The following is a 72,089-nucleotide window of genomic DNA, read 5'->3' as shown; positions in this document are numbered from 1 at the left end:
CGAAATATAGGGGCACTCATCCAAACATAAAATATCAAACTCAGAGAATCAAGCACACACTACATTTCATTCTAGAATTAAACCTAACAACAGTTTCTGGGCATGTCTCAGCTTGTTGTTAATGAAATTTAAAACCATGTGAACAATGTCAGGTTTATCTCTTCTTCTGCAACCTTGGAAGCAGGGTGAGTAGGTTTAGGCTACACTAAAGCATATTATTCTGACCCATAGAAATTTGACAATCTTAAAAATGTCAGTAATCTTAAAAAAAAGGGAATGCAAAATAAATTCACACTAGCATAATTTTGTCACTTAACAGATAAAGACTCATAATGAAATGGGGACTACTAGGTTAAGAAGGACTTTGTGTTTTATTGATACGCATTTGAATGGCTTTTAAAGTCAACGTGGAATACAATGCTCTATGTAAAACATTGCCAGGAACCACTATGTTATTTTAACTGAAGTTGGTAGGGAAAGTACGTGTTTATAAAAACAAACTGTTTCAGAAATGATAGTTTTCTTTTGGCCCAATTAGGTGACTAGAATGTGGTTATGTTGTGGTTTTCAGGGCCCTAATTGTACATTATCCCCCCTTCCCCGACACACACAAACATCATAACACATGTGGTATTTCCAAGTGTAGTTCCATTTAGCACAAAAGGAGAACTATTAAAATGTGGTGGGATTTCATGAAGCACAGGCAGACAGCTTAGACAGCATTGATTTAACACTTGCACCATGAAATTAAAATTTACATTCACTCGGTGCAATTCTTCAGACCAACAGCAGGCAGCTGTATTTTTTTTTTAAATGAGAGCAGGGAGATTTAATTACTGTAGTTTAAATAGAAAAGTGTTCCACTGCCTGATGACAAGGGCCATAATGTTGGCACAAGATGGGAGATGATTTCTGAGACTGTTCCCAATCCCTGCTGAAAACTGCATTGAATGTCCTGCTTTCCCAAGGACATGAGCAACAGTAAAGATTCCAGTATAGGTTAAGGGCGATCCATGTGAATTTCACCCACCCATTAGTTGTTTCTCTATAGATAAATGCAATAGTGCTTAAGAGAGACAAGATGGGTGAGGTAATATCTTTTATTGGACTAAGCTTTTGAGCATCACAGAGCTCTTCCTCAAGTCTGGAAAAGGTAACCAGAGTGTCACAGCTAAATACATTGCATACAAAAATAGGTGCTGTAAGGCATTTGACGTAAGCTGCCAAAATCTTTTTCATTGTATCTTTCTGTAAAGATGTATCTGAAATGAACTCCTGATGATTCATGTCCACAGCTTCTTACCTCATGCAAGAGTTTCTGCTCTTTCACATTAGTGATTGTTTTAAGAATGTAAAAAGAGAAGTGAGACTTAATCCACCAAGCATAAACTAAACAGATGTGTTTGATTCATGTTACCCCTGAGCCACAGTTTGGATCCAGAATCAGACTTTTTCTGAAGTTTGGGGAATCTAAAATTTGGCGGTTTGATTTGAGGCCACCTCTAATCCTAATTAAGATAAATGTAAATAATTATAATGGGCTAGATCATCACATCTCTTAGTCAGGGAAAGGGGCAAGGTCCCCTTTATTCTCCTGTTGGGCCCTGCTTAGATGGAGAATCCAACTGTGGTGGGAAGAGCAAGGGCTGCTCATCTGACACTTTCCCCTGTAAGCAAGTGGACGGGGAAGGGGAAAGGATGGTTGGGGAACAGCTAGAGCCTTGGAGAAAGCTCCTCTACAGAGATGGGTGTTATAACTTTACTCCTTTCTTTTTCAAGTGGATATTGGGGAGGAACTGTGATTCTTAGAGTTACGAGGTCTAGTCCTGGAGCAGACCAACCTTATGCTGTCCATCACTCAGGGCAGATTACAGAGTTCCAATCTAGTCCAGTATATTACACACATTCCCTTTTTTACATTTTAATTTACGTTTTTTTCTGAGTGTCATATACGAATTCAGAAAACCAAAGGTTTCTCTCTAGATTTTTCTTTAGGAAAAACAACTGGGGAAAAGAACTGTATTTCACTATCCCCCAGAGAGAGGCACTGCCACTGTCCAGAGAAAATACTTTTGCAGTTGTTGACTGCATGGTGAATTTTAAAGAGTGGATCCAGATTTCATTGTAACTGAAATTAATATAGAAACCTTTGTGCTTTGTAACCCTTTGTAATCATCTAATGAATGAGAAGCAACAGGCTGAAAAGTATTTTCCTGAGCTTAAGCACTAGACACACAACCGCAGGGACTAAAAAATTCCTCCTAGAATGCACCTTATTATGTTTACACTTTAAATGGAAAATACAGATGTGGCAAAAGTACACGTGGGATATTGTTTCCATACATTGAAGGAGACTAATTTTCACTGCTTTACTGCTAACTAGTTTTAAAAAACAACAACTTGATGGTTTAATATAAAATATATTTTATATAAAATATATTTAATATAAAATATATTGCATTTGCTTATGTTGCAGACTCTGCTGCAGGACTTGATTTCCCCACCCCCCAAAAAACTTTGTATGATTCTTGTCTGGGTTATGGGGTTTAGCCTCTTTTCTTCTTTCAGCACTGTGTCTATGTTCCATTTGCACAGTGTTTAGATTATAGCAGACGCGAACTTCCTCTGTCTCAGAGCCAGTCGTGAATCAGGCTGGGAGCTGGGACCACTGGGCTGTCAGAAGACCCTGACAAGTTCCAGCTTTAAAATAACAAGTGTTTGACAGCTCAGTTTACAAAACCACAGATTGTGGGCTGTATTGTACAATGCAGCTACGTATGGCATAATAACTAGGGACTTAAATTATAGTGAGAGAAAACTAACTTTCCAATAAATAAATCTTTCTGGGACAGGAGGGCTGTTGTGTTCTACAATGCTTGCCTTTTCCTCCCCACAGCTTGTCCTCTCTCCTCTGTATTTTAGAAGTTAAAAAACGGAATGCCTGGTAATCTTAGTTCTGGAACGTTTCCTGTTGAAAGAGACAGACTAATGTAAAGATAAATATGTAGATTTTTTTGGTAGTCAAGGTACTCATTCTTTTTTCTTGCTATCAATAAACTGTTTAATGGACAGTGCCTAATATTGTGTGGTTGAACTGTAACACAAGAAAGTTATTTTTAAGGCTTTAAAACTGTGCTTGTAAAAAAATGGCTTTCGTCACGGGTTTTTGTGAGTTTTATTTTCCAAAATTAGTGGTCAAGCTTCACATGAATGTGGATTCATGCATGGTTGGAAAGAAATGAAGGCAATAAAATCTGAATATTGGAAAGTTCATCTTTCTGCCAGTTTAAAATATGATCAAATGTGCAGAAGGCAGACTTGACACAGGAATGTCTATTTATAATAGCAGCAGCAATTCTTGCTGCATTCCCATTACAATACCAAAATGGTGACACAGAAAAGAAGAGCCACAAGGAACTTCTCCAACAGTTTTTTCCCCTGTACAATCATGTAGCTGAAGGTTTTCAGAGCAGACTAAATGACTTTAGGTGCACAATTGCCATTAATTTAGACATTTAATTCCCTTTGAGAGCTTCAAAATTCCACCTCCGATTTTGTATCCTCGCTTGATTTTTTTGCAAGGCCCTGATTTTGCAATGGCTCTTCTACACCATCTATGATCTCAAATCACTTATTTAATAACACAACATTAACATTTTTACACTCAATTTACAGGTGGGAAACTTGACTAAAGGAGAGGCCATGGCCAAAATGTTCAAACTGGAGTGTCCATAGTGCGTCACCTCAATCCATAAACATGCCTTGATTTTTTGAGGTGTTGACTGCCAGTAATTTGCGGTGAAGCCAGTAGAAGCCATAGGTCTTCAGCACCTGTGAAGAGTGCACCATTTCCTCTGCATGTTTAAATATGGCAGCCAACTTTGAAAATGTTGACCTGTGTAATCTGGCCATTGTCAATGCCTATAGAATTGAATACAAGTTATTGTTCCCTTGTGCAGGAGAGTAACCTTTAGCATAGAGAGGTTATGTATAATTTATATGCCTTGCTCACAGTCCAAAGGAGATTCAGTAATCAAGTCAGCAACAGAAATAAGGAATTCTGACTTTCAAACCAATGATGTAATCACTATATATCATTACTTTTGTATAAATCTAATCCAAAGCCTACTGAAATCAAAGGGAGTCTGTACATTAACACAAATGGTCATTGGATCAAGCCCAATATACGTACTTTCCCTCTATTGAATCCACCCTCATGTTGGATGAATTCAAAGAAGTAAACAGACTCACAGATTTTAAGGCCAGAGAGACCACTCTGATCATCTAGTGGAACCTCATCCAGTAATCTCTGCATCAAGCCCATAATTTCTATACTATATTACTATAGCTATAGTATATCTTTAGAAAGACATTCAATGACTTGACGACTTCAAGTCATTGACTATCGACTACATCCCTAGGTCTGTTGTTGCAACAGTTAGTTACCCTCATTGTTAAAAATGTGTGCCTTCATTATTTCTAGTCAGAATTTGTTTGGTTTCAGCTTCCAAGAACCATTGGATCTTGTTATGCTTTTTCTGCTAGATCAGGGGTCGGCAACCTCTGGCACGCGGCTTGCCAGGTTAAGCACCCTGGCAGGCTGGGCCAGTTTCTTTACCTGCCGCGTCCGCAGGTTCGGCTGATCGCGGCTCCCACTGGCTGTGGTTCACCGTCCCAGGCCAATGGGGGCTGCGGGAAGCAGGGTGGGCCGAGGGATGTTCTGGCGGCGGCTTCCCGCAGCCCCCATTGGCCTGGAGCGGCGAACCGCAGCCAGTGGGAGCCGCAATTGGCCGAACCTGCCGACGCGGCAGGTAAACAAACTGGCCCGGCCTGCCAGGGTGCTTACTCTGGCGAGCCGCGTGCCAGAGGTTGCTGACCCCTGTGTTAGATAAAAGAACCATCAACTAGCAAAACCTCTTTCCCAAATAGGTACTTATAGGCCCTGAGCAAGTCACCTCTTAACAAAATATATTGAGCCTGTTTTACTGCTCCCCCTATATTTCCCCTTGTTGTTTTTCTCCTCTCATCCCTCTGTAAATAAATATTTCCCTTTGTCATATCCATTGTACTTTCCCGGTGGGGGTGTGTGTTCATTCTGGGGGGGTTTGGAACAGGTGCCACTGGGTTGGAAGGGATTTCTCCTGCTGCATTCCTGTGCACGCCTTCTCTTGGCCAGAGCTGCCTGCAGAGCAGACTCCATCTTGGCAACGAGGGCGCTAAAGTTACACATCTTTTTGTGAATGTTAACAAATAGCAAAAACATCCAGTTAAAAACATATGAAAGAAAGAAACATCTATTATCCCTTCAGTGAATCCATCACATACAAGCTTACTGGAACTTTTTTGTTTCTTGAAGGTGCAATTCATGGCAGATAATATTGAATAATAATCGTTTCAATATGTAGAACTAGTTGAACTAGTGTAAGTATGTTACACACAAAAAATTACTGAAGTTTTTTTTTGTTTGGGGATTTTCCTTCACTCTCTTCTTTTCCCCTCCTCTTTTTTTAAATGACAACATTAAAAGAAAAAGAAAAAGGGGAGAGACACAGAGGGGGACGCACACAAAAAGAAAACAAATGATATTTTTGCTTGTTTTTCTTGCTGAAAAATCAGAACATGTTCAGAATCAGAAGCGTTAAACATGCCATTTTTCATTAAAGAATGTTCGAAATATTTTTAAAATATTCTATTCAATTGCTTTACAGCACACACATAATTTGCTGGAAGTTTGTTGGAAATATGCAAATTATCTCTATCCCTGACCTGCAGTAACTTTTGTATCCTTTATAATTAACTATACTCAATTTTTGTTTTACATACTAGAGGTTTTGGAATGTAGCTTAAAAAAATCTTGCTACCCATTTGGAGAAAACAAATCTATAAGTATGCATATGCACTTACTTTTTAATACATGACATTTTTATTAAAAAGAACAACACGCCCAGCCTTAACATTGTTTCTAAAAGGTTATTAACCCTGACTGTAAAATATCAATTGAGGAAAATGATGCATTGTGACTTGAATTTTTCAGAGGTGAGAGGTTATAAAAATACTTTTTTTTCCTTTGCAGCAAATTTAGAAAATAAATGTACCCCAAGATCAAGAACTCAGATAAGCTGATGTATTTAAAAACAAATGCAATATAAAGTAACACTGTTATCTGACAGATTTCAGAGTAGCAGCCGTGTTAGTCTGTATCCGCAAAAAGAACAGGAGTACTTGTGGCATATGTTCCACTCTATATGCATCCGAAGAAGTGGGCTGTAGCCCACGAAAGCTTATGCTCTAATAAATTTGTTAGTCTGTAAGGTGCCACAAGTACTCCTGTTCTTTTTACTGTTATCTGAACACTTAAAGTGCAATGAGATTTTGTATTCCATTTTAAACTGTTTCCTAAAAATTGATAGCTGCTGTTCACAATGTTATTGCAAATATGTATAAAAAGAAGATGCTTCTTGTAATTTGGAAATGGATAGCAATATGATTATAATAATTTATTTAGTTGACATAACTGACAAGCAGTGAAGAAAAATAATATTGCTTTGAAATTTAAGGTAAAAATTAAATTAAAACAGTAATTTTTATGGTCTTGTAGTTTTAAAAGAAGCACAATTATTGGTAAAATTAAAAATATTTTTGTCATTTGTTAATACAGAGAAATGTTCAAGTAGGTTGTATTATATTGGCTCAACTTTACATACTCTACTAAAAATGTACTTAATAACGGAATGCCTGGAAGTATGATACTAGACCCTAAAATATGATACATTCTATTGTGATAGATTGCTTTCTAATAACTATAATTTATTGTAGTAGATTAAGTAAAGCATTTGTGTTTACAGGTAGGGTCAGCTGCTGTGCAATGTATGTGGATCAGTGAGGCTTCGCAGAAAAAATATAGTAAACCTAATTCTTGAACTTTGCCTGATTACCCTGTAAATATTCACTTCTCATTTTCATCGTGTTGGTTTCTACTTCAAACAATTAACAGCTGACTTGAGCCAGACTTTTTTTTTCTGTGACCACGCTTATGGGTCCCAGCAGATGGACTTCAGTAGCTGGTTAGAAACAAACTGAAGTTGGATCATATTTAATAATGACAAAGATTTAGAATTATCGAAATGCTAGGAGATATGATTAAGTCCTTAATTATTGGAATCTTTCTGTGCCCATCTTTCAGCACATTCACCTGAGCCTTTATCAGAAAGTCTTTTCAAAAATGTCTGCCTGCACAAAGCAGTATTTAATCGTAGTTGTGGAAAGTGCCAATGAAACACACTTACGGTTGTATGCTTCCATAAGCTTCATCCGAGAGTGTGCAGTGATTGATCACAATGTAATATTCACCCAAACCACCATTCAGCCCATCTGAGATCCAGACTCAGTAATTAGTAGTATGCCTATCATAAGGTATTGATATATTGAAATAAAACTAGTAGCATGCATGCAAATATTGAAATAAACCTGGTAGCACGCAGTGGATCTGAAGAGTTGTAGTAAAAATAATACTACAGTAAAAAGAATACCTCTTGCTCAAAAGTGAGGTGAAATATTTACATGGAATTGTATCATGCAGGTGATATAAGAAAACAATAATCAGGTTAGGAATGACTTAAGCAGCAAATACTTGTGCATTGATTCTAGTCACAATGTTGCAAGCATAGTAAAGAACAGACTGAAATAAAAAAAAAAGGAGTACTTGTGGCACCTTAGAAACTAACAAATTTATTTGAGCATAAGCTTTCGTGGGCTACCGCCCACGTATCCGAAGAAGTGGGCTGTAGCCCACGAAAGCTTATGCTCAAATAAATTTGTTAGTCTCTAAGGTGCCACAAGTACGCCTGGTTTTTTTTTCTTGTGGATACAGACTAACACGGCTGCTACTCTGAAGACTGAAATCAGTAGTCCCTATGCACAATAGGAAGGTTTTGAATTATATTACAGCTTCATTGTGGGCTTGTACACAGCCAGTCTGGGTGATCCTGTAAAGGTGCTGGTTTTCCACAACGTAGCCTCTGCATTTAGTCTGCATCTTTTCATAGCCACAACCATCAGCGGCTGTGGCAGGATGCTTTGAGTGTGCTTCCAAGAACATGCTTTGTTGGAATTCTTACTACTTTTTTGCCATGGTCAGTTTAAACCTTCAGATTTAGTGACTTACTTCCTTTTTTTCTCCAAATTGGCTCCCCCTCAGGGCCCAACCCTGCAACCCTTATTCACATTAAAGGGACTGCTCATGTGAGTAATGGCTATAGGATAGGAGTGAGATGTTAGTTACCAAAAGGGATGTTTACACTACATATCTTAAGCAGGCACAACTTAGTACATTAGTAAAGGTGTCCTTCTGGGTGTGAACTTTAGGAATATAAGATCTGCCATACCAAATCAGCTCATGAGAGAAGGATAATCCAGTAGTTAGGACTCTATCCTGGAACTCAGGATATCTCAGTTCAATTCCGTGCTCTACTACAGACTTCTGATATCTTGGGTAAGTCACTAAGCCTCTCGGCTTCAGTTCCTCACCTGCAAAATGAGGATAATACTGCTCTACCTCACTGAGGTATTGTGAGGATAAATGTGAGAGCTGGCTGCAAACAAAATTTCCATCTCGTATAGAATTCTGATATTTTGCCTTTTATTTTTCCAACCCAAATTGGGATTAAAAGTCTACATGTGGACAATTTTCACAGTACAAAAAGTTACAAAAAAATCTGATTGGGAAATGTTTACTCAACGATTTGTGAGGTTTTTGATTTAAATGAAATGCCCATTCAAAACAAAATCTTCCATTTTGAAATGTTATTTTAAATGACATTTCGATTTAAATGTTTTAGTGCAAACTGACATTTTAATGTTTCGTTTTGAAATATTCCTTCAGAAAATTGAAATTTCCCATGGATTTAGATGAAACCACATTTTCTGATTAAAAAAAATGTCAAAATTTTTGACTAACTCTAAGAAATCAATTAAAAGAACATGAGGGGCTTGGGTAATATGGTAAAGGGGGCCATATATGTACAACAGATAGATCATTGTCCTTCAAAATTGGTATCCTATGCCTGGCAGTGTCTAGTACCTGATGATTTGGTAAACCTCTACTCTGCATAATACATCTGGCCCAGGCTGTACATTGGGAATACAATTCCTTCCTGACCCCTGCATCAAATCTTAATTAAAATAAATAAACTTACGAATGTAGATTTTTTTTTTGTTACATAACTGCACTCAAAAACAAAACAATGTAAAACTTTAGAGCCTACAAGTCTACTCAGTCCTACTTATTGTTCGGCCAATCACTAAGACTAACAAGTTTGTTTAAATCAACGGGAGATACTGCTGCCTGCTTCTTATTTACAATGTCACCTGAAAGTGAGAACAGGCATTCACATGGCACTTTTGTAACTGGCCTTACAAGGTATTTATTTGCCAGATATGCTAAACATTTGTGTGCCCCTTCGTGCTTCAGCCACCATTCCGGACCTCATGCTTCCATGCTGATGATGTTCGTTAAAAAAATAGTGCATTATTTAAATTTGCGATTGAACGCGTTGGGGGAATAATTGTATGTCCCCTGCTGTTTTACCCACATTCTGCCATATATTTCATGTTTATAGGAGTCTCGAATGATGACCCAGCACTGGTTGTTTGATTTACAAACACTGTAACTGCAGATTTGACAAAATGCAAATAAGGTACCAATGTGAGATTTCTAAAAATAGCTACAGCACTTGACCCAAGGTTTAAGAATCTGAAGTGCCTTCCAAAATCCGAGAGGGACGAGGTGTGGAAAATACTTTCCAAAGTCTTAAAAGAGCAACACTTAGATGCGGAAACTACAGAACTCGAACCCCCCCCCCAAAAATCCACCCTTCTGCTTGTGGCATCTGACTCAGATGATGAAAATAAACATGCATCAGTCTGCTCTGTTTTGGATTGTTATTGAGCAGAACCCGTCATCAGAATGGATGCATATCCTCTGGAATGGTGGTAGAAGCATGAAGGGACATATGAATCTTAGCGCATCTGGCATGTGAATATCTTGCAACATCGGTTACAACAGTACCATTTGAACGCCTGTTCTCATTTTCAGATGACATTGTAAACAAGAAGCAGGCACCATTATCTCCTGCAAATGTAACCAAACTTGTTTGTCTGAGAGATTGGCTGAAATAGTACTGAATGGACTTGTAGTCGCTAAAGTTTTACATTGTTTTATTTTTGAATGCAGTTATTTTTTGTACATAATTTGACATTTGTAAGTTCAACTTTCATGAAAAGGAGATTACACTATAATACGTGTATTAGGTAAATTGCAATATACTATTTATTTTGTTTTTTTTCAGTGTAAATATTTGTATTAAAAAATAAATACAAAGTGAGCACTGTACACTTTGTACTCTGTGTGGTAATTTATTTAAATAAGTGGTATTCTATTATTGTTTAACAGTGTGATTAATCACACAATTAATCATGATTAATTTTTTAATCAAACAATTAATCACGATATTTTTTTAATCACGATTACTTTTTTTAATCACGCAATTAATAGCGATTACTTTTTTTAATCGCTTGACAGCCATAATTTTTTCAAGTTGACTAAAATTACTTGTGTTACAATGAGTTTACCAATGATGGCTCTTGAAGTTGTCCTTCTGGTGGCATGGTTTTGTGTTGCATAAGCATGCAAATGACCCACAGAAAGGAAGTAGGATTTGCATACTGCACTATGGCTGTCACTCCAAGGGCAAAAGGAGAGAAATTTAACCATCCAAATGTACTACAAGTATGATAGACCAATTTAAGTTCCAATTCTATCAGCTGCTGAACAGTTGGGAGTTCAACCTTAAAGGGCCCAGTCCACCAAAGGACTCCCCTTGCTTAATCAAGCCATTACGGTCTGATTTTTAAACAAGATTTGCATCTCCAGTAAATTGTATCCACCATTAATCAAAAATGAATTAGAAGAACCCAGAAGAACCAAAATAGCCCGCTTATTTTGGGAATAATAGCCCTAACTGCTGCTGGTTTTATTTTAAAAAATGGAGATTATTTTAAGTGCTTTTCCATAAGATTGTTCAGATGAGCATTTATTTTAAAAAAACATAAACTTTTAGGAAGAGAGGAAAGCAGGAGCTAAAATAAAACAAAAACATGAACAAATTATTAACTTTCCCCTCAATAAAAAGCTTTTAAAGTGGAGTGAGATGGGGTAAGGTTTCTGCAAAATTCATCAACATTGAGAATGTCCACAAAAGTCAGAGGATTGGTTCCCTGGGATGTTGAACTAGGCCTCAAATCTTTCCCATGGTAAAGCTTTTCCACTGCTTGCTGCATGATGTCAATACAAAACTTTCCTCAAACTTCCTGGAACAGTTACAGGCAAATCACCAGAGACACAAAAAATATCTGGGGCCTCTGCCAACAGCATTCCTCCATGAATACTGGTATCTCAATTTGCTCTTTATTTTTCTTAATTGGCATTATGCAATTTTAAAGATTTACAGCCAGGGAGACGAGGAAAAATATATTTAAGAAAAGAAAGGCCAAAGCTGAAAGTGACAGCAACCCTTTCAGCACACAATGGATGTAATTTCCTTCTGCACAATCAAACCCATTTTACAACAAAAGCTCCTCTTTCATCAGCTGTAAAGTTGCAAAAAATCATCAACTGCCCAGATTATATCTTATCTGTGGCTTGTATAATGAATGTTTTAATCTGCTGCAGTAACAAAATAAACCATAATTATATATATTTAAGACTGAGGGTATGTTTCCTTAAAAAATTGTCTTATTTTAGTATGAAAATCTCAGCTTCTTAAAACAAACAGCCAGAATTCTACATTATTATTACTCTATATTTTGTCTGGGTTGTCAAAGCCTCAGTCTAACACCATTATAAAGAAGTACCTCAAAGTACTGTTGTTGTGAAACCCGCTATAGATAATATATGTTATCACCAACATCTGATTCCAAAGGGGATGATTATAAAGGGGCAGCCCCGCTCCTAATTCCTATTGAAAGTGGATGGGAAATGGGCATCCATTTGTACCTTTGAAAATCTCACCCAAGGAGACTAGAAGTGGTATGACTCCATGGGACCCACCGAGGGAAGTAAATGGGAGAGCCTTCAGAGAAAATTTACCCTGAAAAAGGGAATAACTCCTTAACAAGTATCAGCAGCATGGGCATGCCAAAGATACACAGAGTTGGCCTCATGGGACGAATTCCCTGTCTACCTTCCTGTATAAATATTATCAGTCATAAGAAGTAGTCTGTGCTGGTGAAGGGATAGACCTTTCTCTCAACTTCTTCTTGTGCAGAAAGAATTAATCATACAGTGCATATTCAGCACCCCCTACTCAGTTAATAGTTTTCTCGAGTCTTGTTTTGGAATATATTGTTTCCAACAGCTACAGCTAGGTCTGGGTCTGCCTCCTTGGCTATCTCCCTGCTGCTTATTTGCTGGCTGCACTGCAGAGTGACTGTATAGTTGGCTTTGCTGCTGTCTGAGTCTGGCTGCTCTCATGCTCTGTTCTCTGGGTGCCTGAACTTTGTTCCCTAAACCACCATTTTCCTTTGTCTAACTTTGGATTAGGAGCAATTTGTTCTCCCTGATGAAGAGAAAATCCTCATTACGTCTCTGTGAAGGAGCCAGGCATGTTCTGTATGCTACTGAGACAAACCAAAATCCAACTCACTTGTACCATGTGGTTAATTGGTGAATAGCTTTTAAACACCAGGACTACTCTATCACTTGTTTGTTTGAACTTAGCCTACCATTGTTGTTGAAATACATAAGCATTAAACATTTGAGATGGATGTAGAAAACCATTGGCCCAAACTTTGCAACCCTCACTCAATCCTTAGACAGGAGTTACCTGAGAAAGGACTGACAATGTCGTTATTTATATTGCAGTAGTACCTAGGACCCCGTGGTGCAAGGTGCTGCACAAACAAAGAACAAAAAAGATGGCCACTGCCCCAAAGAGATTACAGGCAATTTAAATAAAAGAACATTTGTTGTAGTGCTAAATTCCGCCCTCATTTACATCCAGTTTAACTCATTGGGATTTCAGAGGGGCTCAATGCTAGAATTTGGTCCTTAGAAACCAAATAATGTAGTTACGTTTATCATACAGTAACTGCTTGATACTCCTCCTTTTTGCTTTTCCATTGACTTCTTTGCGTGAAGGTTCTGGTCCCCGAAAGGTATGTTTTCTGCCATCAGTTCTCTTGTTATTTCTAATGCCAACTGTGAATTTTCGAGTGCTCTGTGTGCAAATGTACTTTATGCTCAATTATTTTGTTTAGCAGTGACAGCTCCACAAATTGGTCTGACCATTGTCCCCTGTGCTTGCTGAAGGAAACGTAAATGTACAACTTGCTGCTCACTTCTTCAAGGCTAGTTCAAGCTCAGTTTTCCCAACTGTCCCTCATAAAACAAATCAGAGCCATGAAATTAAAATAAACAAAAGCCACTAGGAAAATTAGACTGTTTTGCAAAAGAGCTAATAAAGGCTAAACATTAAAAATAAAATATGATTAGGTGATCAGAGCGCAGGAGGGAGAGACTAGGGAGTGGCTGAAAGCACTGTCTAAGGAGAACTCAGCTGTTGCTTTAAAACCCAACTTTTTTCATACTTTTAATCCTGGTTCTTACTGAAGGGAAACCCCCAGACTGAGGCTGAACAATGAGGATTGTTGATGAAAAGAAACAGGACAGTTGGAAGCTATGCCTGCTGTGGGATTGCTTCACTGCCACTAAGTCAGACTTTTCCAGTCTGCAACAATTGGATTAGAGACTCTTTCAGAGCCAAGATTGTTGCTAACAGCTGGAGTAAAACCTGCTTTTCCCCTCCCTTTTCCAATAGAAAGGTCAATTTTTAAATTACCAAAGTACTTTGGTTAGAACAAAAAAAGTTTCCACCTCTCCAGGCTGGCATGCAGAAGGCTCAAAATCAGGAAGTCCTTTTAAAAAAAAATACAATGTCTGGTAAATGCTTCCAATTCACAGCCTTTGGAGAAATTAAGCTCAGAATATTGGCTCTAATGTACCATTATGGCGACAGGATATAGTTTTGCAAAAGACAGACCAGTCCCATTTGATAGGGAATGGGCTTAAAATTTCACAAATTTGAAACAAATATCTGATCCCATGGCCTTTCCAAGGCTTTAGAGAAGTGTATCTACTGTCAACACTGTGTAAGTTGACTTTTTAACGATGGCATAAGAAACAGATGCCCAAACATATATGTTAATGGGCAGAATAAAAGCTATCGGTAATATTTTATTTAACTTTGCATGATTTTTCTTCAGCACAGCAAAACCATGCATTCTGCTGCTGTTACACATGTCTAGAGCTGAGTGAATAATTCATAAAGGATACTATCTAATGATTTTTTTCTATTTTTTCTGTTGTTGAGTTGTCTGCAAACTCAGCACATTTTTCTTGAAAGTATTCATTTTTCAAAATAATTCATTGATTAACAATAAATTCTTGAGCTGTAGCAGGTTCCCGAGCAGCTAATTGAGAGTATTTGACACTCAAAATTCAAACTATTGGACATGGAGGTCATGATGTAGTGTACCTTTCTGTTTCATAACTAGATAAGCTTTACTGTTGGAAGCCAGTGGGAATATTAGCAATTATAAATTCAAAACCCTTTCTCTGATTATTTCATAAAATCCTTTTAGAAATGATGGGTCTGGCAAACATTCCTCACTTGCTAGAATATTCATAGATTCAAAGGGTTTAAGGACATATTATGCTCACCTATTCTGACCTCCTGCAAATATCAGCAATATAATCTCACCCAGTAATATGTGCTTTGAGCCCATAACTTCTGATTGAGTTCTAGTATATCTCTTTGAAAGAGATCCAGTCTTGATTTAAAGCCTTCAAGTGATGGAGAATCCAAAAACATCCCTAGGTAAATTGTTCCAGTGGTTAATTGAGCTCACTGTTAGAATGCATACCTTGGCTCTACTCTTGGAAAAGGAATGCCAAAAAGGGCATGAACACTCTTGAAATAAATTCACTTGCAAGTGAGAATACATATTAAAAGATTTCCCCTCCCTCCACAGTATTTTCCCCCAGTATTCACCATGAACCTTCAGATCAGCATACTCCATAACGGAGGAGTGGGTGGGAATTGCATGAACACTCAGACTAATCCTTACTCTTTGGAAAACTGCTTTGGGATCTTTAATGTCTCTGCACAGCAGACAGCACCTTGAGTTTTAAGATCTCATCCAACAGCCCCTCACATGAGTACTAAGGAGCTTATTAATAACTTTTTTCATGGGAGGAGCTGAAGGATGGCACCCACACTGCCAGGATCTGAGCCTCTCTTTCTAGGGATTCTCGGTATTTCAGAACCGAGGCTTATTTCGTTAAGCCATTCTTTCAATAGAGCTCAGATTTTTCAGGCACATGGCAATAAATACCAGGCTGCCCCTTTCTGTTGGCAAGACTCCAAGTGGGCCTTCCCAAGCCCCTTCCCCTTCCTTTGACAGCTCCTGTTCTCATTTCTAGGACTTCTCTCTCTGCCTCCATTTTGATGGGTCCCTGCCCAGCCTGCCTCCTACTGCCTCCCATGACTGATGGGAAAGGAGAGTGACATTTTGGGAAGGAAGGGTCACTGAGGGGGGATCACTGAGGGTTGGAGGATGTTACTGAGGAGTGGGGGAGGTGACAGGGAGCACAAACATCACAGGAAAATTGTCCATACTTTCTCCTTTAGTTTTCGAGCCTCCCCTCCTCGGACCACAGCTCGTCCAATACAGCTCCTGCCTTCTCCTCGACCTTACTACTGAGTAGAGCTGGTTGAAAATTTTTCAATGATTTTTTCCCCACCAATAAGGTTTCTTGGATCCAGAAGGTCGGGAGAGGGGAGAGAGAAGAAAGGGTGCCCCACACCAGAATAGCCAATAGCTTAGTGATTAGGGTGCTTACCTCACTGATTCAGAGCAAGGACTGAATAAATCCCAGGTAAGTGCCCTAACCACTGGGCTATTAGCTGTTGTTCTGGGCTGGGTTTTGCTCTCTTGTTTTTGCACAGAAAAAGTTTGAAAGGTCTCAGTTTCATTCCACAGCGGAAAGAAAGCAAATTACAAAACCTCAAAAATGTCTGTGAAACAGAATTGTTGTTTCCTGGCCAGTCCAACTACTGAGTGCTACCTATCAACCTCTTTCTCTCTGCTGCCTCCACCTTTTCGATTGTGTCATGCTATCAGAACCAAGGCTGCGGCTTCATAGAGCACTTCAAACAAAGAGTCAGAGGGGAGTATACGAAGAGGGAAAGGCTCAGCAATAAAGATATAGGAGGTGAGGGCAGTGGCAATTCTTCTCTGTTGAGAAAAAAGGCACTTGGAAGCACTTTTTTTTAAAATTTGAGCACTGCTGCCCTTCAGCAAAGTCTGAAGCCTGAGGGCAGTCAGTGAGTCTGTGCAGTGGTAAATTATAACAGTGGATACAAGTAATAGGTAAAGGAAAAGTGTGGCTCAAGATATTTTCCAAACCTACAGGCATATTTTAAAATAGAATTTTGGTGAATTTGGTGCCTATTGAAATACAGAACGTAATAGAACCACTTTGCTACAGACTTTGAGCAAGCTTCAGTTTGGATTTGCAGACCTACTACTTTCCCAGTGCCTGGGCCTCCCTCATGCAACATGTATCTGTAATGGTTTGTGATGTGGACACCAGGCCACCAGGAACAAACCTGCAGTCTCCGTTTGTGATTTAAGCCAAGATTTAAATCAAGGTCTTTGGAGGGGAAAGGCTAGTGCATTAACCCACTTCCCTTGGGCAGCTTGCTCTCCAAAACAAGTAACCTCAAGTAACTAAGCATCCCTGTGTGTCCCATGTAGGAAGGAATGGGCCCAACCGAGGGTTTGAAGAGGCACACTTTTCCCCTTGGAGCATTCATCAGTCACTTCTACATGTGGAATGTCTTTTTCATTTTAAAGTTCTTTTTCACTATGTAAAATAAGAGGGGGCACTCTGTATCTTTTCCTAAGATATTGTCTTGCTTATGTAGTTGGTTGTGTTGTATCATTACCACCTACAAACCTTAACATATTGGGGGGAGAGGGGGGAAGTCCTTTGCTGTGGTGGGGTTGATTGGTGCTGCATTACTGGCAGAATCTGGTGCAACTAGACAGGGAGGGTCACCCCAGCATAGAGGAGTCCTCCGATGGCCTAAGCCTGGCATAGAGGAGTCTATGGCATAGGTGCCAAATTTTCCAGGCACCGGTGGGTGCTCACCCCTAGCCCCACCTCTGGCCCCGCCCCGACTCCTCCTGCCCTTGCGCTGCCTCCATCCCAACCCCTTCCCCAAAGTCCCTGCCCCAACTCCACCCCCTCCTTGCCCCATTGGACCCCTTCCCCAAATCCCCGCCCCATCCCCACCTCTTCCCCGAGTGCGCTGCGTTCCCCCTCCTTCCCCTCCCTCCCAGCGCTTGCTACAGCGAATCAGCTGTTTCGCAGCGGGAAGCCCTGGGAGGGAGGGGGGAGAAGTGGAGCCATGTCGCGTTCAGGGGAGGAGGCAGAGTGGAGGTGAGCTGGTGTGGGGGGGAGGGCGGAAGGGGTGCAGTGGGTGCAGAGCACCCACCAATTTTTCCCCATGGGTGCTCCAGCCCCAGAGCACCCATGGAGTTGGCACCTATGGTCTATGGCATGACCTGTACAGCTATCATAGGATGCATGTCCAGGGGAAAGGCCAGGGTTTTCCTGAGGCCTGCTGATCCCACACTGCTGTATCAGCCCTTTGGGGCAGTTTGTGACCAGTATAATTTAAAGCTACCTTCAGGCATCTCTGAGGTACCCTACGGAAACTTGCATTCTTCCTCCTTGGCTGCAGTCCAGCATCTGGGCATTATGCACCAATCAGCACATCCTCTCTCAAACAGTTATTCAGTCTCTAGATTATATCATGTATTCACCGCTGGACATGTTGAGACGTGTTATTTTGTTACCTTTTTTTTTTTTTTTTGAATTAGTAACTTTGTGTGAGTAGAAAATCTAATTTGCTAAAGCAAATTGCTGACCAGGATGGGATACCATGCTCCCCATTAATAAATGCCATGTAGAAGGTATATATTGAAACATTGTGGTTTAGTTTGAAGAATAATCTCTCTGCATGTAGCTTAGATCTCTGAGGACATACTTTACTTTCCCATTGGTGTTATTTCTCTCCCTCTCTTACTGCAAACCCTCCTTAACTTACTAGTTTCCTGGAACCTCCCTGCATGAATCTCTTCCCCAACATGGTCTCTAGCTTCTTAGGCCTTCATTGGTTTCTCATGTTTATATCAGATGTAAGCCCTCTTGGACAGGAACTTGATCCTTTTGTGTCCGTCCACTACCAGTGGAAAATAAATAATATTAATAAAATCTACTACACCCATGCATATGCAACACATTTTATCAAACACATGATACATGAACTAGGCTGGATCCAAGTCACTGAGCTACAGGGATTTACACCTGCTAAGAATCTGGACCATAAAATATCTTAATTTACAAATCATGGTTTCTATTACATTTAGGCCTGGTCTACACTACGAATTTAGGTCGAATTTAGCAGCATTAAATCAAATTAAGCCTGGACACGTCCACACGACGAAGCCCTTTTTTTCAACTTAAAGGGCCCTTTAAACTGGTTTCTTTACTCCACCTCCGACGAGGGGATTAGTGCTAAAATCAGCCTTTGCGGGTAGGATTTGTGGTAGTGTGGATGGAATTCGAGGTTATTGGCCTCTGGGAGCTATCCCACAGTGCTTCAGTGTGACCGCTCTGGACATTACTTTCAACTCAGATTCCCTGACCAGGTAGACAGGAAAAGCTCGCGAACTTTTGAATTTCATTTCATTTCATTTGCCCAGCATGGAGAGCACAGGTGACCATGCAGAGCTCATCAGCACAGGTAACCATGATGGAGTCCCAGGATCGCAAAAGAGCTCCAGCATGGACAGAACGGGAGGTACAGGATCTGCTCGCCATATGGGGAGATGAATCAGTGCTAGCTGAACTCCGTAGCAGTAAACGAAATGGCAAGATATTAGAAAAAGTCTCCAAGGCCATGAAGGACAGATGCACAGCAGTGCTGCGTGAAAATTAAGGAGCTAAGGCAATCCTACCACAAAGCCAGAGAGGCAAACGAAGGTCCGGGGCAGAACCGCAAACATGCCGCTTCTACGCGGAGCTGCATGCCATGCTAAGGGGTGCAGCCACCACTACCCCAACTGTGTGCTTTGACTCCATCAATAGAGAATCACGCAACAGGGAAGCGGGTTCGGGGTACGAGGAAGATGATGATGAAGACAATGAAGATAGCTCACAGCAAGGAAGCGGAGAAACCGGTTTCCCCAACAGCCAGTATAGGTTTATCACCCTGGACCTGGAACCAGTAACCCCCGAACTCACCTAAGGCATGCTCCCAGACCCTGAGGGCACACAAGGGACCTCTGGAGAGTGTACCTTTGTAAATATTACACATGGTTTAAAAGCAAACGTGTTTAATGATTAATGATTAATTTGCCCTGGCAATCGCGGCCAGTACAGCTACTAGAAAAGTCTGTTAACGTGTATGGGGATGGAGCGGAAATCCTCCAGGGACCTATCCAGAAAGCTCTCCTACATGTACTCCCAAAGCCTTTGCAAAAGGTTTCTGGGGAGGGCTGCCTTATCCCGTCCGCCATGGCAGGACACTTTACCATGCCAGGCCAGTAGCACGTAGTCTGGAATCATTGCATAACAAAGCATGGCAGCGTATGGTCCCGGTGTTTGCTGGCATGCAGACAACATACATTCCTTATCTCCCTTTGTTATCCTCAGGAGAGTGATATCATTCACGGTCACCTGGTTGAAATGGGGTGATTTTATTCAGGGGACATTCAGAGGTGCCCATTCCTGCTCGGCTGAACAGAAATGTTCCCCGCTGTTAGCCATGCGGTGGGGGGGAGGGGTGAAGTGATCATCCCAGAGAATTGGGTGTGGGGGAGGTAGTTGGGTTTGTGCTGGGATATGAGAGCGCTGCTGTTTGAAACCATTCCCACATGTTAAGAAGGTTAAAAAAGCCAAAAGACTGTGGCTTACCATGGCTGCCTGCAAGCCGAAATCTGTTGCCTGGCACTGTGTGAATGATCTCTCATACCAAACTGGCAGGCCCTCAATATAAGAGGAAAAATGTGACCTTGTAACGAAAGCACATGTGCTGTGTAATGTGAACAGAAAAATGTAACGTGAAAGAGTGTACCCATTGTTCTCTAAAATGTGTCTTTTTTAACCACCTCTCCCTTCTCCTCCACCAGCTGCAAATGTTTCTCCTTCACAGAGGCTAGTGAAGATTAGAAGGAGAAAACGGCGGACTCGGGATGATATGTTCTCGGAGCTCCAGATGTCCTCCCACACTGACAGAGCACAGCAGAATGCGTGGAGGCAGTCAATGTCAGAGTGCAAAAATGCACAATATGAATGAGAGGAGAGGTGGTGGGCTGAATCGCAGGCTGAAGAGAGCAAGTGGCAGGCTGAAGATGATAGGTGGCGTCAGCTTGCTGACAGAAGGCAAGAGTAGATGCTCTGGCTGCTGGAGCATCAAACTGATATGCTCCAGTGTATGGTTGAGCTGCAGGAAAGGCAGCAGGAGCAGAGACCGCCGCTACAGCCCCTGTGTAACCAACAGCCCTTCTCCCCAAGTTCCATAGCCTCGTCACCCAGACACTCAAGAACACAGTGGGGGGGGGGCCTCCAGCCATCCAGTCACTTCACCCCAGATGATTGCCCAAGCATCAGAAGGCTGGCCTTCAATAAGTGTTAAAGTTTTAAAGTTTTAAACTGCAGTGTGTCCTTTTCCTTCCCTCCTCCCCCACTCCTCCCGGGCTACCTTGGCAGTTATCCTCCTAGTTGTGTGATGAATTAATAAAGAATGCATGAATGACTTTATTGCCCCTGCAAACGATGCTCGAAGTGGGGAGGGGAGGGTGGTTAGTTTACAGGGAAGTAGAGTGAACCGGGAGGGGGGGAGAGGGCAGAGGTTCATCAAGGAAAAACAAACAGAAGTTTCACACTGTAGCCTGGCCAGTCACAAAACTCGTTTTCAAAGCTTCTCTGATGCGCACTGCGCCCTGCTGTACTCTTCTAACCGCCCTGGTGTCTGGCTGCGCGTAATCAGCGGCCAGGCGATTTGCCTCAACCTCCCACCCCGCCATAAATGTCTCCCCCTTACTCTCACAGATATTGTGGAGCGCACAGCAAGCAGCAATAACAATTGGAATATTGGCTTCGCTGAGGTCTATCCAAGTCAATAAATTGCGCCAGCGCGCTTTTAAACGTCCAAATGCACATTCCACCACCATTCGGCACTTTCTCAGCCTATAGCTGAACAGGTCCTGACTACTGTCCAGGCTGCCTGTGTACGGCTTCATGAGCCATGGCATTAAGGGGTAGGCTGGGTCCCCAAGGATAACAATTGGCATTTCAACATCCCCAATGGTTATTCTCTGGTCCGGGAAGAAAGTCCCTTCTTGCAGCTTTTGAAACAGACCAGTGTTCCTGAAGACGCAAGCATCATGTACCTTTCCCGGCCATCCCACGTTGATGTTAGTGAAACGTCCCTTGTGATCCACCAGGGCTTGCAGCAGCATTGAAAAGTACCCCTTGCGGTTGATGTTCTCGGTGGCTTGGTGCTCCGGTGACAAGATAGGGATATGGGTTCCATCTATCGCCCCACCACAGTTTGGGAATCCCATTGCAGCAAAGCCATCCACTATGACCTGCACGTTTTCCAGAGTCACTACCCTTGATATCAGCAGGTCTTTGATTGCATTGGCTACTTGGATCATAGCAGCCCCCGCAGTAGATTTGCCCACTCCAAATTGATTCCCGACTGACAGGTAGATGTCTGGCGTTGCAAGCTTCCACAGGGCTATCGCCACTCGCTTCTCAACTGTGAGGGCTGTTCTCATCCTGGTAGACTGGCACTTCAGGGCAGGGGAAAGCAAGTCACAAAGTTCCATGAAAGTGCCCTTACGCATGCGAAAGTTTTGCAGCCACTGGGAATCGTCCCACACCTGCAACACGATGCGGTCCCACCAGTCTGTGCTTGTTTCCCGGGCCCAGAATCGCCGTTCCACGCCATGAACCTGCCCCAGTAACACCATGATTTGCACATTGCTGGGGCCTGTACTTTGTGAGAGGTCTATGTCCATGTCAATTTCCTCATCACTCTCATCGCCACGCTGCAATCACTGCAATCGTCGCAATCACCTCCTCGCCTGGTTTTGCTTTGGCATGTTCTGGCTCTGCATATATTCCAGGCGCGTGGTGTTCAGAGTGCTCATAATTGCCGCGGTGATCTGCGTGGGCTCCATGATCCCAGTGCTATGGCATCTGGGCTGAAAAAAGGCGCAAAACTATTGTCTGACGGAGGGAGGGAGGGGCGAGTGATGACATGGCTTACAGGTACAGGGAATTAAAATCAACAAAGGTGGCTGTGCATCAGGGAAAAACACAAACAACTGTCACACAGAATGCCCCCCCCAAAGATTGAACTCAAAACCCTGGGTTTAGCAGGCCATTGATTTCACGGAGGGAGGGGGAAGCAAATGAATACAGAACAAATCTGGTCCATCTATTTTTTACAACTTAAGCTGGCAGCAGACGATGCAGCATGACTGATAGCCATTGGCATCTTCTGGGTGCTTGGCAGAAGATGCTGTACTATGACTGCTAGCCATCATCGTCAAGACAGTTCAAGAGGACTGCCGGCAGGACTGAGTCTCCAGAAGACAAAACATGTCTGCCCAGGTGCCTCTGATTGAACTCACTGAGGAATATGATGATGACGGATATCAATCGTAATACACCATCTACTGCCAAAAGGCAAGGAGCTGTTGCTGTGTAGCAATGCAGCCCCATGTCTGCCAGCACCCAGATAGCCGATGATGGCTACCAGTCATACTGCACCGTCTACTGCCAAAAGGCAATTAGCTGCTGCTGTGTAGCAATGCAGTACCACGTCTGCCGGCATCCAGATGACATATGGTGACAGTGAGCTGAGCTGAGCTGAGCGGGCTCCATGCTTGCCGTGGTATGTTGTCTGCACAGGTAACCCAGGTAAAAAGGCGCAAATCGATTGTCTGCCGTTGCTCTGGTGGAGGGGGAGGGGCCTGATGACATGTACCAAGAACCCCCCGCAACACTGTTTTTGCATCATCAGGCATTGGGATCTCAACCCAGAATTCCAATGGGCGGCGGAGACTGCAGGAACTGTATGAAACCGATTTCTATAAAACCGGCTTCTATAAATTCGACCTAATTTTGTACTGTAGACATACCTTTAGTTACTTCCCCCATGACATTAAATCCAGGATGCTTTTTATTAAATGTAATTTCTTCCCATTTGACTTTCATAACAAAGCAAAGTGTAAGGCAGTAAATAACCAGGTCCATTGACTGGGTATTGCCACAGGCTGCGTTCACTTGTTCTGAGTAAAAACAAAGAGTTTGGTGAAGTTTTGCTTCCTTTAAAATCAGTGGAAGATTAGGACAATTGGCAGCCAAATTCTTCTCCTGCCACAATCAGCATGTATCTCAAAACCGGTAGATGGTTTGAGGTAAAAGCAAAGTTTCTTGCAGATAATGCTCCTCTTTAGATGGAAACAAAAATACTTTTTATAATCCCAGGTGGAATATGAAATAGACATTCTTTCTGATGTAAATGTGTGATCATTTTCCCAGGATGAAATGGGGGAGGGGAAAGATGAATCTGGAATTATTCAGCATCAGAATGGATGGCTTGTGGCAGGAGGCAAAGAACTCATAAAAAGCATACAAGTACTGAACACACACACACACACACACTCCCTCCCTCCTTTGCTTGTAAAATAAAGATAGCCTTTGCCTTTGTACTACACCTGCAAGGCTAAATTGAAGAGACTTTGTGGACCACTCAACTGAAGAACATCAGAGATGTGAAGCTGATGAAAACCAGTTCCTACTGGCTAATGCAATGGTACCTCTTACATTTGGAGCTAGCTATACAAACATTTGTAAACTGGTTTGGTTAATCCCCAATTTCTGATCTCCTTCACTCAGTCTCTCTCTGCAGTGTTGTTACCTTCATTTAAGCAAGCTAAGATCCAGACATACCCTGAAATGAGAAGGCTATATCTGTTAATCTCATCAGCAAAAATAAAGCTGTTTTCAAGGGCAGAAGGTTCAATGTATGAGCCCTTAAAGGACATTAATCCACCGCATCAGCAAAAAAGGTAATATTTCCTGAAAGACAATTTCTGAGCTTAAAGCACGAACTGCAGAAAACCAGCAAGCTGCCAGCTACATGAATTTCTAATTTAGCAACCATTTCCAGAGAAGTAATAGTGTTTTCTTCCATTATACATACACCTGCATCTTGATTTTGTAAAGCTAATTTTGACTCACTAAATGGATTGAATGGAACTGGTCAAAAAATTTTTATTTGGCAGTATGTTTAAAAATATAAAAAATCCTGAAAAGCTCTAAAAAATGAAAACGTTCACAGGACATTCTCCTTTAGAAAAAAGGTCTTTTCTTGTTAAAAATGGTCCCAAACAAAAAATGTATGACCAGCTCTAGTGCTGAACTGGCAGCTCTGGAAACTCACTCCCTCTGTTGATCCATACAGGGCTAGCTCCAGGAAAGGAAGCAAGTGCTTGGGGCTGCCAATGGAAAGGGGCGGCACATCCGGGTCTTCGGCGGCAATTCGGCGGCGGGTCCCTCAGTCCCTCTCTTCTTCTTAGAGCTGCTGCCGAAGTGCCAGTGAAGAGAAAGAGAGGGAACGAAGGACCCGCTGCGGAATTGCTGCCAAAGAATGAAGCGTCACGATTGAGCTGCCGCCAAAGTGCTGACGATCGGCTTTATCTTTTTTTTTCTCCCGCTTCGCTGCTTGGGGCGGCAGAAAAGTTGGAGCTGGCCTTGGAGCCATAGACCAAGTACTGCTACTGTTCACTGTTCCTACGCAGCCCCAGCAATATGTTTCAGTGCTGACTTGGAAGGATTAGTTCTTGAGGTGAAAACGTAGTTCATTCCTCTCCCTTTACATCTTCATAGAGTTAGCAAATGAGGCCGCATAGGTCTGATCCAAAGCCCACTGAATTTGACTCCCATTGACTTGTAAATAAGGCTGTATATGAACGCTAGGTGTACTGATAGTTTTATGTTATGGTCACCTGTCTCTTATGAACTGGACTCAGGTTACCAATTCATTCCACATAAGCCAGAAAATAACTTTCAGATGGGCATGAATCTAGATCACTAGTACTGACCAGGCCAGGGTTCAAACCAGTAACTTACAAGTGAAATGTTCCATATCATAGTCTCTAGAATAAGGTACTTCATATAAAACAGTAGCACATGATTTCTCCCCTTCTTTGTGGCTAGAAGATTTGGAAAACTAATACAAACTTTTAAGGAGCTCAGCAGGAGATTTGCTGTTCAAGTACATTAGCTAACTTTACCCTCTCAAAAGCATTCTCACTGAATAAAATCACAGCAGTTCGCCTACAGCAGCCATAGGCTACCTCTTTCCTTTCTTATAGTACTAATATATTGTATAATGATAGCTCCTAAGTGATAGTTATTAAACTACCACTAAAGCTATAAGTTTCACCATCGGTGTGGGAAATAAAAAGTTAGGACCTTTTTTTCTTTCCTTTTAATGGTATTACTTTCTTTGACTACTGAGAAAGCAATACCTTTCTATATATTTGAATATAGAATTCCTTTTGTAGAATTCCATAGGTTGGTTTGAATTTTCTACAGGAAGGAGATCATTCTTTATTATGAAATTCTAAAGGGATTTTTCCATTAGGGTGCTGACATTTGGAAACTAATATGAGTTATGTTCTTAGGAAACAACATTTGGGGTATAACTGTACTTCTGCCAACTAACTTGACATTGTACATTTAGTTATATAAACAAAATATGTTCCTCATGAGACAAGAACTTGTTTGCTAAATTTCATCCTGGAATACATATTTTCAACCTCTGCATTCAAAATAGGGGGATTATAATGCTAATACCAACAAAAGCTATACTGTAGTGATTCAGAGAGAGTCACAAGGCATAGGGTGGGCTAAATGAAAAATTAAAGAAGTTCAGACTCTGAACATCCTAAATATAACTGGTTTTCTAGAAATTACTCATAAACAGCTTCCAACAGGGCTTCAGTTAACATGCATTTTCAAATATTTTAAGTCTCAAATATGTGAAAGCGAGTCCAAAATTGACTATGAATGATGAATTTTATTACTTTGATTTAATTCATCTTGAAAAAAAGCATATGGTATTGCTTAGTATTGTTATTGTTACTTCAATCAGTAGCAAATACATCCAAATTTGGACATATGGAATTATTGTGCTTTCAATGAGGGGAGAAAGAAAGAAAGAACCACCGAAGAGACTGCAAATAAAAAAAAAATTCTTCATTGGTTCAACTGCATGTTGAGACTCAAACTCAAGAACTGGAAATAAATGTGGATGGCATAGTATACTATTAAAAACATATTATTGCCCAAACTTGTGTAAACACGGTGAGATAAATTATGCTTTCAGTGATGTGATAGAGCAGAACTGTACTGTTCCAACTTTGCAATGTGAGGCCAAAAACATGGACTTGTGTTGTAAAGCAACAGCATTTACCCTTCCTAGGCTCATAGAATCATAGGACTGGAGTGGACCTCGAGAGGTTATCTAGTCCAGTCCCCTGCACTCATGGTAGAACTAAGTATTACCCAGTGGCTTCTGACAGATTAATCTCCATATCACTCACACTTGCGCAACATGGTTGTAAAAACGTTGGCACATTTTTCTGTTCTTTACCGTTTAGGTTCTTAAAACATAACCATTCACCATGGTATGAGTGTCAAAATAATAGCAGTGCAATAACGGGCGAGAGCTCTGAAAGAACAAGTCTCAAGAATCCATTATAATACAAAATATTTAGCAATCTAGATATAGGCTTTGCTCCTCTTATAATATGAACACAACTAAAATTACCATTAGTTATGGGAAAGTCTTATATAAAAAAAATGGTACTGGAAAGCAAGAGATTTTAAACAATAAAAAATTGAGTCATAGATTTTAAAGCCAGATGTCATGATCGTGTAGTTTGACCTGCATAAAACAGGCCCTAGAACCTCATCCAGGAATTTATGCATTAAACCCGTAACTTCTGATTGAGCTGCAGTGTATCTTTTTGAAAGACATCTAGTCTTGATACTGCCTACAATGGACGCAAAGTTAAGCCAAGGCTGAGAACACTTAAAAATCTCACTCCCCCTATATCAATAGTCTTCAGAGCACTGCATATGCAAACTTTGTCAGTAGTCTACCATTCTAAAGGGGCTTTCACATGTCAGTTAAAGGTTGGTGAATCTACTAATGTTTGTCACTTTGCAATCCAGGGAAGAATTTCACAGCTTTATTTCTGAAGATTTTAAGTTGACTAAACAGTGAAAGACCTTGTTGCCACAAGGAAACACAGGCAGCAGACACATAGCAACTCAAACCATTTATTACTTACAGTGTGTAAAGCTTTACCCTAATTCTAAATAGCACTTTAAAATGCCATCAGTGTTAAACCACATTTTTCTGGCGGAACCACCATTGTAAACAAAGTGCTTCATCAGCTTGCACTAAGATTTCTGAAATGTGACCTGGATAAGACAATCATTTAGGAGCAAATTTTAATCAGTGACCAGATCTACAGTGTGAAACAAGAATAATCCAAGAGAGGCAAGGGTTAATGCAGATGGAATTGCATATATCCTGAAAAGCTTCTGCTTTCTGCTATGGGCTATTTCACTCTGACCTCCCCCAGGGAGCTTGCTACCAGTGCAAGCTTTTTTATCCTTAATTTAGAAGCCACAGAATACTAAAAAGTCAGATGAAATATCACCTCTCATTAGTCTACCTGTAGCAGTGTTGCAAGCCCATCATTATGTGGGCCCAATCTTGCAAGCAGCAGTAAAACTCACAATGATTTCAATGGAAGTTAAAGACATGAAAGGCTTACAGGATAAAGGCCTGCATTTATAAAAAGAGTAATAAAGGGCCCACCACTGCAACCGTTTACTTACATGAACAATCCTTCCTCACGTGATTAGTCCCACTGACTTTAATGGGACTACTTGCACAATTATGATTTACTCATGTGAGGTAGGGCTGAAGGATCTCATTCTAACTCAGTCAGATTCACACAGTAAAATACAGATCTGAAAACTACTAAGTGTGCATATAATGCAAAAAGATGAGGATACACAGAGGCAAGCATAATTTTTTGTTCTGCATTTCAGGACAGACAGCAATTGTCCAAGGGTGTGCATAATATTTTACATTAACAATGTATAATCAGAGATGGGGAATACGTTGGGCTAGAATCAAAACTCCAGGCTTAGGTTCCAATCATTCAGCCCTTCCTCACCCCCTGAAGCCAATGGGACAATTTACATCAGTAAGGGCTGCAGGACTAGATAGATAAGATAAGTAAAATAAACAAAACATAGGCAAATAAATAATGTAAATGGTCATTTTCATAAGTTTCCCTTGATTTATGCAGTGGATTTGAGTTACGTACACACACCCCTACGCATGCACACATACGTCCCCCTCGTTACATAAATCTGCAGCTGTGGAATGTTTTTAACATTACAGGATTCACATAGGAGTCTGTGGCTTCAAAATATTTGCTAAACTGGTTGTTCATTATCTATAATGGGAAAATGCTGTAGGTGATATGGTAAGGTTTTTTTAGAAAAACAGACAAATCATCTCCATTGGGAGAAATGGAGGGAATAAAACAAATGTGGCAGATAAGTGTAGAAGGGACTACAGAGTCTATAAAGAAGAACTATTCAACCTCTCTATTCAGCCCCTCTACATCAGAAGAAGGGAAGATTAAAAAGCGCAGGGCAGGATCTGGGGGAAGTGATTTAAGAGGGATAGCTCAGTGGTTTGAGCATTGGTCTGTTAAACCCAGGGTTATGAGTTCAGTCCTTGAGGGGGCCACTTGGGGATCTGGGGCAAAATCAGTACTTGGTCCTGCTAGTGAAGGCAGATTTTTTAAGGTCCCTTCCAGTTCTAGGAGATGGGATATCTCCATTTATTATTATCCTGGTGGTGCTTACCGCGGCTCCCAGGAAGTAGCCTGTGGCCCCTAGGCAGAGGTGTGGCCAGGTGGCTCTGTGCACTGCCCTCACGTCTGCAGTGCCACCCCCACAGCTCCCATTGGTCGCAGTTCCCAGCCAATGGCAGCTGCTTAGCTGGCACTCGGGGCGCGTGCAATGTGCAGAGCCTCCCTGGCTGCCCATGCACCTAGAGGCCTCAGGGACCTGAGAGCCAGTTCCAGGAGCTGCGCGAAGCTAGGACAGGCAGGGAGCCTACCTTAGACCTGGGCCCCTCCTGCGCCACTGACCAGACTTTTAACGGCCCAGTCATAACTGCCAACTGGAGCCGCCAGGTTCCCTTTTCGACCAGGCGTTCCGGTCAAAAAAAGGACACCTGGCAACCCTACTTGGGGCCTAATTCTGCCCTCAGTCACACAGATTTGACTCCCACAGAAGACAATGAATAGTGAAGCTCTATATAAGAGCAGTTTTGAGCCTTTCAGAGTCAAACTCAACTCTGCAAAAAGTGAAGGGAGTGACACGTACGTATCTGTGAGCAGGATTTAGCTGTTAGTCTTTGTCCAGATGAAAAGGTATAGTAAAAGTGATACAATTTAATAGGCAAATAGCCAAAAGGCCTTTATTTATGCCAGAAAGTTGTGTCTCTCATCACTGTATAAGGCACAGGCAATAAGTCATTCTGAACCAACAAGACTGTGCCAATATTAGAAGTACACCATCATGAGAGCACTGGGAATCTCTTCAGAATGGGGACATGTTTGAAAAATCATCCAGAACACACACTATGCTTTGCTGCGTGCCAGGCATGTTCAGGATTTATTAGCAGAAATGATAACCTTCTGATGATTTTCAGTTCTATAAATACAATTGGCAGCAGGTATTGCCACAGTATTTTTACAGTGCATTTGCCAGAGAATTCAACCATTAAAATTTACTAAACCACTTGTGTTTAAAATGTGGTGAAAGGTACATAACAGACACAAGCATATTTTAAGAAAACATATGAGGAAGAACAGTGCTTTAATGCATAGCAAGCTGTTTGCGATTCAGCGGATTGGGCAGCAAGATATAATGACAGTAGGAGTCAGGAAAGTAAGTAAAGTTTTATCTGAGGAGACATAACTGTAGTGATAATGAGGGGTGTGAATTTAGCTACAGCTGATGGCGTGTTCACAGAGCACTATTCTTCCCTTGCTTGCCTAGGGGAGAATTAAGGGTGTAGGCACAATAACGAGCAAATAGCATTATAGTATCTATCATGCAGCATCTCTCCAAAGCGCTTATGAGAGAACATGAGGGGAATCACCAGACTGACTTTCTGGGCTGCACACCATGCCCCCCAAAGGATGTAGTCTTTGGGACAAAGGCTATCGATCTGCTGCCATAAGCAGTAAACTCTTGCCAGCCAAGAATGGGCCTGCACATTGCTGCTGCTCGGGGGAATAACAAAGTGCTCCCCATGGTGCATTGCCCCAAGTTGCCCTGGCGCAGAAGAGCAAGATTTCTTTGCCAGAAGACAGACCTGCCAACATCTCTGCTCCCACTCGCTGTGCTTCTTTGTCCTTGCCAGGGAAGGACTTGGCCTGGAGTGTGGATGGCTTTTCGGCTGTTACGCAGTAGTATGGAAAACTTTAAATGAATTAAGCTCTCAGGGTTTTTATTATTTTCTTTTCTCTTTTGAATTTGTTTTTTAAAATTATTTTTTCCACAAATTAAAAGGATGTGTTACTTTAGCCTGTTTCTGCTAGGTGTAGGACTTAACTTCTGTTAGTGTTCACACAGCCGTTGCTAATCAAAAGCAAATGTGCCCGGGCAAGGAATGGAGTTCTTTACATTTGAACTTTTAACCATTGTAAAATAGTGGAAGCAACAATAATCATTTGCCTTTTCAGATTAAATGATGTATAATAATTTTACCTCAGAATGAACCAGACATCAGCATTTTAGAAGACGATATTAACCAGCCTTTTTTCAGCCACATCTACAGACCCAATTCCAGTTATACAGTTTTAGGGAAGGTTGGGCTTCTAAATTCCTGACACCAAATCAAGACATAATACCACTCATCCGTTGCTAATGGAAATTTCTCCTGTTCTCTTTGTAGCATGCACACTCTTGATTTGTCTCTCTAGTTAGAATCCTCTAGTTCCAAAATCCTCTCTTAGTTAAAAATCCTGGATAACCGACCGGCTCAGGCCCAGAGCCTGAAAAGTATTTAGGTTCCTGTAACTCCCACTGAAATCAATGGATGTTAGGCATCTAAATATTTTTGAAAGTCTGGGCATCCATCCTAAATCCACTTCAAATCCTTTGTGCTGCTCTGATGGTGCAATTGTGGCATTAGACATTTAGGTTCTTATCTGCACTTGAACCCCTGATCATTTTGAGGTTTGCCAGGACTTGGCCTTGTTATTTGTCTTTCTAAATTCGTTATTTTAAGAAGGGTCCTTCAGATTTCCAACTATTTATTCTTTCTGGGGACCAGACTTCAGCATTTGTCAAGCATATGGCCATGCAGTATAGGCCACAATTTTAGGGAACTTGAACTGTCAGTAACCATATTCAACCACATACTGAAAAAGATGAACTTGGAGGTTCAAGGCTCCATGGCTCATAACAACCCCCTCAGTCTACACTCTATACTATCTGTGATAGGAACCCCAGTGATAGCTCACTCTCACACATATGGGTTACTGATGTCTGTCTGGGGGTGCCACATGCAGAGGGAAAGACAAAACTCTGACTCATTTCTGCTGATATGGAACTACATCCAGATTCCAAGAGTTAGCTCTGGTCTTTCATCCAAGTTCTAAGGCTTATTCAGGGTTATCATATATATTTTTGGGGGGAGAGTAGGTTGGGGGAACATGACTGGGGGGTAGAAGGTGCTCTGTCAAGCCTCAGCCACCTGCTTCTTATGTCTCTTAATGATATGTCTCCATCAATCACACTAGTTATTAATATGGTGGAAGAAATCCCTTCTTTGAGAATGGGAAGAATTTCTGTTATGAGCTGAAAACTATTCGAGTAATTCTGAGAGCATTCCAGGGGCACCATTAGTTCACAGTGGGATGAATGCAAAGCAGTGCAGACCAGAACAGTGCCTTGCAAAGACTCAGCAGTGTCTTAACTATATAGTTTCGGCACTGAAATGTTTAGTTCCTATAAAAAAGTTATAAAAAGTTTCTGTCAGCAACGTAATGTGAATAAAAGTCAGCTATCAAGGTATGTGACATAGCAATCTATGCAAGCTCGGAGAAAAATATTGTGTTGTGGCAAAACCGTATAATTTTCCTTATTTCTTCCTAAATGTTACAACCTTTCTTCTGCTCCTGCTCCCCAGACATTAAAGTCTAGTAAAGACAAGGCTACAGGTGTTCCCAGTGTCTCCTAAATCTGCTTAGAACAGGTCTATAGGGCACAGTGATAAAAATTCAGATGAATGTTGGTAAAACCCACGGGCTTTATACACAGAGCAGGGGGCAAGGCAACTCAACTAGAAGGACCCAGAAACATCCAGCACAGGGTGTAGGAGTTAATCAACATGCTCAATAGTTGTTTTTGGAATTATATAGGAAGTTTTTATTGTGGGCAGCCCACCTGCTGGACACACCCTAGTCACACACTCAGAGCTGAGCCAATCAGAATGCAAGAGAGGAAAGGTATAAATACAGGAATTAAAGACAGGCCTGCCCTGTGGACTCAGCAGCTGATTGATGCAGGGCCAAAAGATGTGTCTGCCAAGTAGGCTGGGTCCCATTCCTTGTACCACTTTGGATACGGGTCAGTGCTAGTCCAGCTTTATTTACTTGGCAATCAATCTGCTTTACGTGGGAAACCCTCCATTAGGATAATGTTTGGTCCATTGAGATGTGTTTTACGGAACTAGAGGGAGAGCAGGGGGAATATTTGTTACCCCTAGAGATTACAGAGTCTGTGGAACTGACATTGAGCTATCAGCAAACTCCTCTAAACTGGGATTCTGTCTCAGAGAATGAGAGAGAATGGGGCAGCACTTAGTGAATTCTTGCCTGACTTAGCTGGGTTTATGGGAAATGGTGGGGCCCTATAGCGTCAAAGCCTTATTGAGATCCAGGGAATGGATATTTTATATGCTGATCCCAGTCCCTGTATCACTTAGGCAGCTATGACCCAAAGGCTGGACTGTTGCTAACTGTGAAGCTCCCCAGACTGTGTGAGTTGTGAAGTGTTTGAAAGACCTGAGATGCTGCCATTTCTCAAGCTCTGAAAAGTCCAGATGCCACACGTGGCATACTGGGGTCACACTGTGAAGAAACAGTCTCTAAGAGACTGTCAGAGGTGAATGTGTTCTGATGTGTGCTAAAATATAGAAAATGTTATGTTGATACCTTATATTTGAATGTGTGTAGAAGAAACAAAAGGGAGAAGTATCAGAGGGGTAACCATGTTAGTCTGGATCTGTAGAAAGCAACAGAGTCCTGTGGCACCTTTAAGACTAACAGATGTATTGGAGCATAAGCTTTCGTGGGTGAATGCCCACTTTGTCGGATGCATGTAAAAGGGGGAAGGTCTTTATGAGGAACACCAATAGATTTGCTGTCTAATAGCTTTTTAAAAAAAGGTATTCGTAGTATTCCAAACACTACAGTATTTCATACTATTTACAATGTGTTTTGCATCTAATGTCTGTTTTACTAAGAAAGTGTATGGTGCTGTCTTTGAAAACTAACTGGGAATTATTATCGTCCATTTTTTAGGGTTTTATATACAACAAACCTGAGGTTTAACTCTGTCTAATGCTTTCTGAAATGTCCTGAAAAGACAGAACTCTGGCCTGTGTTTCAGCAAAAAGTTAAGCAGACATGCAGGAAGAAGGGAAATCTATAGTTATACAGAATATTACCTGAGCATCCCCTGTCCCTAGGGGACAACTCTGACTGAAGCTATTCTGGGATTTCCCCTCCCCCCTCCCAACATGATGTAATGTCATTTTCTTAAAATATCCTATTAAAATCTCCCAGATTGCTTTCAATAGTCACCGGGAGATGGATGCCAATTCCGGGAGACTTCAGGCCAATCCTGGACGGTTGGCAAGCCTACCTGTCCTGTTACATTGGCATCTTGCCCACAGTAGTCCTCCTACCACCATTGTTATTACGGGTGCGGCTGTGCTAGTGTTAGCAACTGCAAGAAATTGGTCACCAAAAGGCCTAGTGTAGACAAGTTGAAGAGATCAGAGAGCCTCCTGTTCCTTTCTCACTTCAGCTTCCATTCAGACCAGATCTTTGGAACAGAGAGCTTCTAGGATCTTTGCCAAACAGTCCCATCTGGTATCGATACCAAAACTACTACCATTGCTGAGAGCCACTCACTGCTTCCCCACAGGAAGCAGAAGGCAGAGCCTGGTAGGAAGGGAAGATGGAATCACCTCTTTTTCTCTGGCCACTTACCTTTTCTTCTCACAAGACCATGTAGAAATCTCTCCTTGCAACCGCATCCTGATGATGCTAAACACATCAGAACTTACCATATGTCCTAATGATTAAGGGCACTCTGTCATCCTGTTATACTGCTGGGCTGTTCACTGAAGTGCAGATGCCCAACTAATAAAGTGGCTGCTATTTTCAGGATCTAGTTGGAATGTGCAAACTACACTTCGGGACAAAGAAGAGGGTGTCCCCAAATGCATTCCTCACATGGAAGAGCTATTCTCCTAAATTAATATCTGTAAATGGTGCATGGAGTGGGGGAGACAGACATTTATTTTGTTCTGATTTTCCAGGACCAGTGACCTATTTGTCCTAATGGCAGACTCACTAAAAATAAGAACTGTATGGCTGATGGAGTGTCACTGGCAGTTTTTAGTGCCCAGCTGGCCTCCTCCCAGTTGGCTGGTTCCCTGCAGTGCTGTACTGACACCCTTCAGAGTAGCACTGCCTGTTAGTCAGTTGTGATTCAGCATAGTACAGGAACCTATAGTCTGGCTAAGCCAAAGTATTACAGGAAAATTTTTAAAATTAAGAATGGTCAGTAGGTGCCTGTTGCCTTTTCTAAAGAGTGAATTGATGTCTCTCATCCCCAAAACTCAAATGGGAAACTCTAGGAAGATTCCTTTAAAGTTGAGCTAAAGAACGAAGAGGACCCCCTTTACCTCATTAATTAACAGTTCATCATTGCTTCAAGTGCTTAGCACTGAGTTTGAGAACAAGAAAAAATGAAGTCCTGAGGCTCCAATGATCTGCTTGTCTTTGTTCAGCTGAAGCTAATCCTGCTTATACTGGAAAGGCTCCCTTGTGTCCTAGGAATCTAGACTTCTCTTCACATCGTTGTGATGGACAATGTTCACTGGTGGCATCGCCGAATGGTTAGGGGGTTAGGCCTCCATTCACCATGACTCTAATCTTTCCCCTGGGCCATTGTCAAGCCCTGTGTTGGTTTGTCTTTTGATGGGGGGTTACCCGACCCCCTGCTAAGGTCACCAATCAGTCTTCTGTCTCTTTCATGTGATGGGGTTCCAAGGAAGGTACGGGATCCCTCGATTCACCTCTGTGGGTGTCCAATCCCAGTTAGGATTTCCAAAGATCTTTACCCTTTCCTTCCTTCCCTCAGGGAGAGTCCAGAAGTGAGGGGTTTTGTGCCTTTCTTAACCGTGGGGGGGGTGGGGAGTTGTAGGTAGGAGAGCCCGGACCCTCCCATTCCACCAGGCTCCAGAAGTACCAATGTCCAGCACCCAGGAGTGCCTTAAGGTTATCACCCTGGGCCACTGCCTAACACTCACTGTCTAGCCAGAGTCATACAGTTTGCATCAAAGTAGTACAAGAAAAAGTAATAATGGAACCTTCACTTCCTCTGGGCTCAGCAGGCAGGTTCTTTCTCCCTGGGAGAAGGATTCTGCAACACCCTTCCCCAGGAGCTAGCAGATTGGTCTCTCTCCCTGCCCTCACTGGACTCTTCTGCGTTGTCTGGTTCCCTTTAAGCTCCATCTCCAGCTGGTGCATGCTTGTCAGGTGTGGTTGGGCTGAGTCGGTTGGGTCCAGAATTGTTCCTTAGCCCCTTCAGTTCCAGTGTGGAACTGTGTATGTATATACCCTGCCCTAGCCATCACCGTCTTAGCCGTGCATTCACATCACTAATTAACTTTTGCTTGCCCAGGCCATGGTTGCTTTTGAGTACCCTATACTTTCTGCAGGATTCCAGCTCTATCTCTGCCCAAGTTGTCCTCAGTTCCAGAATATACAGATCACAGTTTTACAAATTTCACAAAAAAGTATGTGTCTATGGTTGACCATCTTTAATGTGTTTTTATATAGGCAGGCAGTGTCCTGCTCTCTATTGTACTACACCATATTCCAGTATTGTCCAGAGACACATAAAACAACACATGGAAAGTGGATTATGGATACCATTTTCAAAAGCACCTAAGTAACTTAGAAGTTTAGGATCAGATTTTTAAAGTTTAGACACCTAAAGATGTAGATAGGCGAGTAGTAGGATTGTCAAAAGCTCCTAGTTGCCTAACTCCCATTGATTTAAATAGAATTAGATGTCTAGGCACTTTTGAAAATTCCATGTGCTTTTTAGGCACCTAAATACTTTGGAAAAACTTTCCCTTAGTCACTTTGAAAATGAAACTTGGGCCCCATATATCCCTATATGTAAGCAACTTCTGGAAAAATCAGTTCATAGGTTCTTTTTAAATGCTATGGTTTTTCTTGTTGTTGTTATTATTGATGTAGCAACAAAATCCAGGGCTAATCATTAATGACTGCAGAATGACTTTACTTGAATGACAAAACATTGTGTACCAACGTACAGCACAAAGGAAAATTGAAATGCACTTTAAAATCAAGTTGTTGACCATGGATATTTTTGCGAAGTCTTGGAGGATACTCTCTATTAAATGTGAAATATGTATTGACATTATCAACATGGAGGTACTGATTGGTAAGGGCTCTATTCATCAGAAACTCCAGCTTGATGAATGCTAGCTGTGGAGAGTCTGCAGACTTCTGTAACTCAGCATCTGCAGAATCTTATAATGATTTAGGAAGCTAAACTGTGGCTCAGCCTTTTGCTCTGTTTTTATTGTACCATCATGGAATGAGTACACAATGGTGATAAATTTGTGTGCGTACCCAACTTTTTGCAAGATCTGCCAGGGACCCTCCTGACTAACAGGCCAAAGGCCTTCATCAGGTCTACAAACACTATATAAAGGTCATAGTTTTGTTCCCAGCACTTTTCTTGTATTTGGTGAGCAGCAAAAATCGTATCTGCGAAAGCCACACAAACTTTCTGAGATGTTGTCAGTGATGTTGAGAGTCTATTGAGCAAGACACACATCAAAATCTTCCCATCAATGGAAAGAAGCAAGAGACCACAATGGATGTCCGAGATTGCTCCTTCACCTTTGTGTTATATATATGGACAACTGAGGCATCCTTGTGGTCTTGAGGCATCGTCTCCTGATCCCAGATGATGCTGAAGAGCTGCATAAGCATTCTAGACATGTGATAACCACCAGGTTTATAGACTTCTGGTGGTATTCCATCTAAGCCAGGTAACAATTGTTTGATCGTGGCTTCTGTCTCGATAATACTTGGTGATCTAGCAAGTTCTTTGTTATTGGGAACTGTGGTACACCATTGATAGCAGCTTCCAGAATTGCAGATGGATGATTAAGTAGGATGTTAAAGTGTTGATCTCAGCAATCAATGATGGCTTTCTTGTCTGTATATAATAAATATACTGCCATCTGCACTACGGATGGGAATACTACCATGAAATATGGGATCAAAAACCATTTTCACTTGATCATAAAAGCATTTAAGGCCTTTCTGGTCTGCAGCCTGTTGGATATTTTCTGCTGTGTGCTTCCACCAATGATCTTTCATTATATGCATCTTAGATTGGGAAGATTGCTTAAAGCCGTGATAGGCAGCTTTCTTAGTGCTCGAAGTCTTGTCAGATAACCATGCTTTATGTGCCACATGCAGCAAGTCAAATACATGCATATCCCTGAATCATTTTCATCAAGCCAGTCTTGATGTTTTCTCATGCTGTAGCATAGCATGTCACTAGCAGAACTGAGGATTATATCCACTCCGCATCAACATCCATTACAGGGCTGTCTAATGATGAAAAAACCTCTGAAAATATTTGCTGCAGTTCTTTCTGTTTATCTAGAAACTTGAGCTTCTGGATGTTAAGTTTCTTTATAATTTTGGCTCTCTGTCAACACTTCTTGGAACAGATGGCTATCTGCCTTTTGGTCCACACCAGACTATGGTCAGACCAACAGTCAATAACTCTCATCATCCTGGTCAGGTTGAGATCCCACAGATCACACTGGCGCACTATAACAAATCTATCAAATGCCAATGGGGGGAACAAGGATGCATCTGTGTTGTTTTTAATTTGTTTATTTGCTAGAATACAGTATTGGTAATGACCAATCCATTGGCACTGCCAACACCATGATAGCCAATGATGTTTTTCCAGGCTGTATGATTACAGCCGGACCTGGTGTTAAAATCTCCAAGGATTACAAATTTGTCATTAAGTGGAGTTTATCTGATGGTGCTTTCTAGGTCTTCATAGAATTTTTCTTTCATTTCTGAGGTGTTTGTCATGGGAACATATGTACTAATGAGCGTAGCATATCTTCCACCAGACAGACCAACAGCAGAACCACAAGTCTATTATTGATGCCTTTTGGTAGAGAATCCAGCTTCTTTAACGTGGATGTTCGAATGACAAAACCAACACCTGATTGGCATCTTTCAACAGCAGGCAACCAATCCAAGAGAAAGTGTATCCAGCACTAACCTCTTTGAGCTGAAATTTGAGCTAAAAGGAACAATGTCAATGTTCACAGAATCATAGAATCTTAGAGTTGGAAGAGACCTCAGGAGGTCATCTATTCCAATCCCCTGCTCAAAGCAGGACCAACACCAACTAAATCCCCAGCCAGGGATTTGTCAAGCCGGGCTTTAAAAATCTCTAAGGATGGAGATTCCACTGCCCCCCAGGTAACCATTCCAGTGCTTCACCACCCTCCTAGTGAAATAGTATTTCCTAGTATCCACCCTAGACCTCCTCCACTGCAACTTGAGACCATTGCTTCTTGTTCTGTCATCTGCCACCATTGAAAACAGCCTAGCTCCATCCTCTTTGGAACCCCCCTTCAGGTAATTGAAGGCTACTATCAAATCTCCCCTCACTCTTCTCTTCTGCAGACTAAATAACCCAGTTCCCTCAGCCTCTCCTCGTAAGTCATGTGCCCCAGCCCCCTAATAATTTTTGTTGCCCTCTGCTGGACTTTCTTCAATTTGTCCACATCCCTTCTGTAGTGGGGGGACCAAAACTGGACGCAGTACTCCAGGTGTGGCCTCACCAGTGCCAAATAGAGGGGAATAATCACTTCCCCCGATCTGCTAGCAAAGCTCCTACTAATGCAATGTTATATCTCTTCAGTTCTCAGGAGATGATGGCAGTCCTCTTCTCTGCTCGGATGTCAGTGTTCAGAACCATCTGGACATTCCATCAGACAATATTGATGGTGTATTTTATATACTTCACAGTCTTTGTATTTTGACCACAGAGTTGGATGATCAACCAACCACAGTAAACTGGCAGGTCAGGAAATGGGGCAAGAATTGTTTAGGGATCCTTTTCTCCCCTTTTCCCAGATTGGGGAAAGCAGCTCTGCGCTTGAAAAGGGATGCTCAGGCTCATAGGCAGGATATGACACATAAGAACATAAGAATGGCCGTATTGGGTCAGACCAAAGGTCCATCCAGCCCAGTATCCTGTCTACCGACAGTGGTCAATGCCAGGTGCCCCAGAGGGAGTGAACCTAACAGGTAATGATCAAGTGATCTCTCTCCTGCCATCCATCACCACCCTCTGACAAACAGAGGCTAGGGACACCATTCCTTACCCATCTTGGCTAATAGCCATTAATGGACTTAATCTCCATGAATTTATCCAGTTCTCTTTTAAACCCTGTTATAGTCCTAGCCTTCACAACCTCCTCAGGCAAGGAGTTCCACAAGTTGACTGTGCACTGTGTGAAGAAGAACTTCATTTTATTTGTTTTAAACCTGCTGCCCATTAATTTAATTAAGTGGCCCCTAGTTCTTATATTATATTAATATAATGCTTCAGTGTCTGTGATGAACGACCATTGCGCCTACACCACCATGCATGCAGATTTGTGACTGGGGGCTCCTAACAGCATCCTCTTTCTGCCCCCCCTTGCCACTCCTCCATTGCTGCAGGACTTGAGACTTGTGAGACAAACTAATTGCCAGAAAACTGAGTGAATTTAAGTGAGACTGGCTAATCCCACTCTCTTGTCCCGGTCAGACAAATGCTCAGCTGGTCCAGAAGACTGCAACAAGCTAGGGGCTAATGTGCTACTTTGAAAAGTTGTACTTCTTTGCACTGAAAGATAGTCACCTTCACCTTTTAATCCATGGTTGGGACTACTTCCCCACAGCTGGGGGATGGTAGGGCATATGTACGTGCAGGCACGCCTGCACACTGCACCTCTAGGACCTATGCTGCTCCAGGATCCCTTGTACATTTAGCTTGAAGCCAGCTCTGGTTTAAATAATATAATTATATTCCAGATTGCTTGTATGGATTTGACATTGTGCTAGACTTGGTGTGGATCAAAGCAGCAGGTACAAAATAAGAAGACAAAGCATGTTGTTGGTGGGAAGCAGGCACCCAGATGATCAGAGAGTTCTGTGATTTTCAAAAAATAAATAAATTAATAAATAAAGGAAAAACCAAGTAGCTAAAATTTGTCAGTGACTATTCCCTCAGAGAACACATTAAATGATCATCACTCACTACCAACCTGATCTGGCAGATTGTGGGACATCTTCAAATTTTATTGGGCCAGATCCTCAGCTGGTGGTCAATGAGCGTGTAAGACCTTTGGTTCCTTGCTACAGGTCTCAACAACCAGGGCCGGCTCTAACTTTTTTGCTGCCCCAGGCAAAAAAGAAGAGCGCTGCCCCACCGTAACACACCCCCCAGCGCCGCCCCGCCCCGCCGAACCCCCGCTCCCTCCCACAGCGCCGTGCCGCGCTGCCCAAATCCCTGGAGCTCCGCGCCGTGCCGGGCCGCCCAAACCCCCGAGCGCTGTGCCGGGCCGCTGAAGCCCCCACCCCCCAGTGCCGCGCCACCGAAACACCCCTGCGCTGCCCGGACGAAACCAAAAACAAAACAAAAAAACCCCCTCGAGCACCGCCCCGCCGAACAAAAAAACAAAAACACCGCGAGCGCCCCCTGCCACCCCAACATTGGCCGTCCCTTCTAAGGTGCCGCCCCAAGCACGTGCTTGGTCGGCTGGTGCCTGGAGCTGGCCCCGTCAACAATACAGAGCATTGGGCCCTCTATTTTTTTTAATTTTTCAAGCAATTTCCTTACAGCTAGCCAATGAATGGACACAACAGCAATCCTGCTCCCAGTGAGTCAATAGCAAAACTCTCAAGGAATAAATGAGAACTCATCTTTTCTATTCTGAAGAACTTGACCTTTCATAATTTTTGCATGGTGTTTGGGTGAAAAAATAAATTAGTAGCATATACTAACAGCTTTTAAAAGCTGCAATGGTGTTGCAAAAAGTCCCTCCAAATGAATATTTATTGGTGTATGTTACACCTAAAAGACAGAAACCCAATTGTTTTTAATGAAGAAAGTTAGTTTAAAAAAAAAAAGACTGCATTAATTGTCTGCAATTTCTTACTTGCCAAATTTTCCTTCTGAGCCAAGAATAAAGTGTGAGTGCTCTCTGCCAGGCAACCAAAAACATGTATATTACTTTTGCAAGTGTGTAAGTCTTCTGTTTTTTTATGAATAGGGCCCTGTGCTGAGAAGGTGGGAGGTTAAAAGTTCACACCTTCCTCCTCAATGATCATGAGAAATGAGTGCAGGCAGGCTTGTGTGCTAAAACACTTTAAATATGAACTGTAAAGTTCTGTTTTTAGAAATAAATTAATGGAGTCAGTAATAGCTTATGTGGGTAGGATTAAACATACAAATGCTATATGCAGTATACATGTTAAAACAATCTAACTGAAAATCAGTTCCTCCTTTACCTACCTGCTAATCCTGTATTGGGGTAGGATCCTCTGGGCCCTGGCTTTTGCTGATGACAGCTGTAACACCTAAAACTGTTCAAGGATGCAAGAAATATAGCTCCCAGTACAGTTTTTGTTGTTAGTGATCAACTGTTACAAAAGAAACACAGAACCATGGACCTGAGTTCTGACTGCCAACTATTCTTGCTGTTAAACTTTAAATTAAGCCATCACATACAAATACCAGTACTTTATTAACCATAAATGAATATTATATTTTTTTTTAAATAAATGACTATAAGTTGCATTTTTATAAAATACTGAAATAACATGGATATATCAACAACCTACGACAAAGCACCAGATTACATATATTGATTTAAGTATGTTTCTTTGATACAATTATTATTTTATATTATTAAAACACATATGGTCTTAAGTGAGGTTCCTATTCAGTCTAACCAGCATCCCCATGTACAGATGTGTCTAGAGTTTTCCGAAGATATACAATTATAGTCAAGCTATGTCTTATTGAACTATATAATGCATGGAAGAAAGCTGGATTGCAAAAACTGCACACTCTGAAACTAAATCTAATTTTGAGGATTAAAAAAAAATCTATTGAACTTTTCTTGAAACATAAAGGGAAAAAAACAGCTTAGTCCTTCAGACATCATAGTTAGAGGCCTATTTAATAGATTTTGCACCTCGAAAACAAATATAATAGCCTAGTAGGATAAACATTTTATACACTGTGGAACACACTAAGTGTAGAAGAAAAATGCTATAAGGGCATGAGAAGGATGCAGACTGGCTGTAGTCCAGCTCCCCATTTGTAGTTTATTGCTGTAAAATATCCATATACTTCCCTTGAGTACAATGAAAAACTGTGTAAAATGATACTTCTGGCTTTGAATGAACCAACAGCACCATGTTATAGTAAAATGGAAGAAGGACAGCTTATAAAGTTAGCTACTTTTTTCCTTGAATGGTTAGATTAAAAATACTAGGAGAGGAATGCATATAATATTTTTGGAGTATATTTAAACATTGCTCACAGACATTAGGCAATTGCATTAAACGTGGGCCGGGAATTGGTAAGCATGGGCATGCTTTAGACACTACTGCAGCTTTTAAAAAGTGTGGTACGTGAGGAGGAGTCCTCAGCAGCGCTGCATTTTAAACTAAGGATTTACCAAATGCTGATAAAAATACTTCTGATAAAAAAGGTGATCCTTTTGAGAATCTGTGCTTATTATAATAAGGAGTATATGGTCTCGGAAATGGGGACCAAATGGAGTAGCTTTACTAAAAACAAAACAAAACACTTTTAAAGGTAGATCAAAAAGCTTTTCTACAAATAATTTATAAAAATACTTTTAAGATCACAAATATTTAGGAGAATATGTGGAGATTTAGGCTCCTGTCATTCAAGAAGAGCCCTATTGGTGCAAGAGTTCACTTGCATGGTTCTCCTTGAAAAGTCAGGGCCTTTAATGGTTGCAAAATACATAGTATTTATTATGTGCTAAGGGCCAGAAGAGACTGGCTCTGTGCAAGAAAAAATGAAAGTCACAGTCACTTACCGGGAGAATCCTTCAACCTAAGGCCCTGACCTGCAAAAATGCAAGTATTTGCTTAACTTTACACACTGTGTAATGGAGCAGTGGAATTACTTCCATGCTTGCGAATCTGTAAATGTTTGCTAGATTGGGGCCTAACTACACACTTTGAATTAAAATCTTTGCAGTTCTGTTCCGTCCTTATTTACCTGCCATGACCTGATTTACAACAAGGAGTCCAGTGGCACCTTAAAGACAGATTTATTTGGGTATAAGCTTTTGTGGGTAAAAAACCACTTCTTCAGTGGTTCAGTGGATGAGTTGCATCTGAAGAAGTGGTTTTTTACCCATTAAAGCTTATGCCAAAATACATCTGTTAGTCTTTAAGGTGCCACTGGACTCCTTGTTGTTTTTGTGGATACAGACTAACATGGCTACCCCCTGATACATGACCTGATTTGGGATTCTGTTTGTGCATCAGTGAAGATCTCTAGGTACCTAAACAGGCACCCAAATTTTAAAATAGTGTCTTCCTGGGTATCTGTACAGCACACAGCACCAGCATGGTTCATCCTGAGAGCTACCTCAATATACATGTTAAATCGTAATAGTGGTAATAAAATATAATAACTATGGAGCTTCTACAATTCTTCCATAATATTTGACAGGAAATCCATTCAAGGACATTGTTTTCTTTGCCTTTCTGATTTACTTTTTTGTTTAAGACTATTCATACTTTCTGTGACTCTAGCGTGGTGTTTTTAAGGAGCCTCCATGCTTACTATTAAGAATTTTAATTTCTTAACATTTGTCTATACATTCTTTCTCAGTGGTTCCCTAAAAATAGTTAGAAGAGTTATCATAGGTGTTCTGATTATTTAGCATTTATATTATGGTAACACTGAAAAGGCACAACAAGGTTGAGTCCCACTGTGCTAGGTGCTGTACAAACACCTAATAAATGACAGTCCCCCGTAAAGAGCTTATAATCTAAAAGACAAGATATAATAGGTAGCTGAAACAAATAAGTGGGCTGGAGTGGTGGGTGGAGGAGACAAGGTAGCCAAGAAGATGTTTGCATTTCTTAGCCAGTCAGTAGCAATGATCACAACTCACCATTTCTGTTGCTGTTATCAAGTTGCAGTTTTGCTGTATGTAGAGGTGAGTTTTGAGTAAGGACTTGAAGGAGGATTAGGTGGTGGCTTTAGGGGTTTTGACTAGGAGCTTCCCTGACTCACAAGGAGAGGCATGGGAGAAAGCATGAAAGTGTTTGTTGCAGAATTAGAGAATTGGGAGAATAAGACTGGCATTAATGACAGAGTGAAGGTGGGAGTAGATCTTGGAATATGTGAACCCTATGGCCAAAAGCTCCCAAGTAGAAAGCACTCTCTGATCCCTCTGTTGGTGAAAAAGGAAAAGTGCTGCCATAGAGAGCTTCATCTGCATAGGGCACCTTCCCACAATTCCTTTAGTGACGTTCAGGAAGCCACCATAACTATACAGGAACGAGGGGTAGTGGCCTCCCAGTCAAAAGGGCAAAAATTAGGGGGAGAGATAGCTCAGTGGTTTGAGCATTGGCCTGCTAAACCCAGGGTTGTGAGCTCAATCCTTGAGGGGGCCACTTAGGAATCTGGGGCAAAATCAATACTTGGTCCTGCTAGTGAAGGCAGGGGGCTGGACTCAATGACCTTTCAAGGTCTGTTCTAGGAGATAGGATATCTTTATTTATTTATTATTTAGAGTTCATTTCTGAGCATCCAGAACTATGGGCTCCCACCTTGTGGGGCTTTTGCTGCAAGATTCAACACAGACCAAGGATATATCTGTGAGAGATGACACAGAAGACAGCATCAGAGCTGAGTTGACTCTGGTAAGGCCTTTCCAATTCAGTATCTTAATGAAGCTGAATCACTAAGCTAGGTTAGATGATGGTACCTCTAGGTGGCACCAGACAAGCAGCTTCCTTGAGACTGGAGACATACTCACAAGATGTACTTGGCTACTAGTATTTGCTGATCCAGACTGTGAGTTGGGTTTGATGGATGGGTGAGGTATAGGGTTGCCAACTTTGGTTGGATGAATTCTTGGAGGTTACCTCACATGCCATTATCTTCAATTAAAGATTAATCTTTAATTTCTGGAGATTCCAGGACAATCTTGGAGGGCTGGCAACCCTAGTTAGGTGGTGCAGTCAAAGAACTATTACTTGTGGGATATTTGCACCAGCAAGTGGGAAGGGAGTTAGATGGACTACTGCCAAAGTCAATGGAGGAGGAAGGCATATTTTGCTCATTATTTGCATATCTACTCTTTTGCTGTGTTTTCCCAAGTTTATGACTGTGCTCCCTTTTCCCTAATAAGGATTTCCTTGTTTGTACATGTTCTCAGAATGCTGCAAGTGGGGAAATTCTGTCTGTTAAGGGCACCCGGAAGGGTACATTTAGTTTTCCCAGTTTTCTGGGTTGGGTCTTGAGCTGGTTTAGTGACTCTGGCCCTTATTGCTGCTGTTAACCACCCAGCAGAAGGGTTACATTCAGATAATTGGTCAGATAGATAGGAAGGGTCTAAACTGTGCAATGCTTTGAAAGTAAGGTCTAGAGCAGGGATCGGCAACCTTTGGTATGTGGCCCATCAGGGAAATCCGCTGGTGGGCTGGGTTTACCTGCAGCATTTGCAGGTTTGGCCGATCGCAGCTCCCATTGGCCGCGGTTCACCATTCCAGGCCAATGGGGGCAGCAGGAAGCAGTGTGGGTCGAGGGACGTGCTGGACGCTGCTTCCCGCAGCCCCCATTCACCTGGGATGGCGAACCATGGCCAGTGGGAGCTGCGATCAGCCAAACCTGCAGATGCTGCAGGTAAACAAACCGTCCTGGCCTGCCAGCAGATTTCCTTGATGGGCCGCATGCCAAAGGTTGCCAATCCCTGTTCTAGAGTTTGTGTTTAATGCAGTGGGAAAGGAGAAGCCAATGGAGGGACTAAGGCTATGTATACACCTGAGCTGGGAGGTGTGTTTGACAGTTTGTGGAGACGTACCCACACTAGCTCTGCTCAAGCTAACACCTAAAAATTGTGCTCGGGCTGTGTGTCCACAGTGGCACGGGCGGCGGCTCGGGCTAGTCACCTGAGTATGTACGTGAGTGGGATTGTATTTAGGGTGGCTAGCCCAAGTGGCTGTCTGTGCTGCCACAGACATGTTGCTATTTTTAAGCGCTAGCTCGAACAGAGCTAGCACAGGTACACCCACAAGAGCTGGGAATCCCAGCTCAAAGGCAGATGTACCTTTAGAGGGCGGTGAAGTTCTCAGACTGATGACCCAAGTAGATGATCTTAGCAGAAGCATTTGGAATAGACTTTAGTAGGGCAAGTCTGCATTTAAAACATCTGTATTGCAGTGACTTTAGTAACAGATCTCTTGTGTTAATCTTGTTTTTTATGGGCTTGAGGTCTGTGTGTGTGGAAACGTGGGTCTAATTCCCCTCAGCCTGACACTTTGTATAATCATTTATGCTTGTTCAAAGTGGGTGCATTTTGCACAGACAGACATGACTAGACCAGTTGCAAAACAGGCCCTTTTTTTTTTAACAGTGAATGTGCATTACATCCACCAATGGCCATTTTGAAAACCTATATATACTATATATGAACCAATACTTCATTAATTTAGGTACTGATTCAGGAGAGCACTTAAGCACAAACTTAAGTGCGTTGCTGAATAGATCAGGTTTGCCGAATGGGGGCCTTAAGTCAGGGCCGCCCAGAGGATTCAGGGGGCCTGGGGCAAAGCAATTTCAGGGACCCCTTCCATAAAAAAAAGTTGCAATACTATAGAATACTATATTCTCCTGGGGGCCGCTGCAGGGCCCGGGGCCTGGGGCAAATTGCCCCATGCGCCCCCCCCCCCCCCCCCGGGCGGCCCTGCCTTAAGTACCTATTTAGGCAATTTCGGAACAATAACAGCATTTGCAATTGAAATATTATGAAAAGTTGCATGTACAAGTTAAATGTTTCTAGTTTTACTTAACAATCTTAAGTAAACACCTCATTCTTCTGGGTAGTTAGGGAGACTCCTACCAGTCTTAGTAAAGGGCCTTGAGCCACCACTAATAACTTTTTATCGTATCTATTCTCATACTTTCCCCAAACCCTAAGGTTAATAACGAAGGCTATGAGTGTGTCACAGAGGTCATGGAAGTCACGGATTCTGACATTGGCGCCCCACAGCAGCCGTGGCGGGGGGACCCCCCACAGCTCCCAGCCCTGCAGGACTGCGGGGAATCCCCTGCAGCTTCCCAGCCACGGGCAGCAGGGGGAATATTTCCCCCCAGAGGTTCCCAGCTGACTCCGCCAGCGGCAGAGGAGATACCCTTTTCAGAGCTCCCCAGCCACTAGGCAGGGATGAGGGGTCACAGCTCCCTGCCATTGCAGGCAGCAGGGCAGGGTGCTAGACCCCTCCCATTTTGTCAGGGATAATTTTAGTAAAAGTCAGGGACAGGTCACGGCTTCCGTGAATTTTTCTTCATTGCCCATGGCCAGTCCATTACTTTTACTAAAAATATCCATGACAAAATTGTAGCCTTATTAATAACAGACTAATGATATAACAAATTTCCATTTTTACTGGGAATATGAACAAACCCAACAGACTTGTGTTCAGTGAACCATCAACAGTGGGTGCAGATAAGGTCCCATATCAATATAAAATTATTTTTAAGTTGTATTTAGCAAAAAATAAATTGTTTTTTTAATTACATTCTTCAATACATCTCTACAGCAAAATTTCTTGTCCTGGCTCTCATTATGTCCATCTAGATTATTGTACCCTCCTTTCTCATGTCTAGCTCATATTTTCACCCACTCCTGTCCACAGAAAAGATCACTAATATCTTCCTTGAACATCATTTTGACAGTATCACTCCTTTCCTGATGTCTCACGATTGCCTCCCCAACTCCATTGCCTGGAGTTAAAGCTTCTTGTCATTATCTCCTGTGTAGCACTCACCTTCCCTACTTATCTTTTTCTCATTTCATGTCACCTTCCACAACCTCCAAAATTCCCAGTCTCACCTGCCTCTTTGTCAGCTTCTCACACAAACATTTATGTACTTTGTTCCATGTCATTTCCCATGTGTGGAATGCTCCTGCCATAGCACTATCCCAAGAAATACCTCCCCATGCTACCATTATCTCTGCGTAAGCGGGGGAATGGTCCCGCTATTGTGGGGAACTTTCCTGGCTTCTGCACTACCCGGGTGAAGTAGGCTAGCAAAAGGATCTGAGTCCTCGCTCCCACTTCCTTTACCCAGAGGCCTCCCTGCCCTTGAGGACTCCCCTTCCACTCTCCTGTTTGGCAGAGTCCTTGTAAATCCCGACAAGGCTGGGCCCAGGATTCCTGAGGGTTTCGACCCCCAACCCTGCTGTGGTCACCCAGGACAGGGGCTAGGGTGTCCCCACTCCGGGGTACTCTCTCTGCACTGGGCACCTCCCTGACCCACTGATCATTTCATACAATTTAAAGCAAATACAAGTTGTTTAATTAACAATTAATTTAAAAAAAAAATAAGGAAAAATGGGAAAAGTTAAAGGAAAACACATCACCCCGCTCTGTGGCAGGGAACATCACAAACAGTGTCTCTGGAACATCAGGGCAGTTCACAAACAGTGTCTCTGGAACACAGGCCCTGGCTGTGCTGCAGAGACGCTGCGGGTTGGACACTTGCTCTGGCGGTGGCCACACGCTCTCAGCCTCTAGGTGGCAGGACCCTTTTTCCCAGCATCGCCCCTGCCCAGTCAGGGTTATGATCCCCCTCCAAGTCTGGCCTGCAAGGCCTCTTGGCTGAGGCGTCTCCCTGTGTTGGGCCCACTGCCCAGCGTCCCCCTCACTCTCCCCAGCTGCTCACCACACCCAGCTCCGGACTGCTCCAGCCCCAGCTCCAGCTCCACACTGCCTCAGCACGGCTGCTGCTGCTGCTGCTCTGCCTCCAGCTCCCTGGGCTGCTTGTCTGGCCCCTCTGGCTCTGGTTGCTGCAGCTCTGCTCCCAGGGCAGCTCTGCTCTCTCTGGGCTGTGCTCTGGCTTTGGGGCTGCAGCTCTGCTCCCAGCAGCTTAACTCGCGCCCCTGCTCTCTCCTTAGCTCGGCCCCACTCTGTCTGACGCAGGCCATTCCAGTTCACACGGCGAAAGGGACCCCACTGGCCTCCTGACTCCCTGATTAGCCTGCCCGCCCTGTCAATCAGGCTGATCTGGAGCATTGGCCTCTCCCCATTGGTCCTGGAGATTGTCAGTCTCAGGCTCCTGATTTCCCATTGACCCTTCCCCTTTTAGTGCTGGGAGCTAGCCAACCAAAACACCCCCGCTGAATGTTAGTAAGGGGGCAACAGTCCCCTTACATCTGCATTTAAGTCCACCTGAAGATCCACCTCTGCAGTGGTGCCCATACAAAACTTGTTAACAGGCAATATGGTTGAAGATTTGATAATGGATCACATACATATAAATTGTACCCTCCTCCCCTATGCTTTGTCTGCGTAGCCATCTTTACAGTGCAAGTTCCCCAAGAACTGGGCCCTTTTTCCTCATTGGAAAGTGCCTACCAGTCATTGTGGAAATAAATAAACAGTAATAAGTTGATGTAGCTTAAAAAGAATAATTTTTTGTGTGAAAAAATATATAAAATTGTTCTTGGTCTGAGACCTTCTTTGTTAAGTTTCACCCAGAGTTGCGTTGTACAGCTGAATCATAACCCACTGAAAAATGGGATTTGTCCATGGAAAATCTGGCACAGCTTTAATTATATTAATGACTAAGAAGGGATGGCTAAAATAAGATATCTGGCTGCTGCGTGAGACAGTTTTGGAGGGGTTTTTACAGAATTGGATTGGGTTCCACAATAGGGAAGCCAGACATATTTTTTCCCACATTGGACTCAGAAAACTTTATAGTGTTATAATGAAAGGTCACTGTGTAAAGTATTGGAGAGGTTCCCTCACAGTTCCTAACCAGAGCTTTGGACAAACTGAAGTAGGTCCCCATAGAATCCATCTTGCATTTTACATGAGAACCACTGCAGTGAAAAGATCTGTGGGATGATTAGTTTGATGTAATCTGATAGGATATATTTGCTAAAGCTGCCAGATCTCTACCATGATTCTGAGTGTTACTATATTTGCAGGACTCCACTTACCTAGGGGTAAGGGTGAGAGGCCAATGCAGATAAAATAAGAATGCCTCCTCCTTTCTACTCTGCAAAAACCTGCCCTAATTTTAAACCAAACCTGAAATGAACATGTTTTTAACTTCAGAAATGTTCTCTTAGCTTCCCCCCACCTATTATTACTCAGTTTTTGCAGACCTCAGCATTTTAAAGTCCCATCTGAAACACAGATTCAGCAAGGCGCGTAAGCATGTACTTAATGTTAAGTATCTAAGTAGTCCCATTGATACTATTCCCATGCTCAGAGGCAGGTGCTTCAACACCTTGCTGCACTGGGGCCTGAAATCAGTAGTGGAAGTGTTAAATTCCTGCAAAAAGAGCCTCTCTTGTAGTAATTCAATATTTCTGTCTTGGTCACAAGATGGAGATATCCAAAGAGATATCAAAAAAGGCCATTCTTGCAGAGGTTCTATTAAAAGTATGGAGAAGACCCACTAAGTTATCTAAGTTTGGATAAATGTCCTAGTTTTTGCATGTATTGTAGCGAAAATGGTGAAGAAAATAATTAAGAACCATCAAACAGATATTAAGGGGCCTAGCCGCACACTATTGGCACTATGCAAAATATAATAATTGAAAACAATTAATAAACATTAGAATAAAATAACTGAAGTGGGATTAGCAAGGGTTCAGGGGCTAAAGTAGTTATAACTAATGTATTATTCACTGTAGAGAGGCACCTGAGCAGTCCTTGCCACTTACAGTCTACCTTGTATGAATTAAGTGTGAATGCACTCTTATTTTTCCAGATACATCAGCTCGGTCACTGTGCCAATTTTTGATGTCCTGTGACCCATGTGACTAGGGTGATGGATATGCAATGCTTATTGGGCCATGCCCTCTCCTGATGTGAATCAGTGTAACTCCATTGAAGTCAGTGGAGCCACACTGATTTACACCAGCTGAGGATTTGGCAGACACCATTTAATGTCTTTGGGGGGTAAGCGTTAAGGAAGACAGTAGTTTGGGGAACAACATCTTGGGAAATGAAGCAGAGAGAGAAACTGCTCATGGATGTTATTCAAATGTAGCTGCTTTTGCTGGAGTCCTGAAAGTTGAATCGTAAGCTTTGCTTTTGCCATCAAATACCCTGTTGAAGACTGTAGATATTTGCAATAAACTAGACTATCAATAAAAAATTCTTTCTGTGTCCAGTCATTACTCTTTTACTGAAAGAAAGATCCAGGCTTGGCGTCTATTCTTTCCCTTGTAATCAGAAATCATGGAAACTGAAATTGAATTATTTGAGGCTTGATTATCTGGGATTAGAATTGGATGAAATTTTTGGAATTTTCACAAATGTATTCTATTGAAAATTTGATTTCAATCAACCCCCTCTGGCAAGTTGTTTCAAGCCTTTGTTGCTTCCTGCTAGAGGCCCCACTGTTTGCTGCACCCTGCCCCAGGAAATAGTTATTTGAGAGGAAAAGAGCAGTGAATATTAGACCTCCAGGCTTTGCTAGAGAGGCAACCTGGAAGCAGTCTTTTGGGAATCATTGATATCTGGTCCTCCTACAGCTAGGAGGGCTAGGGACCAGCAATAACCTATCAAGACCCAGCAGGCCAAAATAAAAGGAGCTGCTTACTGCTAGCAAGACACTTCCTGACTGAAGACACTAGAGACAGGAAATATGCTCCCTAGACCAAAGCCAAAGAAATCAGGGCAGGCCTGGGTCTGTTTCTAGCCACAACTGCATGGAGGAGTGCAGGAGGAATCCTGCTGAGTTAACTATGGAAAGAGAATTAAGCACAGATGGGTAAGAAACCATTTTAGTTATAATTGGTCCTGCAGGGAAAGGAACTTTTTCTATTTGAGTTTGTGGTACCCCAGAAGGAGTTTGGACATAGGGCTGAACCACAGAAGATCCACATAAGCTGAAGAAAATGGCAGCACTGTTCCTGGATACGGGGGGGTGCTCAAAGAAGTGAGTGCAACAACCCCCATCCAAATTGTCAAAACATCAAAACAATTTTGACCAGCTATTGAACAAGACATTTTAACTGGAAGATTAGAAAATGTCAACATTTTGAAATTTCATCTTTTTTTAAAATTAAAAAAAGACAGTAAACTTTTTGTGAAAAAGTCACACAAAGTTGATTTCTCAACCAGCTGTGTCTGGAATATTACATGCCATGGGCCTAGACAAAGTACACTGATGTTAATGGGAGTCTTTCTGTTATCTTTGATAGGCTTTGGATCAGGTTTCAAGGGTCAAATCCTAGACTCCTTAGTTTTTTCTTTGGCAAAACTCCCAACTGAAGTTAACCGATTTGACTGTGTATATGGATTAAATTCCCATTCTGGTAGCGAGCATGGGAAGCATTAGTATTAGTCAGACACCTGTAGCTTTGACTTATTTTGCACATAATAATGAGAATGAATGGACTTGCTTTCTAAATGTGCCTCATTGCTGGCAGTTACATAAGAAAATGAAAACTTAAGACTGATATATTGTGAAGAAAATACCAGTTCCCTTGATATGGCCCTCATCACAATGTAGCTGAATTTTATTAGCAACACTGGTGGTGTTCAAACATCCTTGTGAATGGAGCTGGGTGGATAACTGACTTTTCAGTTTTCTGGTAATTCCAAAAAATCAGAAAAAAATGATTTTTTTCAAAAACGTCCATGAATTGAAAAATAAAATGTTATTTTGTTTTGACAATGTTTTGTTTCAGTTTCAACTATTTAAAAATATTTTTCATATTAAAAAATCAAGTTGCAAGAAATTTTGAAATGGAAATCTCTTCAAACCAAAAACTGAAACATTCCTTTTCAAAAATGTTGAAACAAAAAGTTTGGGGGAGGGGGAATTATTTTAAATTTTATTTTATTTTTTCCTGACTGAAACACATCAGTAAAACTGATGTGAGTTCACAAAAACGTGAGTTCACAAAACGTTTTGGTGTTGCCAAACCTGCATTTTTTCACTGAAAAACTTTTATGATGAAACCTTTATCCAGCTCTACTTGTGAACTTAAAAGTACTGCAGCTCATAACTAGTTTTGCCAGCTCTGAACATTGTAAGTAAATAGACAGCATAAGAAATTCTAACTTCCAAACAGTCCAGAAGCCAAGAAAAATATTACAGGCAGTAAAGAGCCAAATCCAAACATAATTATATAGCTAGTGTTCAGGGTGTTTTGGGTTTGGACTGAAACTGCTTGCCTAGTTCTATCAGGGGAACTTTATAGTTCCAAACCCACGTATGCCTCCCATTTACTATTTCTATTCTGCACCAGCCTACTATTTTCTGCTCGACTGCTAAGAGGAATATACTTTACAATTTATTTTTTAGTCTGTAGTTGTCACCCATCAATCAGACAATGACAACCATCAGAGCAGTGTATTGGTCCAGCTGCAATTCTGCTCAAACACAGTTTTAAATCCCGACGGGGGGAAAAAGAACCCGAAAGAAAAAAAATCTATAGTTTCTTTATTCAGAATGAATATTATTTTTTAGCCCCAGAGAAGTGTTTTTAGCTAAACTATCACAGCAATAAAGATGGGAACTTAATTCACCACATAATTTCCATCCTTTGGATCGTCACAATCCATGTAGCTTTCAGTGAAGAAAACAGTTTAGATTGTTGAAATTTAGATTAGAAATGGTTGTTAATTCAATTCAGCCAAACAATGTTAGAAAGGTGGTAAGAAAGAAATGAAGTTATCTGTTTTCTGAAGGAGTGAGCCCCTAATATATTAAAATTAAACTCAGAGTATGACATGATTATGTTGAAAGAGCATTTGATTTCTGATTAGGAGATAACCGAATGAGATTCACACATTTTCCAGGTCTATTATAAGCAGGGACAAAAAATGGCTAAATCTGAAGCAGCAAGAGAATCACCAGACTTCCCATTCCCTGGTACCAGTATGTCCTTTATTCCTGTTGCATGTTGCATGGCAGGATTTTTCTCCCTCTCAGGAAAATTTTTGTTCAAACATAAACGAAAACTTCCATTTCAGACCTTGCCAAATTATCCAGCTTTTTAACAAAGAGTCAAATCAGTTTTGGATTCATCAGAGACTTTTGGACAAATTATGAAAGAAGAATAGCCAGCGAGTGGCCCAGTAGGTGAAATGAGTATAAATTAGTTTGTTGATAAACATTCCAGCCAACCAGAACAGGGAGTAACACAGAAGGCAGCTGTTTTTAGAAGGGGGAGGGGGGGCTGTAGGCAGAGGGACTATACTATTACCTCATTAGCTCTCTCATTAATAACATTAGTATATATGGTATGTCAGTAATCAACACATAATTTAACTGCAAGGAGTGGTAGTTCACAGAGGTTTTTAGTGCATTTTAATCTAGCAAATGTCAATTGTATGACATTTGTTGGTTTCAGTAATAGATGAGGATTTGTCTTGTAATGATTAGTTAAGCTTTACATTATAGTTGGACTGAAGGAAAGCTGTGACTGTATTGTTATTTAAATGCAATACAAATGAACCAGGATGGATGGTATTCACTTAATGGACACTAAAATACTACATTGATGATTACCATAGGAAAGCCCACGAGGAAATTAATAATTCTATGTTGAGAGCAGAATCTGAATAGTGTGCAGTAAAAAAGGCCTGGGCCACATATTGAACAATAAGGAGAAAACAAAATATTGAATAGCTGTTCATTAATTGAGTATTGTCCATCCTGTGCACAGAAAGAAGCAGGGGTCCTGTGGGGAGGGGGGAAGGTATCTAATTATGCAATTAAAGACTTGCCATAATAATGCATCGGACAAGAGAGCCAAATTAAGGTTGCACAGGCAACCTGAATTCTAGCATTTCCTAACTTTTTGAGTACTTGACTTTGCAGCCTTAATAATGTTATTTGAATGTAGTTTTTTTGGGGTTTAATGTCTGTGTATATATTTATTACTAAATACTCAACTCCCTTAGGCTCCTTTGCAAATCCCAACCACAGTATCTTGAAGATACTGTGTATAGTGTGAGTGGCATCAAGATATTCCGTACAAGCAGAACTCTGAGGGGCATTAGCTAGTATCTTTATTGCCAGAAGAAAGAGCAGCATGAAGAGAAAATATCTTTAGCACATGCCAAATAAAATTCCTTTTAATAAACACCATTGTCCTGTATGGATTTTCCCACAAACTCAGATGAATCTAATCACTGAGCGAGGTAGCTCCACTTCATCTAATCAAGCCCTTCTCCGTATCCAGTGTGATGACTGCAGTTAGGAAATCCATGACACCAGCATTGTCATTACAAGACCCTCTGGTAGTGTTCATGTGAATATCTTTTCTTCAGAAAGTGTCATTGATCCAGGTGGATTAAGTGTGGAAGGCAGGATTGCAGACACCACGCAAGGAGAGCAGCCAAAATTTTGCAGAAACAATTGTTTGGAGAGAGAGAGTCCTTTGTTGCCACAGTTTAATGATGCTCAGGCTCATCTCATTTTCTCTGGCAGTTCACCCTATTCTTTGGATTCACTATTTGTTTCTACTAACATTTTCAAAAATACCATCTAGCAAGAGTCTGTAGAAATCACCTCTCAACCAACTGAGCTTGGACTCTTTCCAACTGCTAGATATAAGCTAGCCTCCTTCCATTCCTGCAACAAAAGGTGCCTTTGATGATATATTATCCTCTGGAAACACGGGACTAGATTCTCAGTTGCTATAAATTAGTGTAGCTCCATTGACTGTTATATAGAAATGCTGATTTACCCCATGGGAGGATCTGACTCAATGACCCAGAGATCTTGTAGGAAATTATAGACTGGTGTCACTGGTTTCCCCACTGGAGCTATGGAAGATAGAGTGCTTGATTTTTGTTTTGTTTTTTAAAGCAAAATCATGGACCAAAACCAGATTATATATATATATATATCTTTGAATCATCTAATCAGGGGTGTGTGGTTTGCTCCTCCTTGGAACAAGCATGGAGGGGGATAATGTGGACCTACAAATTTGTGGTTAGTTTAATATCTACTGACACACTCTCTGTATCAACACCTGGCTCCCATGTTCCAGAGCAGCATGACTCAGTGGAATGTTGGAGGTAAGCACCAAACACATCCCTGCAAAGGTGAAGGTGGAAAGGAACAGTCCATAGGAAATAATGCTGAAAGAGTGGACATTAATGCTAATGGATATTTCCCCCGGGGTGTTTGGAGGGGACTAATGCCACAAAAAAAGAACTGTCCTCTGTTTTTGCCTAAACCCCAGTCTCTCCCTGTCCCTCACTCCAGACTCAAGCACTCCATACCCAAGTGGACCATTCAGAATCCACTTGGTTGGAGAGTGGTATGATGCCATTTGCCCCTAAATCCCCTCCTAATAACGCAAACTTGACCATTCCCACAGTTTTTCCAGCACTTCCATGGAGAGAAATGGATTAAATTATCTGGACAAAAGAGAATACACACAGGGATTTTAGGTTGGGTATATAATGGTAATCACTTGTAGGTAGCAAAATATCCTCTGCTTACAGTACCCCGATATTGCCTAAATATGATAAAATACGCTCATGGATCCATGATTAAATTTGTGTTCTTACTACTGGACTATTTACCCAGTTCTTGATCAATATTTAAGGTCTACCTGAAATGTCATAAATAGTCAGGATAGCCTAACATAAGAACATAAGAATGGCCAAAGGTCCATCTAGTCCAGTATCCTGTCTGCCGACAGTGGCCAATGCCAGGTGGAATTGGGAATGAACAGAACAGGTAATCACCAAGTGATCCATCCCCTGTTGTCCATTCCCAGCTTCTGGCAAACAGAGACTAGGGACATCATTCCTGTCCATCCTGGCTAATAGCCACTGATGAACCTATCCTCCATGAACTTTTCTAGTTCTTTTTTGAACCCTGTTATAGACTTGGCTTCACAACATCCTCTGGCAAGTAGTTCCACAGTTTGACTGTGCATTGTGTGAAACACACAGTTTCTATTTCTATTTCTAGAATGACCAAAAATATCTTTCACAAAAATTTGTGAAAAGTTTGTCCATTTTCTCTTGCTTGAAAAATGTTGAAATTCAAAGATTTTCGACCAGTTCTACTTATTTCTTGAGCTACTTCATCTACACGCTAGCAATACAGGGTAATTTGGCAGCACTCCTTTTTTTTCAGAGCAGGCTTTTATGATATGGTGCTAAGGCCACTTGAATGTTAGCAGTGTAGCTGCAATGTTTCTGGAAACTGCTGGAATAAAGGTACTAATTTTTCCCAGTGTAGATGCACCTCAGCGGTAATGCTCCTTCTGTAACATGGGACAAGTCTGTACATCACCGCTCATTTTTAAATGAAAGCTAATGATACATTTATAGTAAAACCTGCTTAACTTTTTTGTGCATACAATAAGTGATAATTATGGAACACTTGACATGAAGGGGTTTATGTTGAATTAACTATGATGATATGAATTAAATGTCAGCAGAGAATAGGGTAATTGATGTCTGGTGAATGGGAAACTCCCCAGGATGGTGTTAGTGCCAGAAAGAAAGGTGATTAATAGAGTATAAATGCTGGTGTGATCCAATCTACAAGCCCTGATGAAGGCAGGTAGAGTTGAAAAGTTTATGGGACTGTTTCCAGATGAGAATAAAAGAGGCTTTGCTGTTCCCAGCTGAGAATAAAGAAACTTTAAAAAGAAAATATATAAATGCGGTAAAATCCTTTCAACCATTAAGGAGTGCTACAAAATTTAGATTTTTAATGCACAGTTGCATGTAGCTTAATAATATGATCCAGAATGCCCCCTTTAACATATATTGCACCCACCCTCATTGTGGATAATTTTGAGGGGGGGGGGGAGAAAACTTGGGGTGTGTGTGTCACTTTCATTCCCCATGTACAGAAGACAGTATGCTGCAATGGTCAAAGCAAAGACTCAACAGACCCAGTTCTGCCCCTGGCTCTACTATGGGCAAGTCACTTGACCAATCTGTGTGTCAGGTTCCCCAATTTGTAAAACAGATTATAATGCTATTATCCACGTTGTAAAGTTATTTTATATCTCCAGATGTAAAACACTATAAAGTATTATTATGTATTATTTTTATAGTTTTACTTTAATGGTAGCTATAAGTATAGTAATTACTGTATCCTATCACTATTATGTTTGTATAAATTATAGACAGTACCTACAGACATCAGTCTCCACTACACAGCCCTGATTCATCCCCAAAGCAGATCAGGCCTGTGCACCGAATGAGTCTGGGTTCCTATGGAAAAATAAAGACTGTATCATAATGCATATGCACAAGGTGGGCTGAATTAAAGTTGCACAGGCAACTTTAGTTCTGGCATGTCTGAACTTCTGGGTGCTTGACTTTGCTACTTTTTAATGTAGTTTTTTTGGTAATTATATATTACACCTCTACCCCGATATAACGCTGTCCTCGGGAGACAAGAAATCTTACCACGTCACAGGTGAAACCATGTTATATCGAACTTGCTTTGATCCACCGGAGTGCGCAGCTCCGCCCCCCCCCCCGGAGCACTGCTTTACCGCGTTCTATCCGAATTCATGTTATATTGGGTTGCATTATATCGGGGTAGAGGTGTATATACATACACATATACTATTGTATAACCACAGTATGTCACTTTATTGCTTCTTCCATCTAGAACTACATAGAAAGGAAATGAAGATATTCCGTATGTTTCTTGCTGTAGTTGAAATCTGTAGGTTCCTGGAAGCCTCAGATTCATGCAGAGTTTGAACTCTGATGTGAATTTGGTCCACGTCATCTTAACTGACACACCAAACAGGAAGAACAGAGGGAAATTAAGAGTTCCCTAAGGCCACAAACAATGATCCAGTTTGCAGAAATGAAGTCTGACACAGAGATCTGTAGAGAATACACTGTGCCTACAGGTCACAAACAGGGACATTTGATTTTACCAAAAATGTATATCAGGCCAAATAAGAAGGTTATGTTTCTTTAAAATAATAATTTGAGAATAGTTGTCAAGAGATCTGATGATTCATTCATTGTGTCTGCTGTACGCTTTGGCACCGCAAAACCTCTACAGAGTTTATGAATGTATATTTTTTAATCCACAATGACAGCACCAAAAAATGCGCTCTGGAGAATCAATCCTTCTGTCCGTGTTTCTTGTAAAATTTAAAAAGCAGGGCTGCTACCGCACATGCAAAAGCATTCTAATGATCATCATATACCCCAGCACTGACAAAAGTGGAAACAACTTAGTTTATACCTATTGGTTAAGTCCATATAAATCCCATATGTTTCTAATAATCCATTCTAATGAGTTCAAAATTTCAATACCAATATTTTAAAAGTGCATTAATTTTACATGATCAAAATAAAATGAAAAAAATAGCATCTTAATTTCTGAGTTTGTTCATTTTAAATTGAAAGGAAGCCATCACTGTGCTATATCTACAGGCTAAACTCCTAGATGCACATGTATGAATTGTACATATACATATACAGTTATGTACACACACATACATAACCTAGTTGAATACAAACAAATACATAGAAGACATTTAAAAGTTGCATATATTTTGTATGGCATCTGACATTATGGACTGGAAAAGCCAGTCCCCATGCTTCTGTATTTGCCAACATACCTGTCCCAGATAGTACAAAGTTTATGGCAGATGCTTGCCTGTGAATTAACAAGCAGCAACTAATTATAATACTTTATATAAAGATTTTCATTCATAGATCTTAAAGAACTTTATAAAGTTGGGTAAGTATCATTATCTCTTCCCTAAAGCAGAGAAGTTAGGGGCCTGATTTTTCAACGTACTGAACATCCTCAACTCCAGTTGAATTCAAGAGATAAAATCCTGGCCCCACTGAATGGCCAAACACCCACTGACTTCAATGGGGCAACATTTCACCCAAGATGAGCAAGCCAGTGGCAATGGGGAGTCAGAGAATACAGGTCTTCTGACTCTAGTTCCATGTGCTAAGACAATAATGAATGTTTGGGTTCTGCTTTCTCACTCACTAAGAGTGCATTACAGTTATGAACTCAGCCTTTTGGATTTTGTAACTGTTCTGAGATTAGGGTCACTTGGCTAGCAATGTGACACTGAGCAGCTGCACCAGTGGAGTTTAGTTTTTTGTTTGCAGCATGGCTTGATGACTAAGGCACAGAGGCTCACTGATGGTGGGCGGTATATAGGCCACTGTTCGGTGAGGTCATTAAAACTGCCATTATCTAATTTTCCTAGATTAAAAAACAAAACAAAACAAAACACTTTTCTGAAATTGCATGTTTGATGATGGAGATTGAGCTAATAAAACATCCCTGTGTAGCGGACAATGAATTGTGAGACCTGGAGTACAAACCCCAGAGAATGCAGCCAGTCGAGCTAATTTATTGACTGAGCAATACAGCATGCTGCATAAGAGTGATTTATATTGTGGCTGAGTCTAAAATGGGCTGGGCACTTTCCAAATACGGCAAAAGACACAATTCTTGTTCCAGAGAATAACTCTGAACAAAACATTATGGTTGTTCTTTCAATAGTTTACAACTGTAGATTGACTTCATACATATTTCAAACTTTAATACATAGAAGAAAAATGCTGCCTTTAACCATCTTAATTTAAATGAAACAAGCATAGAAGCAGTTTCCTCACCTTGTCAATTTTTTTAAAACTTTCCCTTTATTTTTTGAGTAGTTTACATATAACACAGTACTGTCCTGTATTGGCTTTCTTTTGTCTCTACTGCTGTGCTGCCTGATTACGTACTTCTGATTCCAAATGAGGTGTGTGGTTGATCAGTTCGTAAGTCTGGTATTCGTAACTGTGAGGTTCTACTATAGTCTAAAAAGACAAAGGTAAACACCTGGAGGATGCTGAGTGATTACGTTGATTGATAGGTACGTTTCTTTTAAGTTTCTGTGGTCTTTTGAGTTTTTTAAAATGTACACACACATTAGAGTCCCTCTTTCCCTCTACCAATCAGTCTTCACATCTACCCTACACAGCAACTCCAGCTTCATTTCCCCTTTCCTTCCGCTCCTCCCACCCAACATGTGACCAACCTCATCATTCCTAAGTAAATGAAATAAGTATCTGACTTAGTCATATGCAGTGCGGTATAAATAGACTATAATGGGCATCTATGCTATCACCAGTGCCCTATGTATTTTTCAATTTGCAGAATTTGCTACTCACTTCATCTCTTGCCGAATTAATGCTCCAGCATCTCATGGTTAGGGTGTTAACCTTGAAAATATTAGGTGAGTGTAAACTGATACAGTAATACCTGCCTGACTTTGTTGAGAGCCTGAAAGAATAGCTCAGAGAGGTGTGAACTATTACATTGGTTGGTCAGGGTCCCCTGAATTAGTGTGCATGCTCCCCCAGTGTTTAATGGAGCCAGGCAGCATGTTGAGAGAAGAAATAAAGTCCAAGTGGGGAACCAAAAGTGCAAGCTGGTGAGCTGGCCTGCCTAGAGAATAACACAGCAGCTGAGGTTCAGCTGGAGAAGGAGGAAAAAAAGGTTAAAAAAAAAAAGTCATCACTTTTCCAGAGGAAAAAAAGGAAAGTAAGGCCTTGGCTACACTTACCCGCTAGTTCGACGGCTGGAAATCGAACTTCTGGGTTCGACTTATCGCGTCTAGTCTGGACGCGATAAGTCGAACCCGGAAGTGCTCGCCGTCGACTGCGGTACTCCAGCTCGCCGAGAGGAGTACCGCGGAGTCGACGGGGGAGCCTGCCTGCCGAGTGTGGACCAAGGTAAGTTCGAACTAATTCGAACTAAGGTACTTCGAACTTCAGCTACGTTATTCACGTAGCTGAAGTTGCGTACCTTAGTTCGAATTAGGGGGGTAGTGTAGACCAAGCCTAAGAGAATATTTTTTCTTCTCCCATGAGTTTCTTTCCCTTTGTTTTTATATTTTTCACCCTTTTCCATTGAGAAAAACTGGTGATGGGGGAGGGGAGAATACAGATTGCCCAAAGGCTCATTGGAATTGGTCAAAGCCAGCCCTGCAACCTTTGTGGCCACATAGGTCCCTCAGGCCTCATCATGTGACTGGGGAGGCTGCTTGAGGCACCAGCTCAGAACTAACTACTGCTGCTTCTGAAATGTTGCCCCACCAGCTAGTAGGGAATGCTACATTGATTGTCTCCATTCCCCTATATGATCAGAGGAGGAAGAAAGGGCACAAGTCCCCACACCAGAAGGAATCAAGCAGCAAATCGACAAATTACCACACCATCCCCTGGAACCAATCCAAGGCCAGAGGAAAGCATATAGACGCCAGTCTTAGCAGGGGTTGGAAGACAGGAGTTGGAGAGAAAGGGAAAGTGTAGGGGGAGACAGCAAATGAGCAGGAGCTGGTTGTGTGGGGGAGAAACAGCCATGTGAGAGTGGACAGTTATCTTTGTGTGTGTACAAAGGGGTGGTTTTGAATAGGTTCTGGGGACATTCTACAGACGGGTGCATCATAGGAGTGTTTCATTTACTAGCTCCACCCTCTTGGGCAAGGAGACAGAGCCCAGAAAATGGATAGAACACTGATGACAGAGTATGATTTGGGCCTAAGAATGAGAAAGTAGCGTAGAGAGAAACGGTGATTATGGACGTTGAGAGCACATGGTATGAAACAGGATTAGCTACAATGACACTGTAGCAAAATATTGGGGAAGCAGGGGAATCTCAGTGGTAATCTGTGAGTTGCACTTTATGATACAATACTTGTAATTACAGTGTAATTATTCTCTCTGACACTTATATTTAACACTGCTTCATGAAACTGGAAGGTTGGCTACATAACTCAATTATTTATTACCTCTTTAGTTTCATACTTAGTCTGTACATTTTTTAAATCCAGGTACACTAGCTATATTGCTTTAACACTTAATCAGGTACCAGAAGTTAACCTTCCATTTGTACGAAATAATGATAACACATCAAAAGCATATTCATATTTCAGTTACAGTGTAATTACAATCACTGGGCCAGGTCTTCACCCCTGTTCTAGCTGCTTTGAATTGGTAAGCTGGTTTTTACATCCCTAAGGCCTGCCAATCTCTGGCTGTTGGAAGGCTACAATTGATTAGAGCAGCCCTGAACCTGCTCTCACTTATGCCAGAGACTGACAAATCCCTGTCTGGTTCTGGCACCAGGGAAAAAATAAAGGCAATATAAAGGCAGTGTTGCCCCCAATTTTGGTGTTAATTAGACAGTAGCCTAAATGTAGCCTTATTTCCCTCTTCTAGCTATGGATCAAGTGGAATTTCCCAATGTGGTTTATTATTTTTAGTTAATATTTATATTACGGTAGCAGCCAGAGGCCCTGTTTGGGGATCAATTCTGCAAACAGTGAGGAAAATATAGTCCCTGCCCTAAAGAGAAACATGTGAATGGAGACTGAGGAAATAGCCAAATATGGACATTTTTCACAATCACATGCCAGTAAGTGAAGTAGAAAGTATTGACCTGTGCCTCAGCCTAGCCATCATACACTGGCTGATGTCTTGCAGGTGTCACAGCAGTATGACCCAGTCTGAAGCAGCATTTTGATATTTTTTTCTTCTGATATGCACTTATACAAATAGGAGTAAAATTTACAAACAAGAACAAAGGTAACTCTGCTCAAATGAAACTATTTTGGAATGAAGCTGATGTGAATTATATCAGTTCCATGGTTAGATTAATTTTTAGTTATTTAATTAACAAGAATATTTTTGTTATCTTGTAATAAAAATATAACATTCCCATTGTCTCTCTTGTAAGTTATAGCATATATAATCACACTCAAAAATGCAGAAGTCTTCAAACACTGACAAGTCTCATGGTTGTTTGGGATTCATTGAAAAAATCCTGTGTTTGTGTTTCCTCAGATTTTGGCATTGGTTTACAAAAAAACATGTTAATCAGAAGAACATAGGGGCTGATATGACAGCAGAAATAAACCAGGTATCAAATGGCCTGATCTCTACCAGAATATCCTTTAAGTGAGGAATAAATATTAAACATAACCAAATGATGGCTATGGTAGAACATTCTGTTTCTATTCAGTGAGTACTATAATGAAGAAAAAGCCCTAGTCGTACAGACCTGAATGAGTCTTTTTTCAGAGATTTGACAGCAAAACAATTTTTCAATTGCGTTCTTTGGATTTGAACCAAAACAATTTTTCAGTTGCCTGCTTTGGATTTAAACCAATCTTCTTCACTATGGAGAATGTTCCATTTCCCCCCCACCCAGTCTCCAGACCTCACACAGAGTGATTACACAACCTAGACACATGCATCAATCGTTTTTGCCACAGTCGTCCAACTGGAATGGTTGTATTGTGCCACTTTGGCAAGTGCAGACTTCAGTTCTAAATGTAAGAATATAAAAACCTCCTAATTTATTATCAGTAGCTGCACGAGCCATAAGGCTGCTGCTGCAATACAGCTGAATATCGATTTTTCATTTTTGAGACATGGCTCATGGGTTGGTTTAATAGAATAAATCCAGATTGGCTGCAAAACTGTGCACATCTCTCCAAATGCGAAGGCCATAAAAGATAGATGCTGGGTTTGTAAAGGTTGTTATAGCAAAACTGAACATTGACACTAATGGACAAATCCATCCCCAAGTGCATGGCTTGAGTTTCTGGGCTAGGTGTTAGGAGATTCCACAAGGGGCAGAAAGAAAGAAACTCTCCTCTGATTATGGCCACCATAGATTCCAAGGCTAGACGGGACCATTGTGATCACCTAGTCTGACCTCCAAAGTAGCACAAGCCATAGATCTTTCCCAAAATAATTCCTAGAGCAAAAACATCCAATCTTGATTTAAAAATGGTCAGTGATGGAGAATCCATCATGACGCTTAGTAAATTGTTCCAATCGTTAATTACCATTACTGGTAAAAATTTATGCCTTATTATTTGTCTAGCTTCAACTTCCAGCCATTGGATCATGTTATACCTTTCTCTGCTAGTTGAAGAACCCATTGCCAAATATTTGTCCCCCAAATGTAGGAATTTGTAGACTGGAATCAAGTCACCCCTTAACTTTCTCTTTGTTAAACTAAATAGATTGAGCTCTTTGAGTCTCTGTCTATAAGGTATGATTTCTATCCTTTAATCATTTTTGTGGCTCTTCTCTGAATTGTCTTCACTTTATAACCTTCTACTGTGGAAGCTACTCCTCCATTCTGTATGGCCAGTAGATCTGCATATCTGTGGATTCAATGATCCTGCACATCCCTTATCAAGCCCCTTCCCTGCCGCCATCTCTCCCTTGGATGACAGCATGTTGGCAGCCCTCACAAAGGAGTGGGCCTTGCACCACACAGGACAAATATATCCAATGTAGAAACTCCTTGAATCCTGGGCTGTTTTGCACAAACAGCATTGTTTCCCTTTGCCTCCCTTTTCGCATCTTCCTCCCCCCACCCCATTTTTCCTTATGGTCATTGAAAAGGGAATTTTTAAAACAAAAGCTGAGCATTTCTACATGAACATTTCTTTTAAAAAAGGGTGTGAAATTGTTGACTAATTATAAGGAGGCCATTGTATGTGTGCATCAATTAGAGATAGGTGAACCTTATGGAGTGTTTCAGAGTAACAGCCGTGTTAGTCTGTATCCGCAAAAAGAAGAACAGGAGTACTTGTGGCACCTTAGAGACTAACAAATTTATTAGGCTGTAGTCCACGAAAGCTTATGCTCTAATAAATTTGTTAGTCTCTAAGGTGCCACAAGTACTCCTGTTCTTCTTCTTATGGAGTGTAAGGTTTTGATTTAGAAAGCCCCGCAAACTACCTTATGAGGCTCACAAACCTATTTTTCTCAGGACTTTTAACCCATTTGATCTGGCACAAGAAGTTGCCCTGTAGATGGTGAGCTCTGTGCTGTCTTGTGACATCTGTAGCCATATTGGAAGCCATGGGACTACACAGCATGTAAATCAGTTCAGAATTTGACCTGGTGTGTTTATGTAACCCACACTAAGAGAGCATTTGTCTTTGTTATCCTCTCATGACTGATCCATATAAAGGATTTGAGTATATTATGGCTTCCAGCTAGAGGGCTTAGGATCAGATTTTCAAAGGTATTTAGACACCTACAGATATAGATAGCCACCCAGTAGGATTTTCAGAAGTGCCTAGGCAGATTGGCACCTAACTCTCAGTGATTACTCCAATGGTTGATGGAAATATAAATCAGAATAGTCAGCTGCTTTAGACATATCTTCTACTATTTCAAATGGCTAGTCCTAAACTCAGACTCACAGCAGCAGTAGCATACTGAAGAATGATATTCATAGTACTGAACAGTAGTTCTGAGCACTTAATATATTCTGGGTATTTTATTTTACTGGTTGCACAAAAAATAAGACTCTATTGGAGTTTGTTAAATTGCAAGAACATGCATATGGTTTATTTATTCCATAATTACACTAACATTAGTACACTAACACCCAGAGCTGAGCAAAAGCAGATAACTTACTCAAACTTTGGGGGCCTTCTTTTGGTTCATGGCAATTCCACAGTGTCACAGTTTTGAGGTAGCTGCATCTTTGAATGCCCTCTGTGGTCTGATCTAGGAATGCCCTTTTAGGTATCAGGTCCCTAGCCCTCAGTTCTCTCTGAGCAGGACACATGGTCCACTCCCTTCTGGCTGGGGTGTTAGGTTACATCTCTCCTGCAATTCACTGTGATTATCCCCAACTGTCTGAGCAAGCATCTATCCCCTGTGCTCTGCTTCCTCTTCAGTGGTTACAAGTGACCACAGAACTCTTCCAAAGCAGAATATATTTATTTAAAGCCAAAATCATACAGAGAAAACATAAGACAATAAAAAGGTCTAAAAGCATACTAAATGTACCAAAAGTTGTCCATCTTTCATGTGGGGGAGTCTGGCAAGTCAAAGTGCTTCCAACTCTTCAGCAAGGTTGGGCTCTCCTTGGACAAAAGGTCATGTCCATTTCCTAGATCAAAATGAAGACCCTCTGTCTTTTTTACCGCAAGTTCTTTCTTTGTCTCCTGCATCTCTTGAAACCTGGCCTGAACCAGTATGTGCAAACCATCCCTTCTGTGCCAGGGTTCTGGTGAGAAGTTGGGTGAATCCCGTCCTTCTGTTGTTTCTGTTGGGAATTAGTCCTGCTTGAGCAGGGGGTTGGACTAGATGGCCTCCTGAGGTCCCTTCCAACCTTGATATTGTATGATTCTATGAAACAGTGTCCCATCCATTTAATAATGATCATACCTGGTGTGAAAGCTGAGAGACTTAACATTTTCTCTCTCTGTCAACTCATTGCTTCAGTGTTCTCAGAGCCTTTTATGGTCATCACCTTCTGTGCTTTACTTGTGCAATTAGCTGTTTTTTTCTCCAGGGAGGAAGCAGGGAAAGGAAGAGAAAACCCAATGACCCCAAAGTGATAGAACTATAAAATTTTTAAAATTCTTGAAAATGTTATTGAGCTTGAACTACTGACACAATGATGTTTAAGATAGTTGGTCGAAAAATGAGGGGGAAATCAGAAAAAAGTAAAAGTTACTCTTTTTCAGCATTCAAAATGGAACAGTTTCTTTATTTTTTTGCAAAATTTTTGAAAATTCCATTTCATAATTTCACATTGGTTTTCCCTTCTTTTTCTCTCCTTTTTTTCCTTGTAGATATTCAGTACAACAAAACAAATAATATCTAGGGTTCCGACTACATCCTCCACATCCCACACTTTCCCATTTTTCCTTCCTCCCACCACTGTTCTTTTTCCACTCCATCTTTTCAAACCTTCTCCAACTTCTGAAAAGTTAGAATTAGCATTTCATTTTTCCTTTTGCCACTCAGAAACTTTTTAAAACTTCCTCAACTTTTGAAAAGTATCAGAGGGGTAGCCGTGTTAATCTGAATCTGTAAAAAGCAACAGAGGGTCCTGTGGCACCTTTAAGTCTTGCATCTGATGAAGTGGGCATTCACCCAAGAAAGCTTATGCTCCAATACTTCTGTTAGTCTTACAGGTGCCACAGGACCCTCTGTAACTTTTGAAAAGTTAGTGTTTTTTTTTAAAGGGACAAAGTGAGTGAAATAATATCTTTTATTGGACCAACTTCTGCTGGGGAAAGAGACAAGCTTTTGAGCTACACAGAGCTTTTCTTTCACCAGCAGAAGTTGGTCTAGTAAAAGCTATTACCTCACCACCTTGTCTCTCTGGGACCAACATGGCTACAGCAATAATGTAAATAAAAAATAAGGGACAGTGAAAAGACATTCATTGACTTCACAATAGGGCCAGGATTTCACTCATAGAATCATAAATACATAGAAATGTAGGGATGGAAGGCACCTTGAGAGGTCATCAAGTCCAGCCCTCTGCACTGAAACAGGATCAACTAAAACTAGACAATTCCTGACAGGTGTTTATCTAGCCTGTTGTTAAAAACCTCCAATGATGGGGATTCCACAATCTCCCTTGGAAGCCTACTCCAGGGTTTAATTACCATTACAGTTAGAAAGATTTTCCTACTGACTAACCTTGATGTAGATTAAGCCCATTACGTCTTGTTTTACCTTCAGCGGACAAGGAGAACAGTTGATTCCTGTCCTTTATATAACAACCATTAATGTATTTTAACACTGTTATCTGATCTTCTTTCAGTCAAGACTAAACATGCCCAGTTTTTTTACCTTTCCTCACAGGTCAGATTTTCTAAATCTTCTATCAGTTTTGTTGATCTGATCTGGGCTCTCTCCAGTTTGTCCACATCTTTCCTAGACCTGGACACAGTACTCCAGTTGAGGCTTCATCAGTGCTGAGCAGAGTGGGAGAACTACCTGTTAATACACCCCAGAAGAATATTAACTGTTTTCTCAACTGCATCACATTGTTGACCCATATTCAGTTTCATTATAAGCCACGGATCCTTTTCTGCAGCACTACCACCTGGCCAGTTATTTCCCATTTTGTAGTTGTGCATTTGATTTTTCCTTCTTAAGTTTAGCGCTGTACACTTATCTTTATTGCATTTCATCTTGTTGATTTCAGACCAATTCTCCAATTTGTCAAGGTTATTTTGAATTCTAATCCTGTCCGCCAAAGCATTTGCAATCTCTCCCAGTTTAGTGTCGTGCACATTTTATAAGCATACTCTCCTTTCCATTATCCAAGTCATTAATGAAAATATTGAATAGTACCAGACACTGGATTGACCCTGTGGGACTCCATTAGATATATCATCTCATTTTGACATTGAACCATTGATAACTACTCTTTGAGTACGGTCTTTCAACCCATTGTGCACCCATCTTATAGTAATTTCATCTAGTCCACATTTCCCTAGTTTGCTTATGAAAATGTCATGTGGGACTGTATCAAAAGCCTTAGTCAAATCAAGATATTTCACACCTACAGCTTCACACTTGTCCACTAGGTTGGTTTGGCAAGATTTGTTTTTGACAAATTGAGTCTGGCTATTCCTTATAACCCTACCATCCTTTAGGTGCTTACACATTGATTGTTTCCTACTGACTAACCTTAATCTCTCTTGATGCAGATTAAGCAGATTAAGATTAATTTGTTGCAGTATCTTTCCAGGTATTGAAGTTAGGCTGACCTGTCTAGTTCCCTGGGTTCTTCCCCCTCCCCACCTTTTTTTTCAAAGGTAGGTACTATGTTTTCCATTCTCCAGTCCTCTGGACCCTCACCCATCCTCCATGAGTTCTCAAAGATAATTGCTAACAGTTCAGAGATTGCTTCAGCTAGTTCCTTAAGTACTATAGGATGAATTTCATCAGGCCCTGCCAACTTGAAATACATCTAACTTTTCTAAATATCCTTCAGATATTTCCGTTCTTTCCCTATTTTGACTTGAGTTCCTTCCACCCTTGTTGTTAATATTAATTGTTTTGCATAACTGGTCACCATTAACATTTTTAGTGAAGACTGAAGCAAAATAGGTATTAAACACCTCAGCCTTCTTGAGGTCATCAGTTATTAGCTCTCCTACACTTTCCTTAATCTTTCTCTTGCTCCTAGTGTATTTAAAGAACATCTTCTTATTGTCTTATGTCCCTTGCTAGGTATATTTCATTTTGTGCCTTAGCCTTTCTGATTTTGTCATGTTCAGGGAAGTGATAAAAGTTTCAATACTGCAGCTTGGGCGAAAAAGTTTGCTGCATGTCTCATCAAAACATAGCTACAGCTCTTAAAAAAAGAGAAAAAAGACATCCGTAGGGAGTTTAGGTACATTTTTCTTTCAAATATTTCCTTGAAAGTCAGGAAGTAATTGTAAATGCAATTCATAAAGAAGAAAATATTAGTTATTATATGGGAATCTACGAACATGTGGGCAGGATGTATCTGAACCCTTTTTGCCTGTTGAAGAGTTGATCAGAGGACCGACAGCTGGAGTTTACTTGATTGGTATACAGTAAAACAGGACTACAGCCACCTTTTGTTGCATTCAAAAAGCCAAATATAATCTTAATGCACTTTCTAGAAAATACATTATTATTTTAAACAAAGAAGATGAAAGAGAGAGAGAGAGAGAGAGAGACATTTGCACTTCCAAACTTATTTAGAAACTATCAAGGGAAATAAAACCTTTTCTTCCCATCCCCCTCCCTCTCTCTGTGTGTGTATATTTGCCAGCAATGTAGAAATCCAATAGTTATATGAAGACTTTATACAGAAATGCACATAAGGCATTAGTTTGATGCACACTTTACAGTATACTGTGACATCTCAGTTTGTGATGCTTCATGCAATCTACTTATTTATTAGTATTAGCACTCAAAAGCCCAAGCACACAGAATACAGTGCTTTTATAATTTATAAGGGGGTCAATTTTAACTGATTATACAGTATCAAGACTGGTTTCAGAGTAGTATCAAGACTGTCTCCCCCATCACTAACTAGAATGACTCCTTCACAGATGCATGAACGATACACATCATTGCAGATGCAAACTGTTAACTTATTTACATTGTTTTCCAATACTGAACAAATTTACATTATTCTTAAAATTTCTCTTCAGTTTTTCCTTTCTGATTAATACATGAGCTGTCCAGTAAGATGGTGTCAATATCACTATAACCTCTAAACAGAAAAACACTTGACAACTTATCCATTCTTAATTCTTATCGTTTTACCC

Source organism: Trachemys scripta, chromosome 2 (genome assembly GCF_013100865.1).
Source record: "Trachemys scripta elegans isolate TJP31775 chromosome 2, CAS_Tse_1.0, whole genome shotgun sequence".
NCBI lineage: Eukaryota > Metazoa > Chordata > Testudines > Emydidae > Trachemys > Trachemys scripta.
This window is presented reverse-complemented; position numbering follows the sequence as displayed.